This window comes from Oryctolagus cuniculus, chromosome 1 (genome assembly GCF_051225735.1).
Source record: "Oryctolagus cuniculus isolate XC-2025 breed Fujian yellow rabbit chromosome 1, ASM5122573v1, whole genome shotgun sequence".
NCBI classification, from domain to species: Eukaryota; Metazoa; Chordata; class Mammalia; order Lagomorpha; family Leporidae; genus Oryctolagus; species Oryctolagus cuniculus.
The window spans coordinates 43,886,638-43,958,726 of record NC_142867.1 but is presented as its reverse complement, the minus strand read 5'-3'; the positions used below and the strand labels follow the sequence as shown (position 1 = coordinate 43,958,726).

Genomic DNA, 72,089 nt, shown 5'->3' with positions numbered 1-72,089 from the left:
TATTTTCAAAGAATGCACAGTAGGAAGTGACAAGTAACATATAAGTGATTTACATAAAGAATTATAATAATAATCCCACATGTTAAGTACTCATGTTAGACATCATGAGAAGTGACAAGTGCATTATTTTATTTAATCTTCAAATGGTAGATATAATTCTTTCCATTGAACAATTAAAGAAACTTTTAATTATCTTCACCAAGGTTGTCCATTTTTACCAAAGAGAATTAGGGCTGATTCCAGTTTACAATGAGAGCAAAAAGAAAGAACCTCATCAAAGAAAACACATTTGATCTAGTTCTCGAAGGATGAGTAATGATGGGACTTACATAAATGGAGAGCAAAGGAAATGTGATATGAGTGAGAACAGTGGTAAGCATAAAAGCAGAAGAGCAGGGAATGGTTTTGTAATAGCATGTTTCAGTTTGTTGGACTGTGTAGAACATCATGAGGGAAAAGCAAGAAATCAATTTTTATGGTAGAGTCAGCCCAGTTGTTTGTCAATGAACAAATGTCAGGAAGAGCTGGGAAAGTATTCCTTATACAGATTGGAGTTTTGGAATATTTTGTTATAACAAATGGAACAATTAAGGTGTTGCTTTGGGAAGATGAGTTCCATAGAAGCTGGAAAAATGGGTTGGATACCCTGACAAAGATCTATTTAGGACACAGATACTGTAGATAGAAGAACAAACTCCTTTCATTACTAGAAAGACAACTCTTATGTTCAAACCCCAATTATTCACTTATTCAAAAATATCTGTTGAGAATTTCCATGTTACCCAGAGTGGGATCCATATGAAGTTGTCCTGGGTTCCTAAAATAGCGTTAGGGGAACTTTCACAATCTCTAAAGCCCTTGATGTCCTTCGGTTGAAGGAGGAGGATGTCCTCCAATCTTTCGCAAGTGACACTAACATCGACTTCCAAATGAAACTGTACAGCTATAAAAAGAAAAATTATGCTGCCTACATCATAAATCTGAAAAGGAGTCGGGATAAACTTCTGCTGGCAATTTATGCCATAGTCATTGAAAATCAGTTGATGTCATTATTTTATCCCTTAGAAATAATGGCCAGTGGGCTGTGCAGATGTTTTCTGTTGCAAGTAAAGCCACTCCTATTGCTGAACCTTAGAGCCTTCACTAACTAGATTGAAGCAGCCTTCTGGGAACCAAGTCATCTGTCAGTTGCTGATCTCAGGGATGACCACTAGTATCTCACAGGGACAACTTATATTGAAAAGAAAACTAGGCTGCCAATGAAAATAAGATGAAGAAAGAATTTCAGACTGAATGTATTGCTCCAGCTCCTGAGATCACTACTATTCTCTCTCTCTCTCTTTTTTTTTTTTTTTTTTTTTGGACAGGCAGAGTGGACAGTGAGAGAGAGAGACAGAGAGAAAGGTCTTCCTTTTGCCGTTGGTTCACCCTCCAATGGCCACCACGGCCGGCGCACTGCGCTGATCCGATGGCAGGAGCCAGGTGCTTCTCCTGGTCTCCCATGGGGTGCAGGGCCCAAGCACCTGGGCCATCCTCCACTGCCTTCCTGGGCCGCAAGACAGAGCTGGCCTGGAAGAGGGGCAACCGGGAAAGAATCTGGCGCCCTGACCGGGACTAGAACCTGGTGTGCCGGTGCCGCTAGATGGAGGATTAGCCTATTGAGCCGCGGCACCGGCCAAGATCACTACTATTCATCATGAGGTTGCAGCGTTATCTGAAAATGCACAAATACCTTCTGTGCCTGTTCAGCGCATCCTAATGACTGGAGTGCTCAGCCTGCCACTGAAGACTGGCCTGCAGCTCCCACTGCTTCAGCCCTTGTTTGGTTAGAACAACCACAGTGTGGTTTCAAGAGCTGTTCTTCACAGGCTATTATATGCAAAAAGAAAAATAAGCATGACCAAAAATATGATTTTTTGGAAAAACAAAGGCATTGAGCATTATCTTTGTAGCAGAACTCATTCTAACTGTTGAGTACAGAATTTTGAATAAGACAGGCACAATTTCTACCATTGAGGAGTTTTCTTTTGCTGTCTTGGAAAGGCAGAACACAAAACAAAACAAAGAACCAGCAGACACTGTAGTAAGCAGAAAAATAACATCCCAAAAATGTTTTCTTCAAATCCCTAGATCTTGGGAGCAAGGGTGTCTGGAGTTGTTTGACTTGGGAATGAAGACATAGGTTAAGACACCTGCATTCCATATTGTAATACCTGAATTTAATACTCAGTTCTAGCTCATGATACTAACTTCCGACCTTCCTGTGAATACAGATCCTTAGACATAATGATGAGGTTACTGCCATCCATGTGGGAGTTTAAACTTCTGGTTTTGGGACCCAATCTGGCCTACGCCATTGTGAGCATTGGGGGAATGGCCAGTAGATAGAAAGATAGATAGATAGATAGATAGATAGATAGATATCTCTCCGTGTGAGTGTGTGTGTGAGTGCACACGCACAAGCTTGTGTGTCTTCCTCTTTGTCTCTCTGCCACTCAAATATTTTTAAAAATCCCTAAAACCTTTGAATATATGACCTCATGAGGTAAAGAGGACTCTGTAGATGTGACTAAGGACCATGAGATGTTTAACTATCCTGGATTACCCAGCTGGGCTCAGTGTAAACATAGCATTCTTATAGGTGAAGGAGTGAAGCAGCAATCAGTAAAGAACAGATGAAGATGGAGGCTGAGTCTGAGTGCTCTGATTGTTGACTGAGACCTCAAGTCATGGAATGCAGGCAGCCTCTACAAGCTTGCAAAGATGAGGAATAGCTTCTCCTTGAGTTCCCAGAAGAATGCAGCCCTGCTGACTCTAGGACCATAGCCATGAGAGGTCTATGTCAGACTTCTTTTTTTTTTTTTTTTTTTTTTTTTTTTGTTATTTGACAGGTAGACAGTGAGAGAGAGAGACAGAGAGAAAGGTCTTCCTTCTGTTGATTCACTCCCCAAATGGCTGCCATGGCCGGCGCTGAGCTGATCTGAAGCCAGGAGCCAGGTGACTCTTCTTTGGTCTCCCACGTGGGTGCAGGGGCCCAAGCACTTGGGCCATCCTCCACTGCCTTCCCGGGCTACAGCAGAGAGCTGGACTGCAAGAGGAGCAGCCAGAACTAGAACCTGGCGACCATATGGGATGCCGGCACTGCAGGCGGAGGATTAACCAAGTGAGCCATGGCGCCAGCCCTGTGATAGACTTCTAATCTAATCTACAGACTTAGAGACAATTGGTGTTTCTCTAAGTCACTACATTTATTACCATTTCTTAAAGCAGAAACAGAAAAATAAAACCATATGTATAGGGGCTGGCACAGTGGTTCACTTGGTTAATCCTCTGCCTCTGGCGCCAGCATCACATATGGATGCTGGTTCTAGTCCCGGTTGCTCCTCTTCCAGTCCAGCTCTCTGCTATGGCCCAGGAGGGCAGTGGAGGATGGCCCAAGTGCTTGGGCCCTGCACCCACATGGGATACCAGGAAGAAGCACCTTGCTCCTGGCTTCGGATGGGCGCAGTTCCAGTTGTGGCGGCCATTTGGGAAGTGTACCAACGGAAGGAAGACCTTTCTCTCTGTCTCTCTCTCTCTCTCTCACTGTCTATAACTCTGCCTGTCAAATAAATAAAAATAAAAAGAAAACCATATGTAGAAAAAGAAACAAGATACTTTTAGATAGTGATATGTTGTCGAATAAAGAAAAATTAAAAAATAAGGATAGCATGATAGTAGGCCAATGCAAATATCCTAACACAAAGGCATTTCTGGCTGTGTTTATGACATAGAAGAGCAAGAATGAGAATAGTTAAGATGAATGTGGAGAAAGGAAATGTTGCATTTATTTGGTTGAGAGACAAAGTGAGACACAGAGACAAAGATCTTTTATCCCCTAGTTCATTCCCCAAAAACCCACAATGGCCAGGGCTTGGCCATGGTAAAGATAGAATTGAGAAATCAATCCAGGTCTCCCATGTAGGTGGCAGAGACCCAACTTCTCAAACCACTGATATGGCTTCCTAGGATCCACATAGGTAGGAAACTGGATTCAGGAGAGAGATAATTGAATACAGGTACTCTGACACAGAATGTGGGTGTCTTAACCAGAATCTTAACTACTAGTTTAAAGTCTGCCCCAGAAAACATTCCAATATTCTGCATATATTCATCAAATAATTGTCGGAATGAGGAAACATAATACATTTATAAACTAAAATATTAATTTCTTTTAATGATTAATGTTAATATTTTTCTACTCCCATAAACAATAAATAGGCCCTATTTCAATACTGACAAAGTCAAGATAGTTTTGTTTTAAATATAAAATGGACATAGATTTCCAGTTAAATATAGAAGTTTACATCCACCTTCTCCTGGGACCTCAATAAAATGATATGAAAAAAGTATTTAAAAAGCTATAGCATTTAGAAAATGATAAGACTTTAGATGATGGACAAAAACAATGGACAAATGGAAACTGACTTAAGATAATGAAGACTTCAAGCACAGATGAGGTCTGGAGTGAAATCATGAGGAAAAATCAATTCATATAATGACTGGCGAGACGCTACGCTAGCCCCTTTCCTACTGAAGTTTCGAAATGCTGCTTGCCAGCTGTCTAACATTCCCCAGGAAAGAGACTAAAGGACTCTTACATAGAGAAACTAACTAATTTGAGAAAAATATATACAAGGGGTCTTCAACATGTTCATGCAAAATGTGCTTTTTTAAAAAAGATTTATTTATTTATTTGAAAATCAGAGTTACACAGAGAGAGGAGAGGCAGAGAGAGAGAGAGAGGTCTTCCATCGGCTGGTTCACTCCCAATTGGCCACAGTGGCTGGAGCTCCGCTGATCTGAAGCCAGGAGCCAGGAGCTTCCTCTGGGTCTCCCATGTGGCTTCAGGGGCCCAAAGACTTGGGCCATCTTCCACTGCTTTCTCAGGCCACAGCAGAGAGCTGGATCAGAAGTGGAGCAGCCGGGACTCAAACTGGTGCCCATATGGGATGCCTATACTGCAGGCAGTGGCTTTACCTGCTGTGCCACAGCGCCAGCCTCATGCATTACTTTTAAATTATATTTTCCTGTGAATTTTGTGAAGTGCTCTTATGTTGTTACTCTCTGGAATCTACGGCTGAAGGGCTGTGGCAATAATCTCAGCTGACAAACCCCATGTGCTCATAGAGCTTTACCCTCAAATATAAATGGATAGTTAAGGTCCCTGAGATACTTAAACAAGTCCTGACAATTATCTAATTAAACAAACACAAACATGAAAATTAAAGGAAACACTGAACAGAGGAAAATCTGAAATGAGAACAACTAATTTTTTTATTTACAGGAAAAGAATAAAGATAGTTCTTCTGTAAAACAAGAACAAAATGTTGTCAGTAAAAAAAAAAAAGAAGATTCAGAGAATAAAGGACTCTTAGAAATAAAAAGTGTAATATTAGAAACTTTGGGGTCGATTCAGTGGTGTAGTGGGTAAAGCCGCCACCTGCAGTACCACCAATCCATATGCAGTACCGGTTCGAGTCCTGGCTACTCCACTTCCAATCCAGCTCCCTGTTATTGTGCCTGGTAAAGCAGCAGAAGATGGCCCATGTCCTTGGGTCCCTACATCCACATGAGAGACCCAAAAGAAGCTCCTGGCTCCTGGCTTTGGATCAACCCAGCTCCGGCCATTGTGGCCATCTGGAGAATGAACCAGCAGGTGGAAGACCTCTCTCTTTCTCTGCCTTTGCCTCTCTGTAACACTGCCTTTCAAATAAATAAATAAATCTTTTTTCTAAAAAAAATAGAAGCTTTAAAAATTAATGCATTAGGATACAAAGAAAGGAAATCTATGAAAAATGGATGGAAAATAATTTTTAATTGAGAATTTAGGATGGATTGCTTCTCGGCCTTTTGGCTAAGATCAAGTGTGGAGAATTTAGGGTGTCTAATATCTAAGTGTTTTGAGATGGAACAGAGAAATTGGAAGAGACTAAATTATCAGAGATCAAATAAAAACATTTTCAGGCTCTGAGTGACAAGCACAAAGATCACAAGCGGCCACATGTTAATATGTGCCATCATTCTCTCTAACCCTAGAGAGAGTAGTAAATATAAGATTTCCAAAGAAGGAATTTTATTTTATTTCTTATTTTATTTTTAAGATTTATTTTATTTATTTGAAAGACAGAGTTACACAGAGAGGAGGGGACAAATAGAGAGGTCTTCCTTCCGCAGGTTCACTCCCCAAATGGCCGCAATGGCTGGAGCCTCACACAGATCCGAAACCAGGAGCCAGGAGCCTCCCCCGGGTCTCCCACACCGGTGCAGGGTCACAAGGACTTAGGCCATTCTCTACTGCTATCACAGCCCACAGTAGAAAGCAGGATCAGAAGAGGAGCAGCCAGGACTAGAACCAGCATTCATATGGGATGCCGGTGCTCCAGGCTAGGACTTTAACCCGCTGTGCCACAGTGCTGGCCTCCAGAGAAGCAATTTTGAAAAGCATATACAGTGGCTCAGAAATCAGAATGATTTTAGTGTAGCCAATAAAAACATTAGGCAATGAAAAGAAATGAACAATGCCATGAAAATTATCAGGAGGGGCAGCATTGTGGCATAGCAGTAAAGCTGCAAACTGCAGTGCTGACATCCCATATGGGCATTGTTCGAGTCCTGGCTGTTTTACTTCTGATCCAGCTCTCTGCTATGGCCTGGGAAAGCTGTAGAAGAGGGCCTAAGTCCTTGGGCCCCTGCACCTGCCTGGTAGACCTGGAAGAAGCTTCTGGCTCCTGGCTTTAGATCAGCCCATCTTCTGCAGTTGTGGTCATTTGGGGAATAAACCACTTGATGGAAGATCTCTCTCTCTCTCTCTGCCTCTAGCACTCTGTAACTCTGCCTTTCAAATAAATAAATAAATATTCACAAAATGTATCAGGATAAAATAATGTACTTGGAACTCACAGAAGCAAATATCAATCAAGTGTGAAGATAGAAGAAAGTAAAATTTAACTATGTAAGCTTTCAAATAAGTTATCTGCCAGTCCTCTGTTGGAGGAACCTGTGAGTCTGTAATTCAGGAAAGATATGGAATCCTCAAAATAAGCAGTGGACACAGAAGGAAGGAGGAGGGATCCCCAGGATGATGGCAACTGAGGACCCCAAGTTGGCAACTGGGTAACAGAGCAAGAGAGCACATAGATTAGACTGAAGTAGAAGGGCAGGGAGCACCAGGAGAAAAGTGGCTAGTGACTAAAATGGAATTGATAGATTATCTGATGAGTCTGATTATATAAAGGGAATTTGCGAGCTTTCTTGGAGTATTTTGAGATGTGTTAATGACAGGAACACAGAAAACAATAACAAATAAAAGGATGCAATTACAAACTCTAAGGAAAAGATAATTCTATGTAAGACAGGAAATGAAAACAAAGTAACCCTATGATTTGGCTGTGAGCAATAAGAGCAGATTGCTTCAGCTGAAATTTTAATGCTGCTACTTAGTTAAACTTCAGAGAATTGCTTCCCATTGTTATTATTACTGTCATTATATAGACACAGAATTTTAATTTAAATAAAAATTGTGAGAGGATGAGGGACAGGAAATTGTGTCTGTGTGTGTGTGAGAGAGAGAGAGAGAGAGAAACCAAGAAGACAATTAAAATTAATTCCTTATATTTCATAAGAGGATATTAATTGATATTTCAAAAATTACAAAGTAGCCAACAGCGTATAATGATAAAAACAGCTAGCATATATGGTGTTTAGTCTGTGGCAGACACTTCTTTATACTGTAAGACACACACACACTCATATGCACACATATACTCTCTCTTTCTTTCCCCAAAAGTGGTGTCTCTGGTACAAAATTTTGTTGGTGGATGAAACGAGTCAAAGAGCAGCCCTAAGAAATGTATTTGAGATGGACTTTTGGTCTAGCAATTGAGATGCCTATATCCTGCATAGGAGTGTCTGGGTTTGATATCTGGCTCTAGCTCCTGACTCCAGTTTCCTGCTAACGAAAAAGCTTGAAGACAACAATGTGGTTCTTGTCAGCCATGTGGGAGACCTGAATTGTTTTCCCAGCTCTGGCTTCAATCCAGCCTGGTTCTGGCTGTTGTGGGTATTTGGGGTGTGAATTAGCAGATGGGAGCGCTCTCTCTCTCTCTCTCTCTCTCTCAAATAAAGAAATAAAATTTAAAAAACCCAAAAATTGAAAAATAAGAAAAATATGCCTCATTTTAAAATATAAGTATGTGTGTGTATCATTTGGATAAAACAAAAGTTTAAGTAAAATATATCATGGATTAAAGATATTTTTATGAAATTTCTTACTACTTCAGAATGATGATTCACTTTCTGTCATTGTCTGAATTTTGCTTCCATATAATAGGAAGTAATGAGCTACTGAAAATTACTCTCCCCTCTCTCTCTGTCCTTGATAAGATGGACTCTTACATAGGACACACTATAAGAAGATGAGTTCCACTCAAATGTGGGGGGCTCCTATATGTTTTATGTGTTCTGTTATTGCTTTAAGACCTGGTCCAACATATAACGCTTGACAGAAGAAAAATTCAAATGACAAAAAAAGGAGTATCATTGCTTCCAAGAGTCAATTTTAGAGGAATCAGTCACATTAGATCCGTTGTTGCCTACATCTATCTGGAGGAGGAATTTTCGGATGGTGAGCATATTCAAACTTGAGTCCAAGGATAAGAAGAGTAAGGACTGTTAGGTGATACTATTGCTACTGATATTTTTCTCTTGTCCATGCCTTAGATAAATGTGTTTGGTTTTCTTTCTTATTTTAATGACTGATTTTCTAACAGTGGTGAAATGGGAGTGTTGGCCAGGGGTAAAGAAAGTATACTAAATTAAATCCGCCCAGAGAAGTTATTTGCCTGTATCGTTTAAGTTGAGAATTTTCTAACGGAGCTCAGCAAAACAACTGTGTCCTAATTCTGGCTCTTGTATATTGCCTTTGCGTCTATCAGTAATTTTGCTCACTCCTGAAAGCCTGATTATCATTCAGGGAAAGAACACTAATTTTTTTTTACTTGTTTAAAAAATCAGCTAACATGCTGATGGTTTCTGAACTGGGAACCCTGCTTACCCCTTCCTCTACACAATCGAGTACACCATTGCCTAACTAAACTTCTGAGAATGTTACTGTACTTGATTAGACTACTTCCTTGATCATTTTTTTTTAATTCTAATTATCTGTAAGATAAAGTCTGACTTTCCTAGTCAAAGTCTCAGTTCTCTGGGAGCAAGATCTTATTTATTTCTGTTTTTCTCGTACATAGTCATTACTTAGAAATGTCTGTTAAGTGAAATAAACTAGACACAGAAGAACAAGTACTAGATGTTCTCTTTCATATGTGGAAGTTAAAAATACAGTTTATCTGAACTTAAAATATTGAGCCTGAGGAGAGTGGGAGTCAGGGGTTAGAAAGAGCAAGTTCTAATGTTGCACAGTGCACTGGAGTGACTATAATTCAGAATAGTATATTATATAAATTATGAAGAGAAAGAGAGGAGCTGGTAGGCTCCATGCACAAAGATGGGATAAGGAAATAGAAAGCTAGGTACTTGAGTTGATCAATTTATGCTGGGTACACCTGTTGAAATACTGCACTGTAACCCATAAAATGGACACATTTTACATATTAAATTTATTAAAATTTCAAATTATTAAATTTATTTTAAAAATATTATTTTTCCCAAAGGAACCTCTTATTTAAGGAATATAATTTTTATGAATTTCATAAGTACAACTTTAGGAATATAGTGATTCTTCTCACTGTATACACCCTCCCACCCACACTCTCACCCCTCCTCCTCCTCCCTCTCCCATTCCCACTCCCATTATTCACTAAGATCCAGTTTCAATTAACTTTATACAGAGAAGACCAATTCTATATTAAGTAAGCAGTTCAACAATTTGCACAGGAAAAAACAAACTGTTCCTCAACAGTCAAGACAAGGACTGTTCAAAGTCATTGCATCTCGAAGTTAATTTCACTTTTTTTTTAAGAAACTTAATTAACTTTAGAGAAGCACCCAAGAATGACACATCTTTTGCAAGCAATTAGATATAACTATAACTTATGAGACATAAGACCTCCATTTAATACATTAAAAGAAAAATAAGTCCTTGAGAATAAGTTTTATCATTAACTAAGGAAATACCTAAGAAAACAAGAAATGGAGTTGCACAATTAGGCATAACTAAAACTTATGAGGCATAAGAATATCTTCCACTTAATACGCTGAAATGAAATAAATCTTTGAGAACAAGTTTTACTGTTAACTCTCATAATGCAACTCTTTGAGGACAGAGGTCCTGCATGAGAAGTTGGTGCACAGTGACTCCTGTTGTTAATTTAACAATTAACACTCTTATGTATGCCATCAGTGATCATCCAAGGCTCTTGACATGAGCTGCCTAGGATATGGAAGACTTTTGAATCCACAAACTCTGTCAGAATTTAGAAAAGGCCATAAACAAAATGGAAGTTCTCTCCTCTCTTCAGAAAAAAGTACATCTTTCTTTGATGACCACTTCTTTCCACTGGGGTCTCTTCCACAGAGGTCCTTCATGTAGGAAATTTTTTGCCATAGTGTTCTGGCTTTCTATGCCTGAAATGCTCTCATGGGTTTTTCAGCCAGACCAGAATGCCTTAAGGGCTGATTCTGAGGTCAGAGTGCTACTTAAATCGAGTGTCATTCTGAGTCTGCTGTGTGGACTCCTTCCCATGCTAGAGCATTCACTCATTTTTAATTCTATCAGTTATTATTATCAAAAACTTAATCCTATTTATAGGATCACTTTAACACTTAAGCCTATCCATATGATCACCTTAACACTTAAAACACTATTTTTACCACCCAGCTTAAGGAGAATTATGGTCTCATGGCAAGTTTTTAAACTGTACCCTTAGGAGTAAGTTTGCAGGAATGTATGCCAAGCTATACAGCTTTACAGTTACAAATTTCATACACCTCATAATTACAACTTTAGGTACATGGTGATTCTTCCCTCCATGCCCACCCTCTCACCCCTCCTCCCAACCCTCTTCCTCTTCCCTTTCTAATTCACACTCTTATTTTTACTAAGATCTATTTTCATTTAACTTTTATAAACATATGATTAACTCTATGTTAAGTAAAGAGTTCAGCAAATAGTATTAAAAAGTGTTTTAAAAGTATTAATATTTAGGGGGTGGCACCATGGCTCACTTGGTTAATCCTCTGCCTGCGGAGCAAGCATCCCATATGGGCACCGGGTTTTAGCCCCACCTGCTCCTCTTCCAGTCCAGCTCTCCGCTGCGGCCCAGGAAGGCAGTGGAGGATGGCCCAAGTGCTTGGTCGCCTGCACCCCCATGGGAGACCAGGAGGAATCACCTGGCTCCTGGTTTTGGATCAGGACCGGCCGTAGTGGCCATTCGGGGGGGTGAACCAATGGAAGGAAGACCTTTCTCTCTTCTCTCTCTCACTGTCTAACTCTATCTGTCAAAAAAAGTATTAATATTTAAATATATTTTAATATTTTAAAAATATTAAATTTAAATTTTAAAAATATTAAATTTTAAAATAATTTAAACATGTTAGTTGAATTATTCTTGAAATTCAAAGCTCCCTATTGAGTAGCCTATTTTGCTACTCAAATATTTCATTATATAATTCTTCTTACCTGACTCTGTCTTTCCAGCATTTTGAGTTTGCATTCTAATCATGGATTCTATTTTTTTATACTTTTCCCGATAGTATATTTCTTCATCCACTAAATGTTTTGTGGTGATATATCAAGCCACTGTCAGTTGTAAGTAAATACTAATTAATAGTTTTATTAGATCAAAAAAGTAAAAAGACGCTATATTTAGAAGGGTTTCTATGATTTAATCAGATCTATGTTTCTTCAGAATGAGTGGCTGAAGGAGTGGACACTTAATAACCAAAGGGTCTCAATGAATTACCAATGACACTTCACTCTACACAGTAGCACCTTCCCACTTTGGTTTTCGCAAGAGTATTATGGTGTTTTTACCATTATTATAAGTTCACATGCAGGCACCAAAAAGTTGTATAGGCAGAATTTTTTTATTATTAAAAATGTGTTCCTTTTTTTTTAACTAAAGAATAAGAGAGACAGAAAGCAACAGATACAGACACAGAGAGTTCCTATCCACTTGTCCATTTTCTAAATTCCTGCAGCAGTCAAGGCCTGGGCCAAAGTCAGGAGCTGGTAACACAATCCAGGTCTCCTACATAGGTGAAAGGAATCCAACATCTTGAGCCACTACTGCTGCACACCCTACCCTTCATAGGGTCTGACTTGGCAAGAAAGTGGAGGGAACCAGAGCCAGAGCTCAAATCCTCGCATTCTGACATAGAAGCTGGGTGTCAAATGCTGGGCCAAACGTCCACCATGCCGGAATCCATTTTAAATCATGATTTACCACTATCCTTGTCTTCTTTATGCTAGGGAAAGCTCTCTCCTAGTTTAATATTAATTCCATTAGAAACATGTTTACCCACTGACTTTTCAAATCATTGAGATCAACGTTTTAATATAAGCTTTTTAACAACAACAAAAAATTTCCTCATTTACCACCAGAGGGCAGCAGTTAGGAAACAGCTAGCTGCACAGTACCCTTTTCTGGTAGTCCTGTTTTAACTTCTCCAAGATCATGAATAGGGAATGCTTGTAGCAGTAAAATAGTTTTGAGTTTAAATAATAAATTCTATTATCAAGCTAAATATTCATATTTTTCTTGAAAAGTGTTACTGTAAATATCTTAGAAGTGGAAGTTTCCCTCCCCTCCCCCTTGAACAGCATAAGTAACTTTTGAAACAGAATAAAGTTATACCTTGCTCCTAGCCAAGTGGTACATTTCAATATTGTCAGATGCCTCTCTTTAAAGAAGACAAGATGCCTCCATCTGTGATGGCAAACACACAGTGGTCTAACAGAATCAGTAACCCAGGATGGTGAGAGTAAAATCTCACTCCTTGGTGCCACAAGAAGAGAAATTACAATTAGGGAATTTATCCAAGTTGGTATTAATACCAATATATGACCTACTTGGGGTCATTCAGTCTGTTTATTCATCTGTAAATTCCATGAGTAATGATTATCTTTGCTTTGATCTCCTTCACATTGAAATATGTATTTCATCTATTCTTTTTGACATTCACAGTTTGCAGTTTGCCTTTTCTTTCTCTATTTTCTCCCATACCTTTCTCATACCTTTTACTTGAAGGAAATATTTTTTTAGAGTTTGAAAAAATCAATTATTTCAAAGTTTTTCTGTAATTTACTACCTTTTTTTTATGTGTATAGTGTAGGATTCAAAATTCTTTCTGGACATTAGACAATATGATTTATTTCTGGAATTGGTCTCTATGCACATCAAAATCTGGATTTTCACAAAGAACAATGGCATATACTGACTTTAGTACAGAAAGAACTGGAATGATATGCATTATTCTATTTGTCAGTTATAAATACAGTGTAGATGCACACAAAAAGAATAATTTATAATTATATACATATATTTTGATAGTTAACATATATGTTTAAGGCAACATTGTAAATTTATTAAAAATTTCCTGCTTCTACAGTTTAACCAGAGAAATAATAGAAAAATCAAAAGATATTTTATACTAGGCCACTAAATATAGCAGGGCAGAGTATTGGGTTATATATACAGATATGGTTCTTAAGACAAACTGAATTATTTCTTCTTTCTCCAGCTCTTAAGAAATTGTATAATGATAATTTCTTAGAAATGTCTCTGAGACTAACACTGCAAAGTAAAATCAAATACAGCTGAACTAAAATCTGCCTATATAAAAATCTTTGATAAGAAAAAGTTACAGATGAATCCTAGAGCTTATTTGTATACCCTCCACCTGAAAGACATGCATAATTATTACAGTGAATATTTACTCGGGAATTCAAAATCAAATAAAGCCATACTGTAAAAAAAACTCTTAAAATAACTTTGCTGTTAAGGGATATGCACTTTTAACATTCATTATAAAAAACTATAGGCCAGCGCCACGGCTCACTAGGCTAATCCTCCGCCTGCGGCGCTGGCACTCAGGGTTCTAGTCCTGGTCGGGGCGCCGGATTCTGTCCCAGTTGCTCCTCTTCCAGTCCAGCTCTCTGCTGTGGCCCGGGAAAGCAGTGGAGGATGGCCCAAGTGCTGGGGCCCTGCACCCCATGGGAGACCAGGAAAAGCACCAGGCTCCTGGCTTCAGATCGGTGCAGCACCAACCGTAGCAGCCATTTGGGGGGTAAACCAACAGAAGGAAGACCTTTCTCTCTGTTTCTACCTCTCACTGTCTAACTCTGCCTCTCAAAAAAACAAAACAAAACAAAACAAAACAAAACAAAAAACTATAAACCTGTTCTGAGTTAATTGGCTTATTCTCTTAGAAAGGAACTAGCCCATAGTGGGTACAAATATGTGTTAAATGAACACTTGTTAAAATATTTAATAGAAAATATTTCATTCAAGATAACCTCAAAATTAGCCATCTTGTAAATTTGTGGAAATAAATTTTTCTTAAAAATGTTCTAGAAATAATTTATGAATGACCTCAAATATGGTTCCTTTAGGAACATGTAAATGTAGACAGAAATTTTCAAACATACTACTATTTTTAAATATTTATAAAATTATCACAATTTATTCTATTGAGATGAGAAACTAAACCATTTTCCTTATGTAAGTACCACACCATTTTTCAATGTTCATACACTGAAGTTTCCTTATAGTAACTTTTTGATTGACAAAGGGATACTCTCTTATAGTCAACTTATAAAAACATAGTACTCATTTAGACAATTTCAAATGTATTTTTCATAAAAGACTTCATATTTTTAAATTTAGATTTTAATTTACAAAATTAAGGGGAGGGGGAGTAAGAAATAATGGAAGAAAACTAGTTTTAATTATGTAACTAAGGACAATTTTTGTAAATCTTAACATATCCTTCCACTAGAGGGCAACATTTGCAAGACATTTAAAATGTCTCAAAAGTATTTCCTTACACAGGATATAAAGAAATGTAAATGTTGCTGTTGTGCAATGTCTTATGTATAATCTCAAAAAATACAATGAACAGAATTACTTAAACATTTATATATAAAACTCAATACCTACTCATAATAAAATGCAAGCAATATGTTCAACTCTTCTTCAAATATGTAAGAAAATAGAACTTTCAGAAAGCAACATATTTTTATACATTTCTTTTTTTCAGTTTATTAACAATTTAACTCAAATATAATGAAAAATTGTTAAAGTGGGAGAAACAAACAAAAAGTAGTTTTACATAAATGAATAAAGTAACAAAAAATCATGGGATTTTATAAGTGGAAGAGGTGAAACAGATTATCCACTATGAACCTTCCTTTAGTCAATAAAGAAATGCAAATTTATTGTTATAGGAGTGACTAAAAGTAACAGGGATGCTAATCAGCAGAACCAAAACCCAAATCCGTCTGTTGATTTTACATTTCTGGGTGGGGAAGATTTTTTCTGTCAAGGGCCACTTGAGTATTTATAACACCATTCACAAGCCATACAAAATTATCAACATAAAAATTAGCCTTCCATAGATTTAATACATTTTTAGTTCCACCTGCAATTGCCATGGCAGGACAAGACCAAATTATTTGGAAGGCCTTATATGGCCCACAGGCCTGACGTTCCCCGCACTTTCCAAGTGAGGTCCATGTTTCCAAGTGAGGTCCATGGACCAGCATTCCTGGAAATTTGCCAAATTGCTGAATCTTGGGCTCTGCTCTAGACCCTATTTAATTAGAATCCTGTTAGATTTTTTAATTGAAAACTACTCTAACCCATGTTGCTTCTTCAATAATTGTTGTGTAACTTCAGACAATTCTAATATCTCTTTCCTCCTAGATAAAATTGGAATAAAACTATTTTAGTCTATATCAAGAGTAATTATGAGGAATGAGATCATTCTGTTAATGAAAGCCATTCATAAGTTGTATGCAGCACACATTAGTTATATTCAATGAAACCTTCACTTGTATTGCTCAGAGCACTTTGGAAGACAGGCAATTCTTCCCTTACAGGAAAACTTGTCTAATCATGTGGTTTAAAGTGCTATTAAAAGTGGATGTATGATACTGGAGGTAAAGGAGAGAATCCATGGAAAAGCCTTTAAGAAGGGTATACATGGAAAGGAAGGCCTTTCTTTGATATCTGTAAGCTAACATCATATTTAAATAACTTGCATGGATTTGCATAAAGATAAATCTGATGAATTTATCAGATTCATAAATGTACATGTTTTGCTTTTGGAATTTGAGACCACAAATGTGAAGAAAACCTATTGGGTTAGTAAGTGGCACCTGACTATATGTCTCAGATTGAGAGCAGCTATTAATTTAAGGATAGCCTAAACAGCACAGTTCAGTCTCAGGTGGCCTGGTAAAAATTCTTGTAATTTTCCATGTACAAAATGTTTCCTTTGCTTATTACCGCTAAAAATGTCCCCTCTGGCTGGGATGCTCTCTAAATACCATTATTCTTGCCTCCCCAATTCCACTGGGTTTCCATCATCATATGACTCAGTCTCTTCCAAAGTATTATGACAGACAAGGAAACATCACCTCCTGAGATATTTTTTGTACACTCACACACCAACTGGGTTATTTAACCCAGTTTCACCTATAATTATTTATAATTGTATCTGTGTGTTTATCTACCATGCAGCTTATGAGCTCTTTCAGGGGGCATTCCCAGACCTGGTGTATTTCTTGGCACTCAATGAATATTTTTAGAGTGAATTAATCAATATTAACAACTATTCCAATTTAAGCACACATCCTGTTTTTCAAGAGAATTGAGGACAGAACTGGATGCCATTTATTTCACTAAAGGTGAATGCAATTATCTTACTCTAGAAATGATGCCTTTGTGGAGGATTTACCATTGCTCAGATATGCATAAAGGAGACTTGGCTATATATATACTGGTGGATTAAATTACTAGTCATTTTTGGTAAAACTCAAGCAAGAGTGCTTGGTAAATTCATTTTTATATCACCGCTGCAGTTTCACAGATATTTACTATTTCAATTTTCAATTGAAAAATCATGAATTTCTCTAAATGAATGAAATGTAATTAATTTAGTCATTAATGTTTGGAAATATCTAGTATTTTGAAACCATCAAGATGAGTCAATCTGATAGCTTGAATCTTTCATTTGCAATTAAGTTGTTTGATGAGTTTGTTCATATTTGATCTTTTCTGAAAACATTATTTAAAGACATTCCAGTGCTTTAGAAAAGTTGAATTCTGTTTCATTAAAGATATATATTTTATCATACATTTATTGAAATAGTATCTTTTTCACCAAAATTCAAAATGGCATGTAATTTGATAAATATCAAATTGAACAATGGCAGATCACTTTAGCTACTTCTGATTTTTTAAAGTATCAATTCAGTGAATACATTTCCATTACATCACTTGAAATACTCATGGACTATCCTTACAAGATTCTGTACTTAGATGTATACTTCTGAGTTTTAGTCCCAGAATCCCTGAATAAATCTATTTCTCTGTTAGCTTAAATGAAATTTGAGGTTTTGACCTTGAAATGTAGTTCAAGGTCAATCTGTTTTATAAGAAATTGCCTGAATCACATCTAGGAGGTTTGTAATTCATGTAAAAGTATTAATAATTCACAATTAATTAGCATAGTTTTTTTTTGCTTTAAAATTAATTCATTGATATTATGCCTACATATGTAAAATCAAAAGTCTTTCATGAATGTCTCAAAAAGCCTGCTTTAGGAGAAAGTGACACAAACAAAAAGATTTCAATGGAACATAAATAAATTAAAATAAATCTCAAAACTGCTTCAATTATGATTTTTGATGAGTATGATTATAACCACATATTGCATCAGTATATTGACATTTCAATAGTGTATTATAAATTAGTGAAGTAAAGAAGCTTAAAGTTCCAAGGAATATATTTCAAATTCCCTCTTTTATTTAAACTATTCTTTCCTCTGTTCTATTACATGTCTCTTCTCTTCCCACTCCCCTTTACAACTATTTTCCTTTCTTTTCATAACAGGGATTTAAGCAAATGCATAGAAATATAATTATGAATTTTGTGTGTAATTTTATGCATTTTGATAATCTAGGTAGCCAAATGTCCTGGAATACCACAAACCTATGTGAAGTATGTTGTAATATTCCTTCCCTGCAAGACTGTCAAAATTGGCTTCAGTGTGGTTCTGGGCAAAACTGGAAGTAACTTGTCAATTTTTAATAAAGTCTTCCTTCAATGCCAAATGCAGCATTGTTTCTGCAAATCGTGGAGATGATGACATCTCCCACTTGGTTTCCATAGCATCCGTTCCTGAAGAGCCCCTGAATAGTCTTTGGTCAGGGCAATCCGCACAGCTCCCCTAGAAAGTTGCCAACCTGGTTAGCCAAAGCAGCATCCTGAAACTTACTCTGTCCGTGGTGCTGAATTGTTCTGCGGAGACCCGCCCAGACGGGCGCTGTCAGCCGTGCTGGGGAAAAAAAAAATCCTGATGCTGTCCAAATCAGAGCTGTGAATCTATTTACTCACGTTCTCAGAGAGCAGCAAACCTTCTCCATCTTAATTCGACTCTACCGCAGAGCAGATTTACGCCAGCGTGATGGGAGGAGATCATGGGCAAAGAGGAAAACTAACAGCGGCATTGCTCACCTGAGACCTTAGATGCTCCCAAGAGTTTTTGGAAGTGCTCTGCTCCTTACAGCAAAGACACCATTTTAAAATGTAGCATTCTTTGACTTTGTCCTTTCACACGTTTTCTGTGATATTTCCGGCTCCTCCATTTACAAGGCAGCAGATTCCATAGCAATAAGCTTTCAAAACCGGGAATTTACATTATTTTTAAGTGAATTGACTTCCAGCACAAGGACTCATCTGCACCCGCCCAGATACCATGGCACTGCGTGCGCCCTTTGCCACCGGATCCTCCCCTTCCAATGAGACTTTCTGATTGTGTCTACCAACTCTCCTATTAGGAAACCCGTGGGTTGTATGCAGCTATTCTGTTGTATTCTCATTCTCACTCTCCCTCCCCTTTCTCACTCTCACTCTTGCTGGAGGCACACCAATACCATTCTGCTGAGAAGAAAAAGCCCAGAACTACCTTAAGGAATTAAGACAATATGCGCAACCCTTGCCTTTCATAGCGATCACTATTTAAATCTGGCAAAAGCACCAGTCTTTGCAAGGATGGAGTCTGTAAAACAAAGGATTTTGGCCCCAGGAAAAGAAGGGCTAAAGAATTTCGCTGGAAAATCCCTTGGCCAGATCTACAGGTAAGAGAAAGCAAACCCATGCTTACCTGGGGCTCTGCATGAAAAAAATCTGGAAGGGCATTTCTGTATACTCTGGCTGTTTAGAGAGATTGAAATATGATCAGAAAGTCTTTTTGTTGCTCATTTCTGTGTTAGAGCTGCTCTGTAAATGTACCTGTTAATGGAGAAATTTTGTACTAAATGAACCTGTTTGCTTCTCGTGTTTTTTGTGTTTGTGTCTTTGCATGAATTTTGCTTGACTACTTGCACATTTTCATTCTTTCCGACTTAGAACTTATCCTCTTTACAAGACAAACAGACCAAGATTCTTGCTTTAGGGCTTACGAGCACCCAAAATTAAATTCCCCTGATTCAGATGAATGAATAAAAATACCCAACACTTTAAAAAAATTAACCAAGAAATCCCAATGAATATGGCAAAGAGAAATTTAGATTTCAGCTTCAAAACCTTACTAAATAATTCCCCAGCAGAATCTTCCTTCTGTACTGAATGAAAAGGAATCAAAATATATCAATAATTGATAACAGAAGTAGTTTCTCTTCTCTGAATCTGAAATGATGTGTATGTATTTTTAATTATTTGTCCTCTCATAGAAGTCCACTTATTTATTTATTTTTTTGCATGGGAAATGTCAAAGTGATTGTAAGGACAAGCATAATAATAACCAGCAAAATTGTTTTGGAAGCACTAGGAATTATTTTTAATGTTTATCCTTTTATAGTCAATGTACCAATTATGCTGCAAATTTCACAGCTTTAAGTCCTTTAAAGCATGTTGCCTGAATACATTTTTTCTTAACATATGAACAAAATAAAGGAGCGAGGACAGGTCCAAATGGATAAATGATTCCAAGAGAACATAAATTTCACATTTGAAAATCTGAAGCCTTTGTAGATGTGTAAGAAATGTAAAGAAAATGAACAATGTGCCTCCCAGATTTCCACATCTCTTTGAATCTGGTGGGCTTCACGGAGGCTCCATCATGCACCTATGCGGCAATAGATACTGCAAGGGCCCTGCAGTCCTGCAGCCACTGTGGAAAGCCCTGGTTTTGCCCCAGCCCAAGTGCCACCAGGTAAAGAGTTCATGTGCAGAGTTTAGCTTTTTACATATGAGCATATAAATCCAATATTTTAAGTGACATTTGTTATTTTTTTTCTCCCAGAATAAATAAATTGTAATTTGGATTGCATTTTGGCTATAAGCATTAACCCAACAATAGGTGATCTAGTCTTCAGGTGAGACTTTGTAGAAACTGAGATTCTTTTCCAATAACCTCAGATTGCTTGGCAGCATTATCCCAAGCTCTGCATTCCTGGAATTGATCTAAAATTTTAATTTGCTCCATTCTTGTGTGGAAACAATTGTGTATACATATCGTTTAAAGACAGCACAGATTTCAAGAGAAAAAACAACAGCAACAAAAGGAAGCACACAATGCCTTGGAAAACACCTGCAAATGTAAATACCAATACCGAGGCTCTTTGTTTAATTAAGGAAAGTACAGACCCGGAGGGACTACGATGTTACCTTCCCCATTCTTCTTCTTTCTTAAATAGAAATCTCAGGGATAGCTTGTTGGCTAGAACAACACTATCACTTTCAAATACAGCCTTTCCATAACTCCCCGTTCCGTTTCCCATCCCCGTTTCCCATCCCCATTTCCCACAAGGAGGAAACACTCCGAAATAATTGAATGGGATGTGTGAAAGCGTGTGCGATTTTTGCTGGTGTTAAAAATGAAATTGTCCACTTTGGTGTGAACCATGTTACAAAGTTGATCTGAGGGCGCGTTTGTATATCTGGAAATCGCCTTTTACATCTTTGGAAATGGGTCCATAGAATTTTTCTGTGTCTGTAAATGAAGTAATGACGCAAGATTGTGAATAATTAATTATTCATGTTCTAGCTGTTGGAAGCTTAGGTGTCTGCCATATGCTGTGGAGGCCTTTGTTTCCTACTCAAGTAAAAAGAAAAAAAAGCAATAAGATGTGTAACAGGGAGTAAGCACTGAGCTGGCACCCTGGGGCTGGAGGAAGAGGAAGCAGAGCGGTTAACAGGCTCCAAGAGTGTTCTCTGTCCTTTTCTCCGTGGCTAAAGGCTAGGAGAGGCCTTAGTCACCAGGACCCTGGGGAATGAGCTGGGCGGAGGGAGCGGGGCGGGATGGCGACGTCTTCAACGTGGTTAAGAAGGAGCCCTAAGAGCCGGTGCGGGTTGAGTGGTTTCCTAAGACCTGTGGTCCCAGGTACAAGACCTCAGGAGGTGAGGAGCAGGTTTCCAAGCAGGTGTGGAGGAGGCATCGCTCCAGAGTCCCTCCCCACTCCCTACTCCTCAAAAACTGCAAACCCCGAGGGAAAGTTAGGCCCAAATGGCCTGTGCATGTGATTCGAGGGGTTGGGAAAATGCCCGACAGAATGGGATTCAAGAATTTTAGGCCTGAAGGTATTGCAGTTGAAGGGATGCGGCCGCGGGGTGGGAGACCAAGGGAGGTGAGCTTGATGTCACTCTACCAACCCTAACCATAGGGAAGGGAGAGGTCAGCGCCCCTCCCCCGAGCCTTGAGGGGCTCTAGAAAATAGAAACGTTGCAGAGCCAGGACTTCCTAACGCGCGGCGCCCTTGCCTCCCCGCTCTGCCGCGCAGGGTGCTGGAGAAGAAGCAGGAGACCGGTGAGACCATCGAGCTGACGGAGGATGGAAAGCCCCTGGAAGTGCCCGAGAAGAAGGCGCCGCTATGCGACTGCACGTGTTTCGGCCTTCCGCGCCGCTACATCATCGCCATCATGAGCGGCCTGGGCTTCTGCATCTCCTTCGGCATACGCTGCAACCTGGGCGTGGCCATCGTGGACATGGTCAACAACAGCACCATCCACCGCGGGGGCAAGGTCATCAAGGAGGTGGGCAATGGAGGGGCCGCCCCGTGTGACCCTGCGAAGCCGCGTCCGTCGCCCGTGGGAGCCCTGTGTTCCTTCTCCACCACCCAAGAAAGAGGATGCTGGGGTGCCCGTGTTAGCGCTGCCCTTCTAGGGTGCTCGGTGGTAGCGTTATCACCTCTTCCCCTTCCTATCTGCAATTTGAATAGAGCCTAGCCCGCTAGGTTTTTTGTGAAGAGTGACTAATTCCACGAATTTGTTGACCATTGTCCACTAAATCTCAATAGAAACAGTTTCCCTTTATATGGAGGAATTGGGTAGCCCACTATCATTTCCCCCTGGTTCCCCTTCGATTCCGATCAAACACTCTAAATAAGCATAATGAAACAAAATCGAAAACAGAAATCTCATTAACTGGGCGTGAGGGCACGGGCGGGTTCGGCCAATGGGCCTTTAGCAGAGTCTACACCGCCCAGCATGGGAGAGTCCCAGGGTCCCCGGGAGTGCGGTCCCCACACTAGTGTATGCTGGGCGGTGACGCCTAGAAAGGGGAGAGTCACCTCAAGGTCACTGAAATCCGCGAGTCCGGCCTTCCTACTTACGAAGGCTGATGGCCATAATCTTAGGCTGAGCAAAAATTGGGAGGAGAAATTACAAACTCTCTGTGGATGGGAAGCGGTGAGTGCCACTGGGCTCGGGGGAGTCCAGGGCAGCCTGCAAAATACGCTGGGTCTCAAAATTTTGTTTAAATGGAGCGAAAAGGTCCCCAGTTCCGCAGGCAGAACAAGCGCTCTCTGAGGGTTCCTACGCAGCTATTTCACCCCAGCTTACTGTGACGTGCACTTCGTGGGGCGGCACAGATTTGTCCGGGCAGGTACCAGGACCCACTGTCATACGTATGCCTGGCATGCACTTGTTACAGCGCCCCAAGCAATGCGCAATGCCTCCCTCTCTCCAGCGACTCCCCCAAAACTCGCTGGGCGACTCCAGCACTCTCTGACCCAGCCCCGTTCCCTCCTTGCTGGGACGACCTTACTCGTGGCTCCTTCACCACCAAAACCTGCCTTCCTGTTCCCGAATTTCACTATTTGGGTCTGGAGGGTTCGGTTCTATTCTCCATGCAGCCCCGTCACTGCATCCTTACCGGCATCGGCCAAACGGACCCCGGCCCAGAGCGTCCATCCCGCGCCCGCTAACGAATATCTTAATGCGGAGCCCGAATGTCCACGACGGGGATGGTTTAAGGATTCCTCGCCTTTCGAGGAGATCCAACCAGCACGACAGCAGTCGGGAAGCAGAACCAGGCTCCCCCAGCTGCTTACAATACATTTCGTTAATGAGCAGGGTTAGGAAACGAAAACCGAGGCACCCACCCCTGGAATGCAGCGAGCCTGGCCCAGTAAGGTCTCGGCCTGCGAACCACTGAAAAACGAGTCCTCAGCACGGACTCCTCTCTCCAGCCACTTATTTTATTTTTTCCTACTCCCCTTAGAAAGCCAAATTCAACTGGGACCCGGAAACCGTGGGGATGATACACGGTTCCTTCTTTTGGGGCTACATCATCACCCAGATTCCTGGAGGTTACATCGCATCTCGGTTGGCAGCCAACAGGTGAGGCGCCAGGCGGGACCAGGACTGGGGGCGCGGTGTTGGCACTGCGGGGTTCGGAGACTCCTGGGCGGGGCTTCCCAGTCCCCAGCACACGCCCTCCCGACAGTAGCACGGCCGGTGCCTCCTCGCTGGGTAAGGCCGAGGGCTCCCACGGCCTCGCGTTCGCTGCGGAGACTTCTGGCTAAATGGTCGACGTGCCTTAAGGCCTCAGAGGAGTGGAGGCTAGGCCTGACCGGGGGTGGGGAGACAGCAGGGACATTGCGGGGTTGGTGGGGGGATGCCGAGAGGGCCCTGGAGCCACCGGTGCACGGCTCCAGTCTTTGCGTCCCGGGGCGCCCAGACTCCCGGTGGAGCTAGACTCCCCGGAGGGAGTGTCCAACGCTGGGTCCCAGAGCCCGCCCAGATGGTGCTCTGGGTCTGAAGGGTTTGTTTCTATGGAGGCAGGAGGGATTTATTTCAAGCACGGGAGTGCGATTCCACCTGTTAATGAGCTCAGCTCCTTAGGGGCAGGGTGAGGGGCGGCCCTCAGCTGCGTCCAGAGGCCTCCAGCCTTGCAGTGGTGGCCGCAGCCAGAGGTCCTAGCGCCAGCTCCCTGGAACGGTACGAGCGCAGTCCGTCGGGACACTCCAAGCCTGAGGCGCAAGGACTGACGGGGTCGGGGTGTCGGGAAGCACAGCTTGGCCGCCTGAGGGTGACAGGCAACTTTGTATGTTTCTCCGCGTTATTTTGTTAAACAAAACTAGACGTTCTTCGAGTTGTTGAGCCGACGGGGAACACTTAACGCTCGCCCTCCCAGGTCTGGCGGCTTAGCGACCCAAAATACAGACCTCACGGCTTCCCTCACACCACTCCCTCCACACCAACCACGTGTTAGAGAAGGAAGACACGCCCCAGGCACCTCCCGGGTTGTGACCTCCCCTCAGCCTTTGTAACCCAGCACCTCCCCGCTGCTCACTGCAATCAAACCCGCCAGCCCCACCCCCGGGCCCAGCCCGCGGCACAAGTCCGCTGCAATGCTTCTCCCTAGAGGCATCTTACTGCCCGAGGCTTCTCTGAGTCTTCAGGACCGGGGAGGAATTGTTGGACATTTAATTTTAAGGTAATAGTCCTACGTAGAGGAGTTTTGGATAGTTTTTCAAAATGTTAACAGGAGAGGGCAGTGGATTAGGAATAATGCTTTTTGAATATTTTTATCTGAAAAGAAGGATGATTAGTTCTCTAACCCAGCAGGAAACAATGTTCTTTTTTTTTTAAAGGAATCAATTTAAGATGAAAATAATTAATTATACAGAGTTCGATTTTACAGATTCGATAAAGGAAAGAAAAATTTTAGATAGAAAAATTTAGACAATATTCTGTTAAATGTTACTGATTCTGAACATGTTGCACTTTTCATTTTCAAATCCCCAATATATGATTCTTTCATTTTTTTTCCCTTAAAAACTACTTCCTAAAACAAAATATAAATTTCCAGAAAAAACTCCAAATATGTATATGAAATATTTTACTTCAGAAGAAAAAAACAATTCATCAGAAAAAGAGAAATGATACAAAAAACTATTATGTCAAATGAAAATACAATGGTGGTACCTTTAAGGTTGTTTTCAGAATCAAAATATTCAGCTTGCCAAAAATTAAAGCCTTAACATTTTCCTGCCAGGCAAAAACACCAGGGATTCTTGACTTTCCCTTTTTGTAACACTGGGTGGTCAATAAACAGGTTTTCCTGATTAAACACACACACACACACACACACACGTTCAGTGCTATCATTTGTATCATGTTTGGTAATGAAAAGATTGATCCTGGTTCAGGATCTATTTCTTGTAGATTTTCCTCAAAGAAAGAATTTCTGAATTTTAGATTTCTTGTTTGGATCCAAATTCATTGGTGCCTTTAAATCACTATTCAAGGGAGAGAATTTTATATTTTCACATACAGTATCTTGTGTCTTACAAGATTAAGAAAATAAAATTAAAATCTGTATCCATTATAAACATAAAGAAAATTATGGAGGCTATTTTTATCACGTCTGAGGGATTTGATATATTTACTTCATTTTTAAAATAGCACATTGCATATACAATTGAAACTGCTTGTAGAAAAATGTTTTAACTACATATGACATTTCCTTTTTTGATTATAAAGTGTTATAAACTGAATGAGGCATATATATATATATATAAGAACAGTAAAATCATAAATAATTTAATTACCCAGTTATGCCTATTGTTATCATATTGGTGAAGGTCTAATTAATCCAACAATGCTACATGGATTTTTATTTTAGAAGGATTTTTATAAATACAAAATCAGAGAGATTTTTGGAACTGGTTTGAAAGATCCATATTGTTTATTGTGATCATTTTTAAAAAATGTTAAAAGTAGTATAGCAAAATCAGTCCTCTCCCTACAAACAGCATACACCCATTCAGAGAAGCTGCTCCAAATGGATCATTTGAAAGTGGAATGAGATTTCCCTTGGGTGGGATACTAGGGACAGATTTATTTTTCTCTGTGCATAATCAAGCTCATTTGGGAAAGTGTTTGCCACCACTGTTTTGGACAGAATGCAGGAGAGGAACTGAGGTGTGTGGAAATGGCTCCTCAGTGGAGAAGAGCTCTCTGTTATTCTTCCTGGCAAATTTCTCAATGAAAATCCAATAGCAATGATCTGGCTCCCCTTTTTAGTTGATTAGGCAAAAACAGCCCAATTCTCAGTTAAACTCTTGGTGCTTAAATAGGTCAAATTCTAAATATTTTTGTTTTCCTGCTTATTGAGAGTAGGCAAAGGGGGAGTTAGGAGGGAGTCCATTCAGTCCCAGAGGAGTACCCTTGCGTCATTGTTTCCTTTGTCTTCCTTTAGATGGTGATGGCACATGTGGCCCTAAGAAGTTACTCACCTCCACCAGGGCTTCCAGAAAGGGACTCAAAGGGAAAAAAACTCCTATGACCATTAATCTTGTTTACGTCTACATTGTCCTTATTAGTAATCCAAATGGATTATTTAAATTGTGATCAAAAATCCTTCTTTTCATGTATCTTGTTTATGTCTTCTAAAATAATTTCCCCATATACATTATTCACAATTGAAAATATTGTTCAGTGAAAATTTTGTAAATCTTATTTGTAGGCTTTAAAGTGGTGCTATCTTAAAAATGCTAGTAATTCAGTGCATACAGCTTTAACTTTTAGCCTGGCACAGATGCACTTAGAGAAATCCATTTAAGTTTGAGATTAGACTTCTTTGTTGAGGTTAGTTTATTTATCCCTATTTCTATCTTTTGTTTAGGAAGTTGATTTCTTAGTGTACCATGTTTTCTTTTCAGGCATATCTTGGGTTTTTAATTTGGCCTTTCCTAAGGAAACAATAATTCTTTTTTTGAAAAGGAACCTGAGGCTCAGGTGGCTGTGGCATAGAGGGACATCCCCCTCCCATAAACAGAAAGAACCCCTATTAAATTTGGACAATCTTCATCTAATCTGATCTCTCAATTTACAAACCAGGAAATCAAATAGAGAATTAGAGAGGTGGCTGGTGACTTATCCAAGGTCACAAAGGGATTTTAACTAGAACTCAGGAGTCTATAATGCATGATCACAAGCTACCTTCACAGTGAAATGTAGTATCTCTGATTAATACTGTGTGCTTCATTGCTAAGTTCACTCTCAGCAGCAGGCTGAGCCATCTGCTCTCTGAATGAGTAACTACAATCTATCACACCCAAATCCAGCAGAGAAATACATGAATTGGAGATAGAAGCCTTTAGCAGACTCAAGGGACCCTTAGATTCTTTTTTGGCAGGAGAAACATACTGTATTTTCGTGTGTATCCTGGCTCCTGGAAACACTTGGCCACAACACAGGTGACTGTGTTCTTTGCAAAAAGGCAAACTACACACACTTCATAATGGCTAGCACAAATAATGTGGTATTCTTCAGGAAAAACACATCATTTAGGACTTTTTCTTCCCACTCAGCTTCTTGGGCAGTTTGGGCTCCTAGGAGATTATAGAGATTTGAGCATGACTGAGGGAGTTTAAACTTTATGTCTGCAAAAATGAAGGGATTCTGCCTTGGGGTTTGGCCTGATACAATTCAATTCATTTCCTTGATGTAGGAGAGAGCATAATTATGTACATAAAAATACACATATCAAAGTGTATGGCTTTAAGCTGCTAACTAATATATGTTTGTATTTATAAAAATGAAATAGTAATTATCTTTAGGTAAAAACTCTGGCTTTTCTGATTATGAAAAATTTAGTTGTTAGTGTTGTTATAATGATTTTCAGAAACAGAAGAAGATATTTTAAATGCAACAGCTTTATATTTCAAGCTCAGAAAAGGGCAGTTTTACTGGTGGAATTCTTATTATATTACTGAAAGAAGACAATAAAGATAGCCATTTTTATTTGAATAAGCATGGGAAATGAATTCATAAGCCCTGTCACCAATCATATACGCAACTCTCTCCCTCTCTCTCTTTCTCACTCTTTCTCTTCCTACCTACGTACTACCTGCCTATCTACCTATCTGTCATTTTCCTTCTATCTGCTTACCTGTACATTGCAACCTCCACTGCATGGAGGGGTTTTCAACTCTTTCAGTGAGAAATATTTGTAAATTCCTTTTGTGTGAGAAAATAATTCTAACAGTGAACACAAAACCTACTGCAAGAGACCACCATTCTGCTGTGATGGAAATGGTTTATAAGCACACAGTCTTTTGGGATAAGAAGTGACTTTTGTCTTTCTCACCTAGCTGCATGTCCAACATCTCGCTGCCTCTCCATTGCGAGCCATATAGGTTAGGTATCTGGGGGAAATGCAGCTTTTCTTTTTCTGACAAAAGAAAATACCCTTTGCCACCAGATGAATAGATGGATTGGGGGTGGAGAAGAGTCTCCAAGGGCTTGCACGTGCTTCGCTACACAAGCTTTTCTCTCTCTTTTCATTCTCCAATCCCTGCTCCACTTACAGCTCTGGCTTCTGCTGCTGCTGCAGCATTCTGCAACCGCAGTGCAGAGGCAGCTTCTGGATGGGAAGGATATGATTTTGAGGGAGGAGAGTCAGGTGGGCAGCTGGTGGAGTGATTCTCCTATTGCCATATGCCACCGTTGGGGCTGTCTAATTTCTCTGTCATGAGTGATGAAGTCATTTTTACAACTTAATGATGTACCAAGGGACCCAGAGGGCTGGCTTGTGCCTGTGGTCTCCTTTTTTAATACTGGAGTAGGGGCATCAGATGTGACAAAGGGAGGTGCCCAGACCCTGATCTGATTAGATTAAATAGATTAAACAGCCTGAATCAGTCTTCTGCAGACCCTGCAGGAGAAGATTAGTCTCACACCTGGGGTGAGAAACAGTAGTCTCCTGTTAAGTGACAAGCCACTGCCCAAATGGAAATTGATTGATTGATGAATTGATTTAGGGAAAATGGATAGCAACTGTAGAAATGATGTCATCAGCAATTTTGGCACCCTTATAAGGCAAATCCTTTTGGGATGGGTGTCATATTCTGGGGTGTTTGTGGCTGTTGACCATATAAATGAATATAGCTTTGGATTTCACAGGTAACTTATTATGGGTTGCATTGAATATTAATCGTCGGGTGCTTTGCATTGCAAGTTTTCAGCTTCATTTGGTTTTCCAACCATTCCTATTTTCTTCAGTAATATAGAGCCTCCCACCACACACACACACACACACACACACACACGTACATATCAGTGCACTTAAAATGATTACAAAAATTGATCATTTCATACTGTATGAGACAAGAGAGGAAATTTGTGTGTGTGTCTGTGTGTGTGTGTGTGTACCAAGTAGAGGAAAAACAAATAAGATTTAGAGTTTAACTTGAAAATAATCACAGCAAATTCATTTTAGCATGTTATTTTCCTCAGAGGAAATTTTGAGAAAAACAATATTAACTTGTTTTCTATGGGTTTATCATGTTGGAAAGCAACTTTAAGAAGCAGATGACATTCATTTCATTTCACAGAGATTTTAATAGTGTTCTTTGAAAAATTAAGAGTACCCAACACTTTCTAATTATTTTCTTAAGAAATAATAAAGTTAGGATTTTATGTATTACTTTGTACATTTCTTTCCTTTTTTTACTCCAGCCAAATTAGTGATGGACTATCTCTGACTTATATTTACATCATGAATGGGTTTTTTAAGTTAGCACTTCAGCTGCCAATTATAAGGACTTTAACAAAGTGAAGTATCATTTTGATTGAGATTCAGCTTACTATTTGGAACTTCAATTTCCGCAATTTAATTAAGACCTGTGTGGTCTGATTATTTTTTCATTGAAAATGGCATGTCAACTCAGTTTATTTCTGAAAATACTTGTGTGGTTTGCTAGAATTCTCCATTGATGACTTATTTTAATAGTAATATAAATATACAGTATACTATATATCAGTATTATGTAATATAGCAATATATTAATATTTATATGCCATACTTACATTACCGATATTTTACATTATAATTATATAATAGTGATAAAATACACTACATTATATTATAAATACCTTACCTTTCTTTTTTTCCCAAAGAAAACGTTTAAGAGTACAAATTTCATAAGTACAACTTTAGGAATATAGTGATTCTTCCGATCATATCTGCCCTTTCACCTCCACTCTCAGCCCACCTATTTTTCCTCTCCCATTCCCAGTCCCATTCTCCATTAAAACAAACAAACAAACAAACAAAAAGCAAAACCAAAACCAACCAAACAAACTTGTTCCTCAACAGTAAAGACAAGGGCTGTTCAAGTCATTGATTCTCAAATTCTCAATTTCACCTCTATAGGTTTCCTTTTAGGTGCTCTGTTAGTTATCACAGATGAGGGAGAACACATGGTATTTGTCCCTTTGGGACTGGCTTATTTCACTAGTATGATGTTTTCCAGATTCATCCATTTTGCTGCAAATGACAGGATTTCATTTTTTTACCCCTGTGTAATAGTCCATAGTGTATGCATCCCATAATTTTTTTTATCTCATCTTTAATTGACAGGCATTTAGGTTGATTCCATGTCTTTGCTATTGTGAATTGAGCTACTATAAACATGGGGATGCAGATAACTCTTTTATTTGCTGATTCCATTTCCCTTAGGTAAATTCTCAGGAATGGGATGGCTGGGTCATATGGTAGGTCTTTATTCAGATTACTGAGGTATCTCCAAACTGATTTCCATAGTGGTTTTACCAGTTTGTATTCCCAGCAACGGTGGCTTAGAGTCCATGTTTCCCCACATCCTTACCAGCATTTGTTGTTTTTAATTTCTGTATGAAAGTCATTCTAACTGGGTTGAGGTGAAACCTCATTGTGCTTTTAATTTGCCTTTCTCTGGTGGTTAGTGATCCTAAACGTTTTTCATGTGTCTGTTGGCCATTTGGATTTCCTCTTTTGAAAAATGTCTGTTTAAGTCCTTTGCCCATTTCTTAACTGGGATGTTTGTTTTGCTGTTGTGGAGTTGCTTGATCTCTTTATATATTCTGGATATTAATGCTTTATCAGTTGCATTGTTTGCAAATAATTTCTTGAATTCTGTTGGTTGCCTCTTCACTTTCCTGAGTGTTTCTTTTGTAGTGTAAAAGCTTCTCAGTTTGATGTAATCCCATGTGTTGATTTTGGCTTTGATTGCCTGTGCTTCTAATATTTTTTCCAAGAAATTTTTTCCTATGCCAATGTCTCACAGGGTTTCCCCAATGTTCTTTAATAATTTGATGGTATCACATCATAGATTTAGATATTTATCCATTTTCAATTGATTTTAATGTAAGGTGTAAGGTAGGGGTCCTTCTTCATAATCCTACATGTGGAAATCCAATTTTCTCAGCACCATTTGTTGAAGAGACTTTCATTGCTCTAGGGGTTTGTTTTAGCTCCTTGATCAAATATAAGTTGGTTGTAGATGCTTGGATTGATTTCCGGTGTTTCTATTCTGTTCCATTGGTCTATCTATCTGTTTTTGTACCAGTACCAGGCTGTTTTGATTATAACTGCCCTCAAGTATGTCTTGAAATCTGGTATCGTGATGCCTCTGACTTTGTGTTTGTTGTGTAAGATTGATTTAGCTATTCAAGGACTCCTGTGTTTCCATATGAATTTCAGCATCAGTTTTTCTAGATCTGATTGGTATCACATTGAATCTTTACATTGCTATCGGAAGAATGGTCATTTTGATAATATTGACTCTTCCAATTCATGAACATGGAAGATTTTTCCACTTTTCGTGTCTTCTATTTATTTCTTTAATGTTTTTTAATTCTCGTCATACAGATCTTTGTAATTCTCATTGTAAAGGTATTTGATTTTTTTGTACCTATTATGAATGGAATAGATCTTAGAGAAGTTCTTTTTCAGTCATGGGATTGTCTGTGTATGCAAAAGCTGTTGATTTTTGTGTATTGATTTTATATCCCACTACTTTACCAAACTCTTCTGTGAGTTCCAATAGTCTCTTGGTGGAGTCTTTTGTATCCCCTATATCTAGAATCATGTAATCTGCAAATAGAGATAGTGTGATTTCCTCATTCCCAATTTGAATCTCTTCAATTCTCTTTCTTGTCTAATGGCTGTGGCTAAAACTTCCAGAACTATATTGAATAGCAGTGGCGAGAGTGCATAGCCTTGTCTGGTTCCAGATCTCAGTGGGAATGCTTCCAACTTTTCCCCATTCAATAGGACGCTGGCCATGGGTTGTCATAAATTTCCTTGATTGTGTTGAGGAATGTTCCTTCTATACACAATTTGCTTAGAGTTTTCATTGTGATAGGGTGTTGTATTTTATTAAATGCTTTCTCTGCATCTATTGAGCTAATCATATGGTTTTTCTTCTGTGGTTTGTTAATGTGATGTATACATTGATTGAACCACCCTTGCATCTCAGGGATAAATCCCGTTTGGTCTGGGTGAAAGATCTTTCTTATGTGTTGCTGTATTCAATTGGCCTTAATTTTTTTTGAGAATTTTTGCGTCTATGTTCATCAGGGAAATTGGTCTGTTGTTCTCTTTCTCTGTTGTATCTTTTTTCAGGTTTAGGAATTAAGGTGACGCTGGCTTCATAGAAAGAATTTGGGAGGATTTCCTCCCTTTCAGTTGTTTTGATTAACTTGAGAAGAAGTGGAGTTCGTTCTTTAAATTTCTGTTAGAATTCAGCAGTGAAGCCATCCAGTCCTGGGCTTTTCTTTGTTGGGAGGATCTTTATTACTGATTCAATTTCTGTCTTGTTGATGGGTCTGTTTAGTTTTTCTGTGTCTTCATGTGTCTTCAGGGCTCAATTTAGGTAGGTTGTATGTGGCCAGAAATCTATTCATTTCTTCTAGGTTTTCCAGTTTGTTGGCATGCAGCTCTTTATAGTAATTTCTGGTGATTCTTTTTATTTCTATAGTGTCTCTTGTTACATTTCCTTTTTCATCTCTGATTTTATTGATTTGGGTCTTCTCCCTCCTTTTTTGGTTAGTCGGGCCATAAATAGCTTACCTTTGAATTTACTAAAATCAAAAAGATCCGAGAAATTTATAGTATTTCTTTGGGAAGGTTTACTTAACTCCAGAAAATGCCTTTTTATATAAAGTCCAATATTTGTTTGTTTCTCATTATTCACCTTTATATAGAAAAAGTGATCAAATATTAAGTGAGTTTCTTTACTGAAATGTCTTATAATGAAAAAAAACAAAACAATAAAACACAATATATAAACATGAAAGAGATTAATTTAAGAAATGTATAATTGGTTAATCACATTGAATAATAATAAATATATTCAAATATTCTTAGATAAACTATGTTATTATTTCTTATTTTGTTGAATGCAATACTCAATTTATAGATAAATTGGTACATTGAAAATGTACCTGGAAAAATCCACAATGAAATATCAAAGTTGTAAAGATTGTAAATTAAACAAAAAACAGCACAAATGCTTTTTTAGGTAGAATAAAGTCAGGCAGTAAAAGAATTACTTAATTTATGTCATGAACTAGGGAATCTATTTCTCCTTTCCTGAAGCTCAAAAAGCCTAGATGTTGAGCTTTCAGACTAGAGTGGGGAAAAACAAAGCCAACTCATCTGAATTGAAAGGCAGAAGAGACTCTCCCTATGTAAAGTGGAAAAGAGTGAGTTACTGTCACAAAAGCTTTTCAATCAGTGTGGTGAATGTCATTCAGCAATGAAATTTCTACATCTCTCTAAATAGCAGAGATTCATATTGAGGGTGGGAATAGAGAGGATATGAATTATAAATCATCTTCATAATTGTCTTGGTTTTCCATTTGCAGAGGCAGATGGAATTAGAATTGAATAGAATAATAAATATATGCATCACTAAACACTTTTATGTACATCATCTTTCTTCCTTACAGTGACACTGTAAGGTACTCATTCTCATACTACTTTTACTCATGGGAGAAAGAATATTGAATAGCAGAGTTGTTTTTTCAAGTACTACCAGATGATAAGAGGCAGAGCTGGGTCATGAACTCTAGGGTATCTGATTTCAAATTATATTATTTACTAAAGAAATTCTCATGTAATGTAACTTATGCATATTTATATATATATGTGTGTGTGTGTGTGTGTGTGTGAGAGAGAGAGAGAGAGAGAGAGAGAAAGAGAAATACCTTAATCACTATATTACTTAGTGTTGGGCTAGGTCCATAGGAAAGAACCTGGCTGTGGAATGATTTTAAAGTTTATTTAATTACACAGTTTTGATTGTCAGACAAATCTTTTGATCAGAGGATGAGCTTGAATATTCTGTAGTGAGGATATTACCTATAGGGAAACAGTGCTGTGAAGCCCAATTATATGTGTAAAACTTAAGACTAGTCAGGGATAATAACATTGATCTAAGCATTAAATATCTTCTGGTATATAATCTATTTCCCTCTGTTTGTAGAAATACCAAAAATACATTCAGTGCTATGTTTTTGTTTTCTAACATCAAGCCAAACAAAAAATGACTGTCAAACATAAAAAGTATATATCACAATATTAAATATTGATCAATGGTAAGGAGCTTCAGGAAGACACTACATTACCTCTGAAGCATTCCCATCTACTTCAATTTTGCAAGCAGAGCTTTAGAGATATTAGTTTCAGAGGCTAATGAGGATGCCATAATGGACAGGTAATGTTATGAAAATTGGTTTCAGGAGACTCCAGCATTTGCAAGACTCAAGGATGAATCCAGACTGTACCATGTACTTGAACTCATGAGCTCCCTCAAATGAAGACTGATCCATAGGTGTACTCTAAGCCCTAATCCAAAACTGCCAACATACAGTTATTCTATGAAAGTAACTTCCTAGAATTGATAGGATACTCCAAATAGCAGTTTGTTCCTTTAAAGGCTCAAGAACAAATAGCCTATTGATCGAGGATACCGAGATAAAGAAAATTCAGGGAAGAAAGACCTGTTGTCATATATGTATCCCTCAGAAAGGAAGTTATTATTACCCTGTATGTAAGGTTCTGGATGCTTATTTCCTAAGAATATGCCATATAAAAACATTCTACTAGAACCATGATGCTTGAAGTGATGAAACTGTAATCTATTCTCTAATAGACACACATAATGGAAGGGATGAGAAACACATGAACCTAGGATTTTGAAGGAGGAGAGTCAGCTGGGCAACTAGGTTGTCTTATAAAGGTGATCTACAGTGCTTCAGGAATATCTGAGAGATCAGATTAGCTGGAAAAATAACGGTGTGTGTGTGTGTGTGTGTGTGTGTGTGTGTGTGTGAGTGTTTGGTGGGAAAATTCTGGGATGAAAGGATAAAGGAGATACTAAGGCAGGTATTCATTTAGAGAAAGTTACCAGTTTTTGATTATTTGTTTCCTGCTGGATATTTTAAGTGAACCACTGGGGGGACAAGTTAAGAGCCTGATGCATTTCAGTCAATTTTGTATGACTTCAGAATGGGAGGTAGAATTCCCACTACATATCTTCATGCACTTAACACTGTTAGATTTTCAGAGTGATGTGGAATAACTGCATCTGTGGTTATAGGAATAGCATTATCTTATTGGGGCAAAATATTTCTGCGGAAAAATGATGAGGAACAATAATCTGAAAATACTTCCAGAGTACAGGAAATTTCTCTTCAATGACAACTACAGTATTTAGATACCATTTACTATGGACCATACACTGTTATCTTTCATAATTCATTGAATCTTGGTGATATTCCTTTGAAGTATGGAAACTTATCTCCATTTTACATATGGAGAGAATGAGGCTTAGAGAATTCAAGTACTAACAACTTGTCCAGTAAGTAAGTAGAGTTGGAGTTTGAATTCGCACAGTGTAACCACAGAATTTATATCCTTAACTACTACTATGTTATACTATATAAATGTCCCCGAGTAAAATGATAGCTATTCGGTCAATCTGATGAGTGAAGATAGTGAAAACTAAGGGCTTCGCTTGGGTTCTAATTCTAATGATCTTACTTCAATTTGTGTTTTGTAAAGCACATCTTCCCTATCAGCAGGTGTTTCTATCTACCCTCATATCTTCCATTTATAATAAAAAGTTAAGCTCCACTCTCCCCTCTGCCCAGCAGTTTATTATAGGCTGGCTTCTCCTTCACATAGCTGTATCTTTTGTGATGACCTAGGAGGAATAGCTAACATGATACTTATAAAATAATGGTCTCAAAGAAGGACCAAGCAACAGCAGCACTACCTGGGAACTTGCTAGAAATGCACTTTCTCAGGTTCCACACAAACCCACTAAATTATGGACTCTGATGCCCATCAATTTTTATGTTAATAAACTTCTTGATTATCATTTGTAATAAACCTAGAAACTGCTATGCTAGAATATCTTATATTCTTGAACTTCTTTTCCATATCACTTCTACTACTTCTCTCATTTCTCTGTTGTAATACAGATTTAGACAAAATTATTCACATGAGCTTCTCCATTGAACTACTTACTTCAGAATACAGGGCAGAAGAAGCAGAACTCTGCTCTCACTCCCCACTGCTGATACTATATATTTTTCAATAATATTTTCATTTTTTTCAAAATTTGTCTTATGTTTTCTGCTGCTACTGGCACTGTTAATGCCAGTATTAGTGCTCCAGCTATTATGATAAAATTTAGTGATCTACTAACAGGCTGAGTAAATGTAAGTTACAGCTATTACTTTGCTATTTAAATAACCTTGGCAAGTTATTTAAACTCACTGGGAGTTGGTTATCTGCCTGTGGATATCCACCTGTGAAATGTGGATAGCTAGTAGTAGCATCTCAGTTCTGTGTTAAAATGAGAGTCCAGGGATGAGTGTTGTGGTGCAGCAGGTTGAAAGGCTGCTTGAGATGCATACATCTCATGTTGAAGCACTTTTCCGAGTCCCATCTACTTTGCTTTTATCCAGCTGCCTGCTAAGGTGCCTGAGAAGCGCAGATGATGGCTTCAGTTCTTGAGTCCCTGCCAGCCATGTGAGAGACCCAGATGGAGTTCAGATTCAGACTAGCCTAGCCTTCACTGTTGTGGCAACTTGGGGGAGTGAACCACCAGACGGAAGATCTCTCTCTGTTTCCTTCTCTTTCTCTTCCCTGTTACCCTGCCTTTCAAAAAATAAGCAAACAAATCTTTTAAAAAATGTGAATCCAGAAGTCACTTGAACACTTAAAGAACTCAAAAACTGTTGACTACTATACTTATTTCTTATTGGACTACATTTATTTACTTATGGATTTACTTCCATGTGCCAGGCACAAGACTAAGCTTGTTAGGTGGTGCATTATTTCCTTTAGCCTCATCATAGTCTTAGATAAGATACATTAATATCAACATTGTACAAGACCTAATATCCATTAAAAGCTTAGTATGGGCCAGACATTCATCTGGGCAATTTACTTGTAATGGCTTATAAGCTCTATTATTTTAACTTGGCAGATAAGAAAAGAAGCAGAGAAAGTTCAATAAACTGCTCAAGTTGCTCAATAATTGGCAGAGATGAACTTTGAACTCAGAATGTCTGGCTCTAGAATCTCTGTTCCTAACTATTAACCAGAGTTGCCCTTTTTATAGGCAAGGGATCAGAAGCCTAGAGAGGTTAAGCAAATTACCAGTCACATGGTTGCTAAGCGACAAACCTAGAGTCCTACCAAAAGTTCCATATTTTGCTTATTTCAGCTTTTCCATCTTCTGTCACCATCTAGAACTTTCCTCTTGCTCTCCTTCAAATTGCCTGAACATATCTGGACCTTGATCTCCTAACTTTCTGACTGCATAGATCTCTCTCCCCTTAATGCCAGTAAGTGTCCTATTTACTTCACTTTGGGGCATACAAAGGTATTTCAAAGAGTACCCTTGGAAAGTGTAATTTAAAATGAGTTTATTTTGGTGCAAATATTTTTGAAACACTCATATAGTTTTTTTTCATAATTTGCACCAAAATGAGCTCATAGTTTTAATTTCATTTTACATGACCTTTTTGAAATAACCTTGTAATTGTCACTCAAACTTAGTATGACTTTAAACTCCATCACTTATAAGACGCTGTGAACTTCTGGACTGCAGTCTACATACATTTTTTCAACCTCTGCTCATTCATTATCCTACTCTACATGTTCTTACTTCTCCTACTCACCTGTACTACCCCATCCAGCAATTTTCAATACTCCCTTAGTTTCTGTTACATAATGCAACCTTTTTAATTTTTGAAACTTTATGAATCAATTTATCATTTATAGTGTTTCTTCTTTCTACTTTACATTCATCTTTCTTGGCCCAAGCCAAAAAGTATCCTTATGAAAGTTTGCTTCTTAGCTCTCAGGAATAGATTTTTTTCTCTTTTGTTTCCCATTTTTAGCTTTAAATTTTTTTTTATTTATTCATTTGAGAAGCAGGGGAGAGTGAGCAAGCAAACACTCCCATATGTTAATTTACTCTCTGGGCGGCGCCACGGCTCACTAGGCTAATCCTCAGCCTTGCGGCACCGGCACACCTGGTTCTAGTCCCAGTCAGGGCGCCGGATTCTGTCACGGTTGCCCCTCTGCCAGGCCAACTCTCTGCTGCGGCCAGGGAGTGCAGTGGAGGATGGCCCAAGTCCTTGGGCCCTGCACCCCATGGGAGACCAGGATAGGTACTTGGCTCCTGCCATCGGATCAGCGTGGTGCGCCGGCCGCAGCACGCCGGCCACAGGGGCCATTGGAGGGTGAACCAATGGCAAAGGTTGACCTTTCTCTCTGTCTCTCTCTCTCTCACTGTCCACTCTGCCTGTCAAAAAAAAAAAAAAAAAATTTACTCTCCCATGCCACAGCTACAGTGGTTGGGCCGAAGTAAGGAGGTAGGGGATCCGGCTCAAGTCTCACATGTGTGTGACTGGGACTCAATTACTTGAGCCATCACCTGGTGCCTCACAGGTTGTCTACAAGAATAAGAAGCTGGTGCCAGCAGCATTGTGGTACAGTGGGTTAAAGGCCTGGCTTGCAGCACCAGCATCCCATACAAACGCCGGTTCGAGTCCCAGCTGCTCCACTTCTGGGAAAGCAGTGGAAGATGGCCCAAGTACTTGGGCATCTGCACCAGTGTGGGAGACCTGGAAGAGGCTCCTGGCTTCAGATCAGCCCAGCTCTGGCCATTGCCGCCATCTGGGAAGTAAACCAGGGGATGGAAGTCTCTCTCTCTCTCTGTGGCATTACCTCTCTGTAACTCTGCCTTTCAAATGAATAAAATAAAAATTTTTAAATTTTTTTAAATTAAAAAAAAAAAAAAGAAGAAGCTGGAATCATGATCAAACTGAAGTACTGTGATGTGGGATATGGGAATCTTAATTAAGTCTCTTAAGCACTAGACTTAACACTTTCCCCATTTGCATTGTTGTTCCCTTTGGCACAGGTTGTCTCTTGGTCACCTTCATTTTTCTACTCTGCTGAGTGCTGAGACTCTGAGACTCTTCCTTCTTCTTCTTCTTTTTTTTTTTTTTTTTTTTTTCTCTCCTGACTGCTTGATAGCATCATGTAGATGACAGAGCACAGGTTTTCTTGCCAGATTGTCCTGGATTCAAATCTCAGCTTCACTACTTTTTTTTTTTTCTTGACTAGTATTTCTGCTTCAATTACATTTTGTTGAATGAGAGCAAAATCTAATTCAGAACTGCTGTAAGGATTAAATGAGTTAACACAGATGGAGAAAGTAAAATAAGCACTCTGTAGATCTTAGCCTCCTCTACTCAGCACAACACTCTGCTCTAAATATAGTCTCCCACGGAGTGGGTGCTTGCCAAACTGGTTGAGATACTGCTTGGGACGCCTTCACCTGGCATCAGAGTACTTGGGTTCAAGGACTGGCTTTGCTTCCAATTCTAGCTTTCTGCTAATTTACAACCTGGGAGGCAGCAGGTGATGCCTCAAGTGCTTGATTGGGTACCTACTCCCCATATGGGAGACTCAGACTGTGTTCTGGGCTCCTGGCCAGCCGTTTGCACATTGAAAACAGTAAATGGAAAAAATTCTCTCTCTCTTTCTCGATCGCTCTCTGTCTGTCTTTCTCACATCTCCCCTTCCTCTTTTCAAATAAAAATAAATCTAAAATTTTTAAAATTAAAAACAAATAAGAGTATAGTCTCACAAAGAATTGAAATGTGGTTGTATGGATGAATGTTGAATGCAGAAGCTGCCTCAGTTTCAGTTGTCTGTCGAGAGAAAATGCAAAGACCCCCATACCCATGGAGGAAAATAATTTTTATAAGTAAAATTTTCATTACTTGAATATTAGATTGGAAAACAATGATATGAAACTAAAGAAGATGTGGTTATGTAAAATTTGATGCATTTTATTTTTACCTAGTCAGTCAATGCATTTTAAGATGCAATGACCACTAATGGCATGCAAAATCACCTTTGATTGAAAATCAAAGACACCTACTGAGCAAAAGGTACAAAGGAAGAGTATAACAGAATAGTTGACTCATGAGTAACCGTTTACTTCATTGCTGAGAAGCCACTGAGGGAAGGCAGATACATGTTGTATAGATTTTTGCACAGAAGAAGGTGGGCAGGAGTATGATTGATAGAAGAAAGAACTACTCAAATTCAGCCCTTCATAAAGTTGTATATAAAATTTTAGGAGCATATTAATAAGAGCCAAATCTAGGTTTTTGACAGTTACATGTCCCCGCTAAAAAAAAATAAAACTTCTTTAAGGTACTCAGCCTTGACTGAATGCAAGACTTAATGTTGCATCTTGATAAAACTTGCCTCATACACAGAGATTAGTATGTCAGAGATAGTATCTCCAAAACATCTCTGCAGGAGAATATTTTCATAAAGTTACCTTGTTAAGGAGGCATTTAGTTCATTAGTATCAATTTATGGAATTTTTTTTTGACAGGCAGAGTGGACAGTGAGAGAGAGAGAGAGACAGAGAGAAAGGTCTTCCTTTGCCGTTGGTTCACCCCGAAATGGCCGCTGCAGCCTGAGCGCTGCAGCTGGTGCACCACGCTGATCTGAAGCCAGGAGCCAGGTACTTCTCCTGGTCTCCCATTGGGTGCAGGGCTCAAGGACTTGGGCCATCCTCCACTGCACTCCCTGGCCATAGCAGAGAGCTGGCCTGGAAGAGGGGCAACCAGGACAGAATCCAGCGCCCCGACCGGGAATAGAACCCGGTGTGCCAGCGCCGCAGGCAGAGGATTAACCTATTGAGCCGCAGTGCCTGCGGGAATATTTTTTTAAATGATGAATGAAATACACATGGATTAAAACTTTAACACCATATTTTTTACCTGCTGTATTTCTTTTTCTTCTTCTTTTTTAAAAGATTTATTTTATTTATTTGAAAGACAGAGAGGTAGAGACAGAGAGAGAGGTCTTCCATCCACTGGTTCACTTCCCTGGTGGCTGCAACAGCTGGAGCTGCACCTATCGAAGCCAGGAACCAGGAGCTTCTTCCAGGTCTCCCACGCGGGTGCAGTGGCCCAAGGACTTGGGCCATCTTCTACTGCTATCCCAGGCCATAGTAGAGAACTGGATCGAAAGAGGAGCAGCTGGGACTAGAACCAGCACCCATATGGGATGCTGGCGCTTAAGGCCAGTGCTTTAACCTGCTGTACCACAAAGCTGACCCCTAGCACCATATTTTTAGCAGTTCCTTCTTAAAGTGTTATGTGTGTATACACTGCTGGAGTTGTGCCTCATACAGAATCTGCCCTTTCATAAAAACAGGAGAGAAAAAAAGAAAAATCTTAAGACAGACATATTAATTATAGTTATATGTATTATAAAAACCTATGCTGGGGCTGGCACTGTGGAGTAGCAGGTAAAGCAGCCACCTGTGGTGCTGGCATCCCATATGGGCACCAGTTTAAGCCCCGAGTATTCCCCTTCCAATCCAGCTCTTTGCTAGGGCCTGGGAAAACAGTAGAAGATGGCACAAGTGCTTGGGCCCCTGCACCCTTGGCTCCTGACTCCTGATCAGCGCAGCTCCAGCCGTTGCGGCCATTTGGAGAGTGAACCAGAGGATGGAGACTCTCTCTCTCTCTCTCTCTCTCTCTCTCTCTCTCTCTCTGCCTCTCTGTAACTCTGCCTTTCAAATAAATAAGTAATTTTTTTCTTTTTTGTAGTGGAAAGCAAATAGCGAGGTTTATTAGGGTAGGGACATCTGTAAGTACACATGGGCACCTCTCCAGACAGAACCTGAGAGAGTGCATAGTTCACATTTAGGCTGGGGCTTTTAAGGAGATGGGTCTTGCCTTCCCGCCTTTTCTCTCCCCCTTTCCTTCCTCTCCCCATGAACAAAGGACTTATTGGGTGTAAATATGAAAAATTCCTTTCTGAGTTTTCCCCTCTGAAGTTATCAGACAGGGGAAGCCTAGCTGGCATCGCCCCACCTTAGAGGAAGGATGTTTATCAGGCTAGATGGAAGGTGCAGGACCCCCTGGAAGGTCATGAGGATCTGGGCAGGACTTTGAAGTTCAGATACTAGGCTGCACCTGGAAGGTTGTCAGGTAGAAGGATCAGGACTCCCTGGAAGGTCATCAGGATCTGGGCAGGACTTTGAAGTACAAGATGCTGGGCTTCTGGAGCTTCTGCAGTAGGTGCTGTCTTCAGGCCTTTCTCATACACACATAGGTTCAATTTCTGACTTCCTACCTAACATATCTCCTCTCAGGAAAAAAATACCCATTATTCTTTTATGGGGATAAATGGGTGGAGTTCCATCTTCTGTAGCTACTTCGAAGCTGACAAATGAGCGTTGAGATGGAAATGGGTATTTTTCTCTTGCTATCTGTCCTATGGTGCTTGAGAGTGGCCTCAGGAAGCATTGTCCTGCTGATTTAGAGGGTGGGTCACCTTGTCTGAGGTAGGCTGGAAGCCATGTCTTAGAAGCACGAGCCAGATAGCTTGTCTTCTGTTAGAGACAGAACAAACAAGTATGTTAAAGCACAATACTCTGCAGAGAGCAGAAAGAATGTGGACGCTATGTTGCCAAGAGAGGCAATGACCAGGATTTCCATGACCAGATGTGATGTTAGGCCAGAAATTAGGCCAGCCTTGTCTGACGTGGTCCTGGAGTTGTCTGGCCTTGTCCAGGAAAGCATGAACATGATTTCGTACCCATTTAATTTGACCCTAGTTTGGGGCATTTTCTCGCAGGTAGCAGGTCTAGGGCCTGCCTGTTTGAAAGACTGAATTAGCAATCCCTTTGTGAGAGCTCTAGTCATGGCAGCTTTTCAATGGATGAAAGCTCTGCTTTGGTTGTTTTTCTTAAAGGAGGGGGCTCTGCTTTGGCTCCCTGTTGAGAGCCTGGTTTAAGAACGGTGCTATTTCCGTTATCTAGGAACCTGTAACCTGTTAGAGAAATGCTGGGACTGCCTAGAGTTTGCAGAAGTTGGAATTTGCTTCATGGCCCATATCCTCTTTGGGGCTGGTTTTCTCTCCTCAGGGCTGAGGATAAGGGTTAAATAACTAACACTCTAATGGACTGGCTATGCTTTTTTTTTTTTTTTTTTTTTTTTTTTTTTTTTTTTTTTCCTGGATACCTAGTAGCTAATTTTGCTAGGAAGTTAAACCAATGTATAAGACCAGAGTCTCAGTCTGGGAAAGGAAACAGACTAATAAATCATTTACATTTAACCATCTACATTTTGGATTACTTTGCACCCCCCTCAAGCGATAGGCCCTTTAAGTCCTTGGTGAGGACTCATTCAAATAGGTGCAGGACCACCTAAGTTAGCAGTTACTGAAAGCCCTGTTTTTAGGAACTGGCAGGGAGTGCTTTCTAAGCTTAATAATATTTGGATAGACTTTAAGGCCTGGCTGGGTGTGTGAGGCCCAGACCTATCCATGGATGTGAATCTCCTTAAGGGAGGCACCCTGTTGACTCACATTATGTGGCTGGACTAGGAGGAGAGCTAAATAGGATGCTGGTACAAATAAGCAATTTACGTTTCACTGACCCTAGGCCATCCCCTCAATAGCAGTGGCTAGAGCTGGAAGCTAGGCAGAGGATGGGCAGAGCCAAAGTCTTTTTAGCTCGGGGCCACAAGGTATGCGGTTCTGAACTAGGAGTCCTTCGATACCCATAGCAGTTCCGTGTCCAGTGGCCTTGCTCTTGGCAGAGCTGACAGAAGGCGATTCCTGTCACTATAGCTGCTTGCTCAATGCCCTGGCTCCTCAGGTGCTGTTTGGGGTTCACTGGCCTTGTAAGGTCTCCTTGATGGCAGATCACCATGTAAAATAGCCATTAATTGGCTTGTTGCCTATCCTTACATTGCTCCTCGTTCTCCTGGTCACTAATAAACTAGACCATGGAGGCAGCCTTTATGATGTCAGTCAAGGGGGTGCTCAACCCAACCCTGAATTTTAAAGATTTAATATCATCAGGGTGAGCTAAAAAGCTATGGACATGGGCAAATTTTGACACTTAGTATTTTCCTGTGAGTTAAGAAAAAATTATGCTGTGGGATATAACCATGAGAATACTTGAGACATTTAAAATCAATTCCGTTATAAAAATTCCTATGCATATGCAGCTCCTCAGGGAATATCACATGGTTATAAAATGTCAAATTCAACTCCATTTATACATTCATTATTTTTCTGAACAACTCTTTGGTGAGTATCAACGATGTGTCACACATGATCCTAAATGTTGGGCATTTAACAGTGGATTGGAAAATCAGGCACTTGCTGTTAAGCAGTTTATGGTACACTGAGACATGAATCCAAAACACATAGAATGATTCATTAAATATTTATAATTTATAACTGGACATGTGAAAAAATAAGTATAAGTAAATATAACCAGATTAACTATTATTTTATTTATTATACATCAAATAATACATAATTTCTTGATTACTGAAATATTTATTTCAATAGCTAGCTGATCAAGTCCACTGTTTTATACTTCTAGAAAAATAAACTACCTGAAAAGTATAATTGTTAATTGTTTTAAATGTTCCAGTTAGCTTGGGATTTCAGGGCTATGTATCTATAATACTGAATTATTTCAACAGGTTATCATGTTTTCAATTTTAGGGTTTTTGGAGCTGCCATACTTCTTACCTCTACCCTAAATATGCTAATTCCATCAGCAGCCAGAGTGCATTATGGATGTGTCATCTTTGTGAGAATATTGCAAGGACTTGTTGAGGTATGGAACTACAAAAGGATACCGTCTTAAAATTGGCATGCCACTGAAAATCACCAGTTTATCTTTAGAAATATACCTGCACTATTAGGTTGTATCTAAATAATGTTAAAATAAAAATGAACAACTGAGAAGTTAGACGGATATTTTCTCTATAAATTATGCTAAACTAGGTCTATGTCTGCCTACCTCTTGCTTTCTAGAACTGAACAGGATGAAATATATTTTAATGACCCTGACTTTAAAAAAGCATGACTTTTTTAATGCATTGTGATAAAAAATTTTGAATCTGTCTTTTGCTGGTGATAATGCTGAGTTAATATCTTTTGAGAATTTTATAGCAAGTCTCCATTGGTCTGAAATTATGAGATGAGTCTCCATTGGAATATTTCATTGAATATATTCTTTGGGTGTCTGACTCAAGTACTTAGCTCTTTTTCCATAAGTTGCAATCTTTGAAAAAAATGCTATTCAAAAACTTTTATTTGGTGCAGCATTTGAGACACAGCAGGTGAATTGCCACTTGTGAAGTCTTCACCACATGTGGGAGTGCCTGGTTCAATTTCTGACCCTGCCTTTTCCATCCAGTGTCCTGGTAATATGCATCCTGGGAGGCAGCAGATGATAGCTCACGTATTTGAGTTCCTGACACCCATATGGGAGAACTTCAGGAAGTTTTTGGATCCTGGTTTTGGCCTGGCCTATCCCTGGCTGTTGTGGGCATTTAGGAAGTGAGCCAGCCTGTCTCTGCTTATCTCTTCCTCCTCCTCCTTCACTACCTCCCCATCCATATACCCTTCAAATAAATTGAAAAACCAAACCAAACCAAACAAAACAAAACTTTAGTTTGTCCTACCTATTGCTCCTTCTGCTTCCATGGATTATGGTGGGAATAGATAAATAACAAAATATTAATGCACCCCTCCAAAAAATCTTACCTCATTGTCCCAAAAAGAAAAAGAAGTGATAGAATCAAAATAATAGGAAAAGGCTGACTGTTTTAAAGATTTTGAGTTGTAGATATTACTTTCAGGATGTGTGAACGCCAAGGATCTTAACGTTCCCTTGTATTGATTGTTTGAATGTGGGAATTACTGAATTTAATGCTTCACAAGAAGTTCTCCCAAATTTCATAAAAATCCAGAATTTCAGACCAATTTATTAATACAGTGTCTTTTGCTTTAATCAAAAGAAATTTGGGCTGTAAAAAACACCTGAAGTGTGAATATTATTTGAATAGATATAACACCTATAAGGCTGTACCTTATATGTTCTGAACTGAAAATTTTGAAAATGGTATTTCGGGAAATCAGTAAGGGCCCTTCTCTAATACTTTGTGACCACTCTGTAGGAGGCAGCATCAGAGAAAGGTATGTGCTTCTTTTCTGTTTACTCTGGATCCTTGATGTTGACATATATTGTTCCCCAACATAGGGTGTCACCTACCCGGCGTGTCATGGGATATGGAGCAAATGGGCCCCTCCTCTGGAGAGGAGTAGATTGGCAACCACCTCCTTTTGTGGTGAGTACTGTTCACAGGGGTAGTTATAGTGGGTAACTTAGAAAAGTATTGAAAATTTGATAAAGTCACTTATAAAACTATCTGGGTTGGGAGGAAGGGTAAGATTTTTGATCACCATTTAAACTCTTGTTCTTGGTCTCCTTAAAAGCTGTATTTCTTTTTGTGTTTTGTATTCTGTAAATTGATCCATTTTTCATTTCTTATTTTACATTTTTATATTTAAGCCATAATACAAGATTAGCAGCATTATTACCTAAGATGTTGAATTTATAAGCATTGGGCTTAAATCACAGAACAAAAGTATCGCCTTTTCTATAAGTACTTCATTGTTTTCACAATCACCTTTCATGAGTTTTAAAATAAGCAGAAAGCACTACACTAAACTGCAATGGCATGGCTCTGCAACAAGGAGATATATGCTTAAGGTGCCAAGAAAAGGTTCATATTGCATGGTTAGTTCTGACACTAACATGATAAATAAATATGCAAGATACACATCACCCAGCATGGCATTGTTTCTAAATCTCTGCTGTGCCTTGGGTAAGCGAATTTTATCCATTTGTGTAGTCCAGTGTTGTTGTATATGTATGTAGACATGACTATGTATTTTATGGCCTGTATGTGTAGTTGCCAATGCAGACTACTGAGTGTGCAGTGTGTTTGCAGGAATCAGCCAAAGAACATGAGAGGAAGTAAAAAATTTCTTTAATGATTTCACTTAAATTGTCTCTTCTTTTCTTCTACTTCAGGTTCCTATGCTGGCGCTGTGATTGCAATGCCTTTAGCTGGCATTCTTGTACAGTACACCGGCTGGTCTTCAGTATTTTATGTCTATGGTATGTAACACTTCTCTACAGTGAGTTAAATGAGAAGTGCATGGGCTGAAAGAAAAGTAGTTGTAGACACTGAGATACATCTGTGTCTACTCACCTATTTTCTCACATTAACAATCCTTTCCTTATATTCTGAGAACAAAGAAAATATTTTTTCTGTGTTATTTTCCCTACATTGCTCCTTCTTATTTTGAAAAGCAGCCTCATTATCTAAGGAAACTTTGTGCTGCATGAAATGTATTATATGCCCTTGATTATGAAGAACAAAGTAAATTAGCTCTTGACTAAAAGCTTATGAGGATGAGAGATGTACACAGCATCTACCTCTTCGTTTGTCTTTTCTTTCTTGGTCATTTTTCCCGAGTCTGCCTCTTTAAGACTGAGTAGGAGTGAAACCTGGAAAACAGTGATGGTGCAAAAATTTAATTTTGTGATGAAATAAAAGTAGTTGGACATGGTAGTAGTGCATCTTATGTCTCATTTACTTAGAATTAAAAGCAATTTAAGCCCTACATTTGAAACCCTATGTCTAAAATACATTGTATGTACACATTTTAGCAAGAATATGAAAGTTTACTACTTCTAAGTACCCCAAAAGTCTTTTTCTCTAAGAGACATATTTTTTAAAAGAGACTTTTCAATAATGAGGAAATGATAAATATAAGAGTTAGATTCTAACTGGTATTATCATCTTTGGACATATGGACACAACTTTGAAAGATTAATGAAGTCATGCCATAGAACAGTATCTGGCTGCTTCCAAATTTGCCACAATTCATTCCCAGCTTGAAATGTTCTATCAGAGCAAATTCTTTTGCTTGCAGAATATTATGAAGGCTATTTTGTCATAGGGACTCTTTTCATGGCTCAAAATCAATGAATGGGTTTTGGACCCATGAAGGACAGAAACTGTAAGGCATGTGTGAGTGTGTGTGTGTGTGTGTGTGTGTGGCATGTGTGTGCATGTGCGTGTATACAAATATATTTTTTCTAGGAAGATATTATGAGATTTTAATCCACATCTATCATTAAGTTTTCAATAGTCCATAATTCACTGGAATTTAAGAGCACTTGTTTATGGGGTGTATAGAACAAATTGATATGGCTATCCACTAAATATTCTGGTTTGTGCCCCAGCCAATGGCTCAGTTGAAGATATGATATAATTATAAAATAATGATATTAAACAAGATACTCATAAAATCCAATCTAGTTATGTCTCTTTAATATTTATTACTGAATGACACAAAGTATAAACATTGGGTAATCTCAAAATATCATATCATAGTACATTTATTGGTGTGTAAATAACAAAAATTGGGTATTTAGGCTTATGTTCAGAATTAAATTTTATGAATTAATGAGACATGACATGTATAATAAGTTAAAATAAAGATAGTGCATATGAAACAATTAGTAGAGTGTCTGGAACTTTAGTTCAGGCAGTGGTAATGACAGTTGTTAATAAATTAGAAGAGCAGTCTTTTATTCAGTGTGTATTTGTTCCAGCCACTGTGCAAGTTGATTTCTATAATATCTTCTTTAACTTTTCTTTGCCACAATCCCAGGAAAATGAATTGTTATCCCATTTTATACTCATTTAGAAAGATTTAGTTACTACTTGTGTTATAAGAGTATACCTAATGAGTTTCACAGTCAAGCTTCAAATCTGGGAGAGTCCTATTCTGTAACCACTATATTATAATGACTTTTCACACCATTCAAGCTCAAATCATGTTTGCTGCTATGTTCAGTAACTAAAAGGAATACAGCACTTCAGAAGATATGTATAGTATTAAGGAACAATTCTTAAGAGATTGACTTGGCCAAAAAACGTATTAAGGAGATCAGGGGCATTTAGATTGTTACTCCAGGGACGAAGAGAACAGAATGAGGGGAAAAATGAAATGGCTAACTTCTGGGAAACCAGAATAAATCACTTGCAATTCTTTCCATTATTAATGCTTTCAGATTTATATTGTGCAATAAGGACACGTTTTAATGGTGTGAGTACTAAATAAAGAAGGGATGGAAAAAGACTTGTAAGCAGTTTATGGCCTTGGAATTTATAACTTTCATCTGCCAAAAGAATGATCGATAGGCAATAAATAGAATGTGTTGAAAATAAAGTTATATGGTTAAACAAAGTGTTAAATTCTACCATGTTAATTGCAAGGGTCTATTTTTCCCATAATACAGCCACTCAAGCTAAAATAGTTGTCTGGATTTTATTTAATAGTCCATTTGCTAGATCTGGAAGTGCTAATAGGAGAGGGGAACAAACATCTCTTTTATCTGAAAATGCAGACTATTTTCATATATGCAAGGCAGGCAAGTAAGAAACAGATTAGCCCCAGAAAATTCTCCGAGGGCAGGAGTGTTTTAGTGTTCATTATATTTGCATGAAATATGAACCACTCAGTAAACATTTATTGGCTATATGAATATCATCCCAACTCTGTTATTCAATCACTTTTATGGTAAAATTCTTTGTACCACTACTCTTTAACAGAGAAAAAGAGATAAAACCACAAGACCTGTCTTCAGTGAGATGGAAGTCTAGCAATAAAAGACAAGAAGAAATGGTTAAAGTCAGCTGAAGAAACTAAGTTCCAATTCTCCATCCCACACAATTTATTTGTCATATTATTGTAGTTTTATCCTAGCAAAAGACTGTTCAACAGAAGTATGTTTGATGGCTTTCATTAACTTCTTCATTTTGAACTATTGTTTGCAGGAAGCTTTGGAATGGTCTGGTACATGTTTTGGCTTTTGGTGTCTTATGAGAGCCCTGCAAAGCATCCTACTATTACAGATGAAGAACGTAGGTACATAGAAGAAAGCATTGGAGAGAGTGCAAATCTTTTAGGTGCAATGGAAGTAAGGACTTTATTATGGTGTATATTCCTATTCTTTCCCCTCATCACACTCCCCTTGATGAACTAAACTGTTTTACAAGTTCATATTCAACAAAACTGATTTGGTATCAATCATAACTTTTTTTTTGTTCATCCATATCCCAAGACTTCCTTAGGAATGGTTGCTACTTCCTTTGTAATGTATTGAAGCTTTATCCTGTCTTAAGCATCTTAAAATATAGAGGACTGTAGCTATAACTGCAAATCCAAGCAAGTTAAGACAGTTTAATGTGGTCCTTAACTGAAAAAGATACAATCTATATTTGTTAATTTTAAAATGCAGGAAATTTTAAGACAGTCATGCAAAGGACTATTTTATACTTGATGTGTATTCAAAATGTAGATTTCACAAATGTGTATTTACTTTATATGTAGTTTAGGAAATACTGAACCAAGAATGCCAATAATAGCTGATTTGTAAATGCTGTTAATTTAATCATTTATTGATAAAATGTCATCATCTTGATTACTATTATGAATAACAAGTATTATAATGATAGTGATGTGAAACTTGGAGTTCTTAGATATTTGCCTATAGAGAGAGAAAATGCAGGTTTATTTTGGTAAAGCAAATATTTTACTCCATCTGTTGTTGTTATATACTATAGTTATAAATAAACAATCATTTGATATTATTTTAAAAATCCAGTTAGCAAAAGTAGTGTATTTAGGCAGGTTCAGTAAACAGTAACTGAATTTTCTTATGCTAATAGTTGAAAGGGCCCTGCTCCTCACAATATGAGTCTACTCTTCTCTTCTTCAGTGCTTCCTCTCCCCATTCTAAGTATCTTTGATTGTGTCTCTGACTCTCTACTTCATTTGTTAGTGAAAGACAGTTTTTGACATTCCACCCTAGGTAGAATGGTCTGTTACCCATTGTTGCTGAGCGTATTTTGGCCTAATGAATATGAAAAACACCAAGGATAAACATTTTTTCAACTTTTATTTAATAAATATAAATTTTGAAAGTACAACTTTTGAATTATAACAGCTTTTCCCCCGTAACCTCCCCCTTACCTGCAACCATCCCATCTCCCACTCTCTCTCCCATACCATTCTTCATTTTCAATTATCTTTATATACAGAAGATCAACTTAGTATATACTAAGTAAAGATTTCAACAGACTGCATCCACAAAGACACACAAAGTATAGAGTACTGTTTGAGTAGTAGTTTTACCATTAATTCTCATAGTACAACACATTAAGGGCAGAGGTCTTACATGGGGAGCAGGTGCGCAGTGACTCCTGTTGTTGATTTAACAATTCACACTCTTATTTATGACGTCAGTAATCACCCAAGGCTCTTGTCATGAGCTGCCAAGGCTATTGATAAACATTTGATGCAGCAGTTAAATTACCACTTGAGACACCCCATTCCATATCGCATTGCCTGGGCTGAGTCTCAGCTCTGCTTCTGATTCCAAATCCTGCTAATGGACACTTGGAGAGGCAGCTCAAGTACTCGAGTCCCTGCCACCCACGTGGGAGACCCAGATTGGATTCTGGATTCCTGCCTTTAACCTTGTCCAGCCTCAGCTGTTGCAAACATCTGGTGCAGTCTACCAGTGGATGGACGAACTTTCTGCGTAACTCTGCCTTTTGAGCAATTTATTGTGAACAATTCAGTATTGGCAAAGCAGAAAGAGTAGTACCAGATTGTTTCTTTCAACCAATTCAAGCAGGAGCCACCTCAAAAGCTGCATTAAGAGAATTCCCATAGGGGTGTGCTCCACATCATCCTGAAGCAGGATTGGCTTGATTCCCAAAGAAAATAGCACTCAACGCCCAAGTGAAGAGTCCAGAGCATTTATTGGGGGAACTCACAAAGTGCAGCAGCTATTCTCAACCAGACTGTGAGAGAAAGTGATATTCTTATGTATGCCTTCAGGGAACAGGGCTCAGAATGGGCTTTATGTAAGAGTTTAAGGAGTTTGATTCAGGGACAGGGCCGGTTTCTTTAAGTGTTTTAGACAACAGCCTAGACACCTTTATCAGTGCCCAGGAATGTTCAAGGTCTGGACTTAGGTTTAAGCCTCTAGGGGAAAATATGCCACTTGCTGGACTCTGTGTCAGGACTGGGACACAGAAAGAGGAACTGAACATGGACCCCTACACAGGAACTTCCCTAAACCACCACACAGGTGAAAAAACTATTGTTATTTGAGTCCAGATATAATTAAGATCACTTTTTTTTTTTCAGTTGCCTGTAATGCCTCTTTTTTTTTTTTTTCATTCAAAAATGGTTTATTTTCTTATGTAAATTTCACTTCAATAAAGATTAAAAAATAGTCTATTTCTTCCCACAGGTTTGATTATCCCTTCTTCCTCATTCTCCCATGATTGATGATATGCAACCCTGCATCAGCAGTTTCTCACTCTCTTGTAATGCCTCTTAAATCCTTTTTATCTCTTTAAAATAATTAAATATACATACCGAAAAAATGCAGAAGTGTAAATGAAGAGCTTCATGAAAATTTGTAAACTAAACACACCTGTGAAGCCATTAGTTCAATAAACAGGTTTTTATCAGGATATGATAAGCCTATTTCTAGCTCCCCAGAATTTTTAAAGGCATTTACTTAGTTAATTTTCTCTTACATTTGATGGTGTACTTTACCACCTAAAGTTCCTAGAAGAGCTGATCCTAGTATGAATTATGGAATATGTTCTCAGCAGGGAGAAGTTGTTTACTACTGCTAGTATTTTGATGCTATTTCTTTCACGAATATATTAGAATGCAGGCATTCCTATCTTTTGGTCAATTTTATTATCTGTGAAATAAATATATTTATCTGGCACTGTTTTCCTAGAATGTATTGAATATTTTTTTAAATAATGCACTTTTTTAACTCTTTAGATGAAGCTGTCACTGAAATTTTGGACCAGAGTCACAAGCACCTATTACATATTATTGGAACAGATTTTGTTTTATTTATTTTGTTTCTTTTTTATTTTACATGTATTTGTGTTTATGAAAATGTAGCATCTTACTATATAACATTTAAAGCGATCTTTAAAAGCCATAGTAACAGTCACATCAACACTAATACTTATGAGGTTCCATGTCCAGGAATAATTACCAAACCTGCATAAAAAAAGTCTGCCTCTTCCTTTGGTAATTTTGCCAGGGCAAGACCCAAAGCCCAGGAGATCATTAAATGAAGTTATTTTAGGCTAATGTTTCTTTGCCAAACAGTTTTTTGGTGTTCCAAATAAAGTAATAAAGAAAGTAAATATTTGAGATATGAGAGATATCTTAAGGTCTAAAATATAAGTCTTGGGGAAGAATTCTTTGGGCAAATGTAATATTGTTAAATGTGCTAGGTTTAACTTTGAAAGGATATCAACAGCAAAGCCAATCACAATTAGATTGCTAAGTTTGAATACCTTGAATGACTTATATATTGAGTTATGGTATGCCCGAGGTTTGCTAAATGACCAAATGCTTTACCCAACTGAATATATTATGACTTTTATGGAACTTTGCACTCCAGAGTCACAAAATTTATATTGATCTCCATTATCTAACAAGAGAATTTATTGGCTGGCGCCGCAGCTCAATAGGCTAATCCTCCACCTAGCGGCGCTGGCACACCGGGTTCTAGTCCCGGTCGGGGTGCCAGATTCTGTCCCGGTTGCCCCCCTTCCAGGCCAGCTCTCTGCTATGGCCCGGGAGTGCAGTGGAGGATGGCCCAAGTGCTTGGGCCCTGCACCCGATGGGAGACCAGGAGAAGCACCTGGCTCCTTGCTTCAGATCAGCATGGTGCGCCGGCCGCAGCGCACCGGCTCTGGCGGCCATTGGAGGGTGAACGAACGGTAAAAGGAAGACCTTTCTCTCTGTCTCTCTCTCTCACTCTGCCTGTCCAAAAAAAAAAAAAAAAGAGAGAGAATTTATTTATGGGTAATGAAATAATTGACTGTAGATGTGGGCAAAAAAAAAAAAAACTACACTCCTTGTTCTTCTTATCTTTCTTCTCCCAACTACAATGAAGTTCCAATGTTTTAAATAAAATAGTTTGAATATTACAAGACTACTGCTTTTGCTATGAGTTTTACCTGGAAAAAAATGCTTAAACCTTAGAAACCAAGACCTATGCTTTTGGAATTAATTTTTGATAAGCAAGGAATCTTGTATATTACTAAAGCCAGAAGAATTTAATCAGAAGAAGAGGCTTTCTTCTTTTATATTTTTCCCTTTCAATGATTATTCCTGTAGCTAAGGTTATCTGGACAACTGTAATTGCCAATTTATTACCTCTTACCTCCTTCTCATGTCCCATCACACTCATCCTGAAAATATAAAATACCACATATTCTTATTTATGTTGAAAAGCATTTAAATGGTCAGAATAACTCTCTTTTTGGAATTTCAGAAATTCAAGACTCCATGGCGCAAGTTTTTTACGTCTATGCCAGTCTATGCAATAATTGTTGCAAATTTCTGCAGAAGCTGGACTTTTTACCTATTGCTTATTAGTCAGCCAGCATATTTTGAGGAAGTCTTTGGATTTGAAATCAGCAAGGTATGTAACAACTAACCTTATTTAAATAGAGGCTGATTTTTGTATTCAAGTGAATATTAAATCCCATTGTTAAAGTTTTAAATCTAATGAGTTACTCATATATTCATCTGAAAATCCACTGCTGGAAAATAGAAGCTAAGTAAATGTTTGAGTGTCTACTGTATGCTATTGCCTACTAGAGACCAATCTCTAGTGGTAGGAATGCAGGAAATACAGACCTGGTTTCTGCTTTCATGAGCTTTACATCCCAATTGGTTGAGTAGCAGTGCAGCCTTTTTCCTATAAGTAAGCATAGCCTCCTTTGGACCTGAGGTCAGAGACATTACAGTATGTTCAAGATAAAATTATTCTATTCAAATGGATTTGTACATAGATGATTATGAATATAGTTCTTCAGTATTCTCAGAAATACATACAGCTATTTTGCAAAAAAAATTCTGAAAAAATCTTTGTTCATCCGACTTATTAATTTAATGAGTATTTGCTGGACATGATATACAAAGCCTTATGTTAAGTTTGGGAATAAAAGCATGGTTTTTGTCTTGCAAATTTTCAAAGCCTACTGCTTTGGAAAAAAAAAAGAATTATCGATTATGGCACAGCATGAAAGGCTATCCATAGACAGTTGTTTACAGTTGTGGAAATAGAATCTTTTTTAGGATTTTTCCATAACAATAAAATGAATACACACATATTATTTTTCTTTTATATGGGACTTTGAAATTTAGAAGACTTTTTCACATTCATAAGCAATGTATTTGGAAGACCAGCTGGATACCTATCAGAATTTCCATTGAACTTATAGGGAAATAGAAACTAGGGAAAGTATCCAAATTGCCTAAAGCCATGCTAGTAATAAGTGACAGCAACAAGCTCAGGCTGAGATCCTTTGATTTCTATTTCAATTCCCTTTACTATGCTATTCAAATTCAGGTAAACTATATATCCATTCAGGCACTTAACAAGTATTTGTTGAATACCATCTTTGTGCCAAGCCTTTTCCTGAGTCCTGAATACACGTGTCTGTACTGGCAATAGTCTTGCCATCTCTGTTCATGTTATTACATAAGTCCAGCTGGGCTCGCTATTCATAGTATGTCTCTACTTGAAAGACTCCGAGGCCTGGGACTGAAGCAAACCTGAGTTTAGGAGTAGCTATTCTGAGAGCTCTTTTGTTATCCCTGTTTCTAAGGAAACTGCTTCCTCCATCACGGAGAAGAATGAGTGCTTTAGACAGGGCTCTTCCCCCGGGAGTGGATCAAACATTGCAGGGTAGCCTTTGGGAGCTCTGTGAGGTGTTACACTTCTCAACAAAGGCTGCTGGAGGTGTGAGTTCATTTTCATAATCTAGGACAAATATGACACTGGGAGGCTATTAATAAAGTCAGGTCTTATGGGGAAGAGGGAAAGAGCCAACTGATGTTAATTAAACCATGCAGTCATTCTGGCTCTGTACTCTAATTAATTGAAATGGACTAAAAACAATGTTGTTTTGCAAAAACTAAATATAATAGCCAAAAATACTGATTTACCTGCTTGAGTCACCTGCTATATACTTAACTAAAATTGTGGATAAATTCTGCACACACAGATTGTTCTGAATATTGTGCTTAGACTGCTAAAAAAATCTGCTGCCTTACCTAAAAAATGTATAGAGGAAGTGATGGAAAAAATAGAGCTTGGGCTTTGAATCTAGGGTGACATGGCTTTGAATTCAAACTCCACAGTAAAGTTCTGGTATGTAACCTTGGGAAATTTTAGAATAATTGCTGGTCTTACTTTCCTACTTATAGATAATGGTTAACACTATGTTTCAGACGTGAAGCAAAATTTAAGTGAAATAAAATATTTGCATAGATGATTATTCTCCCCAACTTTGGTTAAGTAGTGTCTCCTATAGATAAAACCACAAATACAAAGGTTTGCTATTCTTTCTAGATATACTGACTCAATGAAAACAGAACTAACATATATCTATTTTATATCTATACCTATATGTCTGTGTAACTGTATCCATATCTGTATCTATTTTTATGATCTATACTCACATAATTTCAAAATACTTTAAAAGTTTGAGCAAAATTAAACATAAGTTTATTTTAGCACAATAAAATTTCAAAATCCATGTTTAGTTTTCTCATATACATTTTCTATGAAAATCATGAAGACCCCGTGAATGCATGAATTTTAATGTTTTCTTGTGCCCAAATAAGCACCATTTAACTCCATTCTCCATGAAATGTTTGAAGTAAGCACACATGCACACACACGCATATGTGTGTATATGTATATATATTGAGACAAAATTTATTTATTTAACATGTCATATACTTAAATAAAATTTTATTAGGATGATTATATATAATATATTTTAGAACTAATATGTTAACTGATACCATTCTATATTCAGAGGTAAATATTTTCAAGCTCTTGGGAATGGCGTATCAGGGGAAGGTAAGTGCTAAGATTAGCCACCTCCTTGAAAAGTCAGATTGTAGGGATCAGTCCGATTAGAGCATCCATTCATTTCTTTTCAGCTTCTTAATGAGGACCAGAGGAAAGTCGTGTTGGATGTCTGCACTTTCCTACAGTGCAGCATGCCAATTTCTAAAAAGAATTTGGGCCAGATGGAGAAAGACACAATCCAGAGTTTGACCCAGATAAAGAAAGAGGAAGATGGGGCAGGTCTAATGAGCAGGGATTTCTATGAAGAATCAGTTATCTATATGTTCAGAACATTTAGCTTACCCTTGGAAACCTTAAAATAAGGACCAAACCACTGTGTCATTGTCATAAATAATAATACTCTAAGAAGTTATTTTTAGTACTTAAAAGTTATTTATTTGAGTGATAAATACACACACAGATAAAAGAGAAACAGAGGCAGAGGAGGAGGAAGATGTAGAGGGGGAGGGAGTGGAGGAGAGAGAGAGAGAGAGAGAAAGAGAGATACATTTGCTGGTTCTCTACCCAAATTATCACAATTGTCACAGCTAGGGCTAAAGCTGGGAGCATGGACTTCAATCCATTTCTCCTATGTGGGTGGCGGGATCCCAGTTACTTGAGCCATCGTCTCTGCCACCCCGGGCCTGCATTGGCAGAAAGCTGGAGTCAATTGGAAAGGCATCCCATAAATGAGCAATCACTGGCAAAAAAACAACAACAAAAAAATTACCTAAATGAAAGATCTCCATGAGTGAGATCCCTGTGGAAAGAACAGGTCATCAAAGAAGGAGGTACCTTTCTCTGAAGGGAGGAGAGAACTTCCACTCTGACTACGACCTTGTCTAAATATGATCAGAGTTGGTGAACTCAAAAGGCTTCCATAGCCTTGGCAACTCATGACTAGAGCCTAGGGTGGTTACTGATGCCATAAACAAGAGTGTCAATTTGTTAAGTCAACAACAGGAGTCACTGTGCACTTACTCCTCATGTAGGATCTCTGTCTTTAATGTGCTGTACATTGTGATTTAATGCTATAACTAGTACTCAAACAATATTTTTCACTTTGTGTTTCTATGTGAGTGCAAACTGTTGAAATCTTTACTTAATATATGCTAAACTGATCTTCTGTATATAAAGAGAATTGAAAGTGAGTCTTGATGTGAATGGAAGGGGAGAGGGAGTGGGAAAGGGGAGGGTTGCGGGTGGGAGGGAAGTTATGGGGGGGAAGCCATTGTAATCCATAAGCTGTACTTTGGAAATTTATATTCATTAATTAAAAGTTAAAAAAAGAATAAAAAAATGAGCTATCAATGCATCTCAAAGACCTAGAAAAACAACAACAAACCAAACCCCAAATTAGAAGGAGGAAAGAAATAATTAAAATTAGAGAACTTAAGAATAACTGTGCATCAATTACAGATCTAAACCAGTCATATTAAGTAGAACAGATAAAAAAACTACTAAGAGGGATAATGTATTTAGTTGTTCATTAACAGTCAGGGCTATGCTGATCAAGCCACCATTTCCCATAGTGTCCACCTCACTCCAACAGGTTTCCCTCTTGGTGTTCAGTCAGTCGTCACCGATCAGGGAGAACATATGGTATTTGTCCCTTTGGGACTGGCTTATTTCACTCAGCATGATGTGTTCCAGATTCCTCCATTTTGTTGCAAATGACTGGATTTCGTTGTTTCTTACTGCGGTATAGTATTCTAAAGAGTACATATCCCATAATTTCTTTATCCAGTCTATCGTTGATGGGCATTTAGGTTGGTTCCAGGTCTTAGCTATTGTGAATTGAGCTGCAATAAACATTAGGGTGCAGACGGCTTTTTTGTTTGCCAATTTAAATTCCTTTGGGTAAATTCCAAGGAGTGGGATGGCTGGGTCGAACGGTAGGGTTATCTTCAGGTTTCTGTGGAATCTCCAGACTGACTTCCATAGTGGCTTGACCAGTTTGCATTCCCACCAACAGTGGGTTAGTGTCCCTTTTTCCCCACATCCTCGCCAGCATCTGCTGTTGGTAGATTTCTGCATGTGAGCCATTCTAACCGGGGTGAGGTGAAACCTCATTGTGGTTTTGATTTGCATTTCCCTGATTGCTAATGACCTTGAACATTTTTTCATGTGCCTGTTGGCCATTTGGATTTCCTCTTTTGAAAAATGTCTATTGAGGTCCTTGGCCCATCTCTTAAGTGGGTTGTTGGTTTTGTTTTTGTGGAGTTTCTTGATCTCTTTGTAGATTCTGGTTATTAACCCTTTGTCTGTTGCATAGTTTGCAAATATTTTTTCCCATTCTGTCGGTTGTCTCTTCACTCTCCTGACTGTTTCTTTTGCAGTACAGAAACTTCTCAATTTGATGCAATCCCAATAGTTGATTTTGGCTTTGACTGCCTGTGCCTCCCGGGTCTTTTCCAGAAATTCTTTGCCTGTGCCAATATCTTGAAGGGTTTCTCCAATGTTCTCTAGTAACTTGATGGTGTCAGGTCGTAGATTTAGGTCTTTAATCCATGTTGAGTGGATTTTTGTGTAAGGTGTAAGGTAGGGGTCTTGCTTCATGATTCTGCACGTGGAAATCCAATTTTCCCAGCACCATTTATTGAATAGACTGTCCTTGCTCCAGGAATTAGTTTTAGATCCTTGATCAAATATAAGTTGGCTGTAGATGTTTGGGTTGATTTCTGGTGTTTCAATTCTGTTCCATTGGTCTATCCATCTGTTTCTGTACCAGTACCATGCTGTTTTAATTACAACTGCCCTGTAGTATGTCCTGAAATCTGGTATTGTGATGCCTCCGGCTTTGTTTTTGTTGTACAAGATTGCTTTAGCTATTCAAGGTCTCCTGTGTCTCCATTTGAATTTCAGCATTATTTTTTCTAGATCTGAGAAGAAGGTCTTCGGTATCTTGATTGGTATTGCATTGAATCTGTAAATTGCTTTTGGGAGAATGGACATTTTGATGATATTGATTCTTCCAATCCATGAGCATGGAAGATTTTTCCATTTCTTGGTATCCTCTTCTATTTCTTTCTTTAAGGTTTTGTAATTTTCATCGTAGAGATCTTTAACGTCTTTGGTTAAGTTTATTCCAAGGTATTTGATTGTTTTTGTAGCTATGGTGAATGGGATTGATCTTAGAAGTTCTTCCTCAGCCATGGCATTGTCTGTGTATACAAAGGCTGTTGATTTTTGTGCATTGATTTTATACCCTGCTACTTTGCCAAACTCTTCTATGAGTTCCAATAGTCTCTTAGTAGAGTTCTTTGGGTCCCCTAAATACAGAATCATGTCATCTGCAAAGAGGGATAGTTTGAGTTCTTCCTTCCCAATTTGTATTCCTTTAATTTCTTTTTCTTGCCTAATAGCTCTGGCTAGAACCTCCAGAACTATATTGAATAGCAGTGGTGAGAGTGGGCATCCCTGTCTGGTTCCAGATCTCAGTGGAAATGCTTCCAACTTTTCCCCATTCAATAGGATGTTGGCTGTGGGTTTTTCATAGATTGCTTTGATTGTATTGAGGAATGTTCCTTCCAAACCCAGTTTGCTTAGAGTTTTCATCATGAACGGGTGTTGTATTTTATCAAATGCTTTCTCGGCATCTATTGAGATAATCATATGGTTTTTCTTCTGCAGTCTGTTAATGTGGTGTATCACATTGATTGTCTTGCGCACATTAAACCATCCCTGCATACCAGGGATAAACTGAAATGTGATCCCTGTTGAACATGGTGGTGGGAATGGGAGAGGGAAGAGAAGTATAATTTGGGACATGCTCAGGCTGACTTGCCCCAAGTGGTGGAGTTGGAAGCATACCAGGGGATTCCAATTCAATCCCATCGAGGTGGCATGTACCAATGCCATCTCACTGTTCCAGGTGATCAGTTTCAGATCACAGTTGGTCATGGTGAAGGGACTGGGAGTCAAAGGGAGCACATAGACAAGTCTAGTACCTGCTAACGCTAACTGATGGAGTAAATAAAGGGGAGAGTGATCCAACATGGGAAGTGAGATGCTCGGCAGACTCATAGAATGGCGGATGTCCTAAATAGCACTCTGGCCTCAGAATCAGCCCTAAAGGCACTCGGATCTGGCTGAAAAGCCCATGAGTGTATTTCAGGCATGGAAAGCCAAGACACTCTGGCAAAAGATCTCTGCGAGTGAGATCCCAGTGGAAAGAACAGGTCATCAAAGAAGGAGGTACCTTTCTCTGAAGGGAGGAGAGAACCTCCACTTTGACTATGACCTTGTCTAAACAAGATAAGAGTCGGAGAACTCAGAGGGCTTCCATAGCCTTGGAAGCTCATGACTGGAGCATAGGGAGATTACTGATGCCATAGACAGGAGTGTCAATTTGTAAAGTCAACAACAGGAGTCACTGTGCACTTACTCCTCATGTAGGATCTCTGTCCTTAATGTGCTGTGCATTGAGATTTAATGCAATAACGAGTACTCAAACAATATATTTCACTTTGTGTTTCTATGGGGGTGCAAACTGTTGAAATCCTTACTTAATGCGTACTAAACTGATCCTCTGTAAAAAAAAAAAAAAAAAAAAAGAAATTATCAATTCCCAACTTGACTCTCACTGGGATTAAACATGACAATAGGTCTGCTCTGATTTCATCATCATTTAAAAAAATCATCTATTATTTTTCACTTTATGTTTCTGTGTGGGAGCAAACTGTTGAAATCCATACTTAATGTATACTAAGCTGATCTTCTGTATATTAAGATAATCGAAGATGAGTCTTGATGTGAATGGAAGGGGAGAGGGAGTGGGAAAGGGGAGGGTTGTGGGTGGGAGGGACGGTGTGGGGGGAAGCCATTGTAATCCATAGGTCGTACTTTGGAAATTTATATTCATTAAATAAAAGTTTAAAAAAAATAAAAAAATAAATTAGAGAACTAATAAATAAAATTGAAACCAAAATAATTTTGAAAGATCAGTATGAGAAAGAGCTGTTTTTTTGAAAAAAAAAAAAAACAAAAAAACAAAATTGATATACAATTGGCCCAACTAATCAAAAGAAGAGGGAGAAGATCCAAATTAATAAAATCAAAGATGAAAAAGGAAATGTAACAACAGATACCACAGATCATCAAGGGCCAGCCATTATGGGTAGAGCCCCTGCTTGCAGAGCCAACAACCCATATATTCAATGATTTGAGTTCCAGCTACTCCACTTTCAATCCAGCTCTCTGCTATGGCCTGGAAAAGCAGAGGAAGATGGCCCAAGTCCTTGGGCCCCTGCACCCTCATGGGAGACCCTGAAGAAGCTCCTACCTCCTGGCTTCAGATCAGCCCAGCTCTGGCCCTTGTGGCCATTTGAGGAGTGAACCAGTGGTTGGAAACTTCTCTCTGTCTCTCTCTGTCTCTGCCTTTCTGTAACTCTACCTTTCAAATAAACAAATAAATCTTTTAAAAAAGAATCATCAAGAATTATTACAAAGAGCTAAATCTCAACAAATGGGGAAATCCAGAAGAAATGGATAGATTCCTGGATACATACAATCTACCAAAATTGAGTATGAAGACATAGAAAACCTAAACAAACCAATAACCAAGACAGAGATTGAATCAGAAAGACCTACTGAGAAAGAAAAGCCAAGAACCAGATGGCTTCACTGCTGAATTCTATAGAACTTTTAAAGAACTAATTCCAATTCTTTTCAAACTATTTAAAACAATTGAAAAGGAGGAGGAAGGGTAGGAGTACACGAGAGAGAAAAGGTGGGGTGGGAAGTATCAAAATATTCCTAAATCTGTATATATGAAATACACAAAATTTATACCTTAAATAAAATTTTTAAAAAATTAAAATAAAACAAATTTTAAAAATTTAGAAAAGGAGCCAGATCTGGGTGTCAAATCCAGGCACTCCAATGTATGACACTGGAATCTTAATCATTAGGGTAACTGCATTCTCCTCTAAGAAGGTTTTCGTCATTCTGAAACAATAAGTGTTACTTACAAGACAATGGAAAGTGTAAAGACAGTTGAAGAACCATCAGGAAGTTTTGAAATGACTATAACCCTTTGAGGTCACAAACAGAATACATTTATACATTGTCTAAGGAACTAGCAGATTCAATACCCTCAATTATTAAGACAGTAGGTTAAAACTTCACAAAAATTCTATTTCTTTATTCTCTGTGTTGCACTTCTCATAGTGCTTTGCACAATCCCTTTGCCAAAAGAGTGAAATATTGATAAGCAAAGCTTTGCATTTTGCTTATCCAATTAATAAGACTATTTTTTCTCTCTCTATTACTCTTCAACTCCCCCTCTCCTTCTCTTGGTAATGATGAATTTGTGGAGAAACATTTAAGATATAAAATGGACATACAAATGTAAGCCACTATGAGACAAGATTCAGGATAATTGATTCATAAACTCAAAATTTACTGAGTGAAACATAGCATAAAAAAGCATTTCCTTTTTCTAGAAGACAAAAATGGATCAAAGTAAATTTACTTAGCTTTATTTGGTCGTTCTGGGAAGTTATTGCTTATTCTGGTAGTGAGTAAGTGGTCATTTGGAGAAAGTATTTTTCCTTCTCTTGTTGCTAAAGAGTTGATGATTGATTCAGAAAATCAAGTCCATTAAATTACACACACTATTTATGGTCATGTATATTTATTGCCCTTTTTATTTTCCATCAGGTTGGTATGCTGTCTGCTGTGCCACACTTGGTAATGACAATTATTGTGCCTATTGGAGGGCAAATTGCAGATTTTTTGAGAAGCAAGCAAATTCTTTCAACTACTATGGTGAGAAAGATCATGAATTGTGGTGGTAAGTACTTAAGTTTCAGCAAATTCTCCTCTAAATGAATGAATTACTTGCAACACATAGCAAATTACTTAGTTACATTTAAATTCTTGCCTTCATTGTTCATTTAAAATCATTTTCCATCTTACTTCCAGCTATTTATAACTTCTAATTCTAGATAAATGCATAATAATGTAATTAGTATATATTATAACTATCTCAACTCTTCTGTATCATTGAAACTAAGTTGTTTTGGGTATTTTTGTTAAAACACAGGAAGAATAATCTCTGACATCAATTATTACTACTATTAAAGTCTTTTTTAAGGATAAAGTCTTTTTTAATATGAACTCTCCGAGGTGATATTTCTAGACAATTGAAATAGCACTCATTTCTAATGAATTTCATGTGTTTGTTTTTGAAGGTTTTGGCATGGAAGCCACATTGCTTCTAGTTGTTGGCTATTCTCATACCAGAGGTGTAGCAATTTCCTTCTTGGTACTTGCAGTTGGATTCAGTGGATTTGCTATATCTGGTAAGATACAATTTTTTCTTTGCACTTATGACATTCTGATTTTGACTGTTAATAAATGTTATATATACAGATACTATATATAATTATATATGTATAAATAACTTTGTTTACATAAATATTTTTATCTACATCTATGTATATATCTATATAATGTGTTTCTCATCACCTTTTAATATTCCTGTAACCCTGTATGTGACAAATGAACAGACATATAAATATGAGGGGACTCCCAACATTTTTCAGAAAATGCATATAATGAAAAATACAAATGAATTTCAAAATTTTTAACTTTCATTTTCCACAAATTTCTTAAAGTACCCAATATATAAAACCACATATACATATTTTTGCAAATATATATATATATATATTATGTGATGAATAACAAAATATTCACATTAAAAATAAGTCAATACTTAGAAAACATAATTTGGATTTGTTACTACTCAGTTCACCCCCAGTGTCACCATTTATCTTTATTGTTGTTGCTTAAGGTGAGGATTGCACATTAGGTGTTGGGCAAGAAATTATACCTAATTATATTATATCCCTGAGGTAAATTATCAAAACGCCTTTATCAAGCACATGTTTTATACCCAGCATCTGTTAAGGAGTTGTGGTGTGTTAATCTACAGATACTTACTTTTAAGAGATTTGTGAATGTCTGAGTCAAAGCTTATATGTATATTTCAGGTTTCAATGTTAACCACTTGGATATTGCTCCAAGATATGCGAGCATCTTAATGGGCATTTCGAATGGGGTTGGCACATTGTCAGGAATGGTTTGCCCTATTATTGTTGGTGCAATGACCAAGAATAAGGTAAGATGGAGCAAAACAGATATTCAGTCGTAGAAGATCCTCTCATATGGTTGCCAAAGAGTTAATATTTTCTTTTTTTAACTTTTATTTAGTAAATATAAATTTCCAAAGTACAGTTTATGGATTACAATGGTTTTCTCCCACCCCATAACTTCCCTCCCACTCGCACCCCTCCCATCTCCCACTTCTTTTTGGCATTGAATGCACTGACATATACCTCTGACCAGGAAGGTAATTGGAGTTAAGGGAAAAATCTCTCTCTAGAAACTCTTGAGTCCACATTCTCAAGCAATCAGCAATATGCTTCTCAACAGCCTTCCTGATACCCCTGATGCAATTTTAAAAATTCATTTTACTCCCAGAAGGCATATAGAAGTCTTCTGTGCATGATTTGCTAACCTCACATTAGACAAATATACAGTTGTCCATGGAAAAATATGATTATTTGCTATTAGTCCCTATGTGTACATGTAGGACTTCAAAACTGTGGTTACCAGAAGAAAATTAACAAAAGGAATAGGGGAAAAAGGTAGATAAATCAATGTAAATAAAGAGAACATGAATATTTGTAATATTAAAAGACCATGGCTATATTTAGAATTTTATTTTATCACTTTTAGATTTAAAAATTTAGATAAGGAAAGTAATAGTATTATATAAGTTTTTTATCAGATTATTTGTTTTACATATTTAGGACATAAATTTCCCCAAAGATAGTGCTTTAGTTAGCGCTCAGTGATGAAGATGTTAAGTTTTTCCATCATGGAGAGTTTATTCTCATGGTGCCACTTTTTGTCACTGCAGTCACGTGAAGAATGGCAGTATGTCTTCCTGATTGCTGCCCTAGTTCACTATGGAGGAGTTATATTTTATGCAATATTTGCGTCAGGAGAGAAGCAACCCTGGGCAGACCCTGAGGAAACAAGTGAAGAAAAATGTGGATTTATCCATGAAGATGAACTTGATGAAGAAACAGGGGACATTACTCAAAATTATATAAATTATGGTACCACCAAGTCTTATGGGGCCACAACACAGGCCAATGGAGGTTGGCCCAATGGTTGGGAAAAGAAAGAGGAATTTGTACAAGAAGGGGTACAAGACTCATATACCTATAAGGACCGAGATGAGTATTCATAACAAAACTAATTGCTGGATTTATTTTTAGTGTTTGTGATTAAATTAATTGTGATTGCACAAAAGTTCAAAAAATGTGGTGTAAACATGTAAACATATCAACCAGGCAAATCTTGCTGTAAGAAATGAAAATTAAATCAGAACAAACCCATGAAATTGCCATCAAGTGCAATCTGTAGAATTTGTGAAGTTTCATCATTTCCAAGTCATCCATTCTTGCATTCGTAATTTAAGATTTGACTGGTCAAAACTGTAGAAACAAGTAGTTACTCATCAGGTTCATATGAGCTAAAACTCATCACCATTAATAAAGCACAACTAAAATAGTTGACACACTTCATCCTACAAAGGTTAGAGGCCAAAGTTACTTGATCATGTAAAATGCACTTATATATTTGTTACACTATATTGCAAGATATCGCACAGAAGTCCTGTTTTAAAAAGGGGAGAAAACTGTTAAGTTGGTTGCATTATTGTTTTGACAACATTCATTAAATGTAAATCATGGAGTTATCTCTTAATTGAAGAAATATAGTGTGGACTAGCTGCTAGCAAGTTGTATTGAATAATTATTATGATAGCATAATGTGGGAAGTTTTGTTGATCCTAAAAAGGAGTATCTTGCAAAGCTTTATAAGTAATGCTTGGACACAAACACTTATTTCTCTAAAAGAGAACTTATGAAGTGAGGGGTATGCTTCATGTTCTTCCACTCATTTACCTAACAGTATAAAACACTTCACATTTCAATAAAATCCAGTTTTTTCATGTAACATATCACATAACTTTTTGCAAAAAAAATATAAAAATAAATAGACTTCAATGTATTTTTTATTACAACTTTGTACTGGTTGTAACTTGCATTAGGAAAAAAAGATATATACACCTTAAAGAATCTAATAAAAATTTAATATGGAGGTAAAGCCCTTAAAATGCAATATTAACAACAAAATAAATAGAAAATGATTTAGATATCTTTCTTCAATAGAAATTAAATACTATATGAAACTTGTGCCACAGAGCTATATATAATATGAAAAGATAAACTTATTAGAGATACTGTAAGTAGACAATTTTATTATTTAAATTCCCATTTAAGAGATATTTGTTTTAAATATATAGGACAATAAATTATATTAAAATTATATCTATCTATCTACATCTGTAAATCTTATACATATCCATGCACAGGAACATAAGAAATAATCTTCACAACAAACCAAAAATAGCATACACCTAATGTTGGGTTAGGGGACTGTAATTTCTACTTTCATAGAGTCATAGAATTTTAGATGGGGAAGAGGCATTTTGCTTGTCATTTCTTAATATAATTCAACAGGAAATGCAACATTTGTGTACCAAGCAATAAGTGCAAATCACTAAATTTCCTGTCTGTATATTATCTTCATTTTGCTTGTGGGAGCTGTTTGGTTGGTTGGAATGATTTTTTTTTTGGTTTAAAAAGTTATCATCAGACCTCTTTATAATGCTCTACAGTTAATAATAATGCATTTCCCAACTCAACTAAAAATATCCTTGGTGTATTTGTCTATTCTGGATATTTGATTTGTTCATTGTATTGTGCTAGTGACTGGAGGCCCTGCTACTGCAAATATAAAACAAAAAAGTTTGTTTTAAAAATGCAAACCATTCTTGACCTTAAGAAAATAAAATACCTATTGCTTTGTGTCTCAAAGTGATGTAATGTGATCATAGCTTCTGTTGTGTTGAATGAAAAGATGTGGACTGTCATTTTGTTGCAGCAAAAAAGTGTTAATAAAAAGCTCTATTTATCCTTTTTTAAAAATCATTATGTTATTGTGGGTTTGTTTTATTTAGGTTTTAGTTTTATTGAGAAATTTGGCTTGTCTATTCTCCAATGAAGGCTACTCTAGGCACAATAATAGTGGCCTTTTTAAGTCACTTGAGAGTTAATGAAAGAATATGGAACCCTTATCTTGTATGGGGCCTGTGGGGTCTATAGGCCGAATTTTAAATCAAGAACTCAGTCTCTGATTCAAACTCCATCTTTGAATAATAGTCTTCTCACAACTGCTGCCAAGCTTAAAGAAGAATTTGTAAAAAAAAAACCTGACAGGAGAGAGACGCAGAGACAGAGAGAGTCCCATTCATTGAATCCCTTCTCAAATGCCCACAGTGGCTGGGGCCAGGAGCTGGGAACATCATCCAGATTTTCAATTTCTTGAGCTATCATTTGAGCTTCTCAAGGCCTGCATTAGCAGAAAGCTGGAGTCAGGAGCCAGGGCCAGGACTCAAATGCAGAAACTGTGATGTGGGACATAGGTATCTTAACCACTAGGGCCTTCAAATTACTATTAGTGAATATTCTGTGTTTGTCTACAAAGAACACTACAGGTAATTGGCTCTTCTGGAGTTGTGCTCTTCACTAGTGTTTAACCAAGCATCTACTGTGTGTGAGGCACTGGGGACACAGATGAGAAGACAGATCCAGTGTCAGGGTGTCTCATGGCTTGAGGCGGCCCAGTGAGCTGCACAGGTGTGGCTGAGAAAAGCAGCTCCTGGAGATACAGCCTTCACTAACAACCTTTGGAAAAGGATTCTTCTGAACCTCAAAAACTCCTAAACGGGGACTGTCTTCAAGGTGCTCTCCTTATCAATTCTTTTTTTCTTGGGTTCACGAGAGAAGTCATTTCTCAGCCTTAGAGAGCCCCGTGCTGCTGTGAGGCGAGATCATGTGGGAAACCAGCAGCTATCATCTCCAGTGACTGAAGATGATCTGAACCTCAAAGTGCATTTCCCAACATTGAATTTCTGTTTTGTTCCTTCCCCAGATTTCTCATGACTTGAACACCTTCCCTTTACATTCTGTCCTTCTTCTATATACATTGCCTCATTTTTTGTATAATTTAATTAGCAGAGTTGGATCTTTTTCTTTCCATCCTTACCCAGGACCTCAAACTTAAATTTTCACTCAGCTGCTGTCAAAAATGGTTTATTTGTGAGGGCTGTCTAATGTTACTCAGCCTTTAAAATGGCCAAGTTTCTCTATGTTCTTCTGAATGCACTCAGGCTCCTAAAATTTGTATGATTTTGGCACATCATTCTGTCTTCTGCCCAAATTTAGGAGCATCTGATGAAGGAAACTCTCAGCTCTCAACATGAGCAGACAAGATGGAGAAATCTTTCTGGTTTTATTAAATCCCATTTGGGGACGCGTTTTGTTATTTTGCCCAACGTGCTAGCTAAAGGTCAGTGCATTTCTGAGAGTCTGAGGGGTACTGTCCCTGCTGCATTAGTGCACTGTCAACCACGAGATATATGACAGGACATGGAACCTAGCACACTTATATCTTTGTCTCCTTCTCTGGGAAACTTGAAGACATGCTTTTTAGCTTAACTACTTCAATTACTACCTTACTCTCGCTATCTCATATACATTTGACTTTTTTTTAATGTTTGCTTAGGTATTTTACTGTTTCTTTTTTAGATGTGATTTATCTTTGATTTATTTTAAAGGGAAATGTGAATAAGGGATTTGAGAGTAATAATAGTATTATGAATAATTTATATGGAGTTTATGAAACATCAGCCACCATTCTCAATATAACTATAAACTGTGATATGTATGAAAGGGTTTCAAAAAGCTTCTGAACAAATGAAATTAAAAGATACTGCATATATTCCACAAATTTTTGAAGCCCCTCATATATTGGCTCATTTAATTTTCACAATTAGCCTTTATGATAGGTACTAGTGTACATTAACTTTTATAAATGAAGGAGGTTAGGCGCAGAGCAATTAAGTAACTTATCCAAGGTTAATCAGCTTTAAGGTACATTTAGAATGTGAACAAAAGCAGGTTAGCCCCAGATCCTATACTCTTCATCACCATAGTCCATTGCCTCTGAATAGTTGTATGATTTGGGGAAGTTACTTAAATTTTCTCTGAACATTAGTGTTTGTTTCAAAGAGCTTATGGTTTGTTTTTTAATTTTTTTTATTTATGTGAGAGTCAGAGCGAGACAGACAGACAGACAGATCTCCCATCTGCTGATTCATTCCCCAAATGGCCATGGCTAGTCTGGAGCTGAAGTTAAAAGCCAGGAACCCAATCCCAGTTTCCCATATGGGTGGCAGGAACCCAGTTACTTGAGCCCTCACCTGCTCTCTGCTAGGGTGTGCATTTATAGGAAGCTAGAATTGGGAGCAAAACTGAGTGTTAAAGCCAGCCATTCTGATATGAGATAAAAGTGTCCCAAATACCATCTTAACCACTAGGCTTGTTCCATGAGATTCAGTTTTTTCATCTATAATACTCTAATATTTAATTTGCAGCTGGCTTTGTGATTAAATACAATAACATAAAGTGAGTAGCACAGCACCTTGGGTATTAGATTCACAAATTATATTTCTCCAACCCCTTTCTCCATGATGCTAAGTAAGTAAGCACTAATTCTTCAAATGTGACTTCAATGTCAGATCTATCACAATGAGCCATTTTGGTAACTATTTCAATGTTTTTATTTATTTATTAATTGACTCATATTGGTTACCTGTATTATTTTTCTATATATAATTTATATATTTTGCATAACCTAAAAAGCATACCAGTAGACACTTTAGACTTCTTATCTAATGCATTATATATATTTATAAAAATATAAGAAATTGTATGCTGCACAGGAGGAGAATAGAGAAACAGACTTGAAGGATGCACATGAAATTGCCCATAGAAGGAAGAGAATGTACTTGTGAGAGCACAAAAGAAATTTCAAATTTGATTTATTTTATTTGAAAGAAAACTGAAGCAAATATGATAAAATGTAAATATTTGCTTATTCTTTGAATTCACATATAGATTTTAGTATATTTTTGGCTACTTCTCCATAGTTTAAAATACTTTTCTATTTAAGTGAACTGGATGCATGACATTTTATCCCAGAGTACAGTCTTATTGTTGTTATTGCTTTAAATAAAAATAAGAGAAAGATTTCATTACTACAGAGAGAATTGCAGCTTCTTGTACCCAAACACAAAACTGAAACAAGAGTTTCAGGAAAAGATGCTGATTCTTTTATGGTATAATGGACTTTCATATATTCTAACCTGTTCTTT

At 38.0% G+C, this 72,089-nt stretch overlaps 1 protein-coding gene across 1 annotated transcript; it reads left to right on the top strand.

Annotated features, from left to right (window-relative positions):
* The first annotated feature begins 18,460 nt into the window (after positions 1 to 18,460).
* Positions 18,461 to 68,799, top strand: SLC17A6 (solute carrier family 17 member 6). Its single transcript, XM_002709004.6, has 12 exons — positions 18,461 to 19,363; positions 22,007 to 22,259; positions 23,728 to 23,846; positions 45,373 to 45,487; positions 46,919 to 47,006; positions 47,756 to 47,842; positions 50,577 to 50,719; positions 55,133 to 55,282; positions 64,391 to 64,523; positions 64,924 to 65,034; positions 65,728 to 65,855; positions 66,660 to 68,799. The coding sequence occupies exons 1-12, from the start codon at positions 19,278 to 19,280 to the stop codon at positions 66,993 to 66,995; spliced, it is 1,749 nt and encodes a 582-aa protein (XP_002709050.1). The 5' UTR covers positions 18,461 to 19,277; the 3' UTR covers positions 66,996 to 68,799.
* Positions 68,800 to 72,089: the final 3,290 nt, after the last annotated feature.

Bases quoted from the DNA above. Each gene is read 5' to 3' on its own strand.
- SLC17A6 (XM_002709004.6), top strand. From the start codon at position 19,278: ATGGAGTCTGTAAAACAAAGGATTTTGGCCCCAGGAAAAGAAGGGCTA. The intron at 19,364-22,006 runs GTAAGAGAAAGC...TCTGCCGCGCAG, and splicing joins TCCCTTGGCCAGATCTACAG to GGTGCTGGAGAAGAAGCAGG. The intron at 47,007-47,755 runs GTGAGTACTGTT...CTTCTACTTCAG, and splicing joins GGCAACCACCTCCTTTTGTG to GTTCCTATGCTGGCGCTGTG.